Genomic DNA, 72,089 nt, shown 5'->3' with positions numbered 1-72,089 from the left:
ACCTTTTTGGCGCAAATGGGGCTTATCACGTTGGGTATAGGGCTGCCTCTGTTCCTATGAGTATAGCCGCGATGGATATGTGCCATAGGAAAGGGGGTTCCTACATCTGCCTGCCAAGGAAACCTAGCGGCCATAACTTGTTAGAGAAACCTATGAAATGGCTTCATAGTGTACCCTGCCCGCTCACCTTGGCAGTGACATGGGAGTAATTAACCCAGGCATATGGGGATCACGACTCGCGGTGAATGTGCACCACCTCTGCAGAGGGTAACAAACTGTTATAACAGCCGTGCTCACGGTTACGAGTGGCCCGGAAAACTCATAGAATAACTGGATACCTGATGATGATCATTTAAGTTGTTCAATGATGATATATGGTACACTTGACCCTGATATATGTTCTTATGGGATTAAATGGGAGCTTAAGCATAATTTGATAATATCTGATAATAAAAGCTTGTCGTACTAAAAATGCTAACTGTAGTAAACCAGAGTCAACCCTTTTTGAGCTTCATAACCCCATGTTAGCTTGTTAAGGACGGGATGTACTTACGCTTGTTTATCTTCTTTATTTGGATAAAAATCCCGGATGGGTAACAGATGACAACGGGTATGAGGATTTCTCGGAGGATTTTTAGGCTTGTGGTCAACCAGTTGACCTTCCCTGTGATGAAGCCCATGAGAGTTTTATTATCTTTTTATATTCCGCTATGTAATGTAAGACTAAGTTATATTATGGATCTGATGTATGAACACCGTGATGATACATTATGTAATTTGTCAGCTTGTGTGTGTGATTGATCCCTGGGCACACACGAGTTTTGTGCATTCAATTTTATCCTTAAAATTGGGTGTGACAAATTGGTATCAGAGCCGTGTTGACTGTAGGACGCAAGCCTAGTTAGAAAATGGTCGTTTTAGCATCTTTGCTCCTCTGGTTTCTTGCTTACTGTCTTATTCTTGTAATTTTATTAAAACATTTATGCTTTTTATACCTTAATCTATTATTTAAAATTGTTGATTCTAATTCTATCTCACTTTAAATCTATAGATGTCTCATAACCCAAAGACTGCTCGTCTCAGCACCGCCGGCTATCGTGCCCTGTTCACCCCGCGTGCCCCACAGGCGGAGAGAGAGATTGTGATCATCTCCGACGATGAGGAGATGGCTACCCCGATGCCTGCACCTGCTCCTACTCCAGTTGTCACGCCGATCTATCCTGTCGTAGCTTCACCTGAGGAGTCGACGGCTACTTCCCCTACACCTGCACCATCCCCAGCTGTTCCCGTGGTGGAGGAGGAGATTGGCTGGAAGTGCAAGTACTACTTCAAGCCAGCCCCAGAGACAGCCTACTACCACACCCTCCTCACTCACGTGCTGGACGACTACTACCCCGACTTGCACGCCTCCATCAGCTACCACTGCGCCGAGTACCAGCATCCATTGGAGGCTACCTTCTAGAAGGTAGAGCTAGTGGTCACCGCTTGGAATGATATCAAGAATGGACATGAGGTGGAGACTGTCCACTGTGCCCCTGCCAGGAGAGCCCATGCCTTGGATGGCATGGAGGATGCAGCACAGAACGCCTACATCCACTACCATGGTCGTCGCTTTGAGGCCATGAGAGAGGATCGCTTTAGGTTCCTTCCTCGCAATGATCATGAGGGTGTTTGGCAGGTTTTGGCTCCACCAGAGAATGACCCAACTCTGGAAGCAACGGTGCAGCATGTCCATGCTATGCAGGGAGTGGATGAGGAAGTCAAAGGAGAACTGCGTGCATCTCCGAGGGCTCAGAGACGCCTCCAGAAGCAAGTGGATGAACTTCGAGCATAACTTGGGTAGCCTTCCATCTACAAGAAGAAGCGCCGGTCCTTCACCATGATTGACACCGCTCCATAGGTGTTAGGTGCCTTGATCTAGATTACCACGTCGTTAGTTCGTGTTTCTTATTTAGTCTTGTTTGGTCTTGTGAACTTGGATGATTAGATGTTTAATTTGTGAACTTGGTTGATTTGGTATTTTGCTTGATTGCTGGAAGTTTGTGGGCATGTCCACAACTTCCTTAGATTGGAACTTTAAGTTCAAAATGAAATCTTAATGCAGATGTTTCGCTTTATCTTATCTCTGCTGTGCTGATTTCTGGAGTAGCCTGTGTTCTTTATCTGATATCTCGAAATCTGGGCTGTCAAAAATTCTGAAATTTTTGTGGAGATAACTAGACCTCTGTATCTTTCAAATGTCTCTAGAATCACGTCATTAGCTGTTCAGGTTTGGGAGATATAGCTGACACAAGTTGGTGTTCCTGCGCTGTCTAGAACCCAGGACAGATTCGGTTTAGCTCTACTTTTGACTATGTGTGTGTCAGAATCTATAAAAGTGATCTAAATAAAAGTTGTAGCTGATCTCCTAAGCTTTCTAACAAATCTTGGTGCACCTCTGTTGGATCTCTGAAACTCGAGTTATAATAGTTTTACTGAGCTGCTGAATTTGAATCTTGTCCAGAAAATTCCTAGCTCTGTTTCTTATCTTTTGTAAGCTCTCTATAATTGGAAAATCTCTAAATTTTGCACATTTGTTGGAAAACAGATGGCCGCAAGAGGAGGAAGAGGCAGAGGCCGTGGGCGTGGGCGTGATGCTCTCATAAATCCACCACCACCGCCACCTGTGACCATGGAACAAATATTGGGAATGCAAGCGCAGCTGATGCAAGCTATGATGCAGCGCTTGGACAATGAACCTGCAAGAGGACCACCGCCTGTTCAGGTCAGAGATAAGCGTGGAGAGTTTATGAAAGGTCATCCACCAGTGTTCACCCATGCCTCAGACCCTATGGAGGCAGATGATTGGTTGCGTGCTGTGGAGAAACAACTGAACATAGCACAATGCAACGACCTTGAGAAGGTGTTGTACGCTTCTGGGCAACTCCAAGGAGCTGCTCAGGATTGGTGGGAATCATTCCAGTTTGGACGTCCCAACAATGCTCCTGCTATCACTTGGCAGGAATTCAAGGACAATTTCCGGTCATACCATATCCCCGATGGACTAGTGGAACTGAAGCAGGAAGAATTCAGATCTCTCAAGCAAGGATCAATGACTGTGGCGGAGTATCGGGACAAGTTCGCACAACTATCACGCTATGCTCCAAATGATGTAGCGGATGACAAGGATAAGCAACGCCGTTTCCTCAAGGGACTCTATGATGGACTGCAGCTCCAACTGATGTCTAATACTTACCCTAACTTCCAGTCTTTGGTGAATCGCGCTATCGTGATTGATGATAAACGCAAGGAGATGGAAGCTAAGAAGAGAAGGCTCCAAGGGCAAGCTTCTGGAAGCAACACTCGTCCACGTGCTTATCCCCAGCAAGGTTTCCAGCAAAGGAATCAAGGACCAACTCACTAGGGAAACCGTGGTCAGTATCCTCAGCGGAACCAGTTCCAGCAACGCCCTTAGTACCAGCAACAGTTTGGAAATCAGCCTTCCCCGCAATAGACCAGCAATCCTACAACACGCCAGGGAGTGCCCAATAATGCTCCTATGAAGAGTGGTGCACCCAACAACCCCAATGCCTGCTACCGATGCGGAGAAGTAGGTCACTATGCTCATCAGTGTCCTAAGAAGCAGAACCAACAAGCACCTCAGAACCAGACCATCAATCAGAAGTTCAACGCCCGACCACCTCACACTGCGAAGGTGAACTATGTGTCATCTGATGTAGCTTAGGAGATGCCTGAGGTCATGTTGGGTACGTTCAGCGTCAACTCCATCTCTGCTACCGTACTTTTTTATTCTGGTGCTTCGCATTCTTTTATCTCCCAAGCTTTTGTTAGAATGCATAGCATACCTTTGTGTGCCATGAAAAACCCCATACTAGTAAATTCCCCAGGAGGTAGTATGCCCGCTTCTTATTGGAGCCCCTTAACTAGCATTTCCTTAAGGGGGGTAGACTTCAAAGTGAAGCCTATTGTGTTGAGAACAGCGGGAATTGATCTTATTATGGGAATGGATTGGATGAAACAACACCGGCAGTGATTCAGTGTCAGGAGAAATCTGTGGTTGTGACATCACTCAACGGAGATAGAATCTGTGTAGAAGTGGTAGTGCAAGCTCAGCCTACAGCCACAGTGAATCAGCTAGATGGTGAAGTCAATGAACAAGATCATGTCATGGAAGAGTTCCCTGATGTCTTCTCCGATGACTTGCCAGGTATGCCACCTGACCGAGACATTGAATTCATTATTGAATTATTACCTGGAACTGCACCAATAGCTAAATGTCCATATAGAATGGGAGTTAATGAATTAGAAGAGCTTAAGAAACAACTAAAAGAGTTGGAAGAAAAAGGTTTCATACGCCCTAGTTCTTCCCCATGGGGGGCACCTGTGATCTTTGTGGATAAGAAGGATGGTAGTCAATGGATGTGTGTGGATTACCGCTCACTTAATGAGGTTACAATCAAGAATAAATACCCTTTGCCTAGGATTGATGATTTGTTTGATCAGTTGAGAGGAGCCCATGTGTTCTCCAAGATTGATCTCCGCTCGGGGTATCATCAACTTAAGATTTGAAACTCGGACATACCCAAGACAGCATTCACTACACGGTATGGATTATACGAGTACACCGTTATGTTTTTTGGATTGACCAATGCACCTGCATACTTCATGTATTTGATGAATAAGGTGTTCATGGAATTTCTGGATAAATTTGTGGTGGTATTCATAGATGACATACTAATATTCTCCAAGACTGAAGAAGAACATGCTGAACATATAAGGTTGGTCTTGCAAAAGCTTAGAGAACATAAGTTGTACGCTAAGTGGAGCAAGTGTGAGTTTTGGTTGAAGGAAGTCTCTTTTCTGGGTCATGTTGTCTCCAATGGTGGAATAGTAGTGGATCCAGGCAAAGTGCAAGATGTACTGAATTGGAAACCACCAACAACTGTAAGTGAGATTCATAGCTTTTTGGGATTAGCTAGATATTACCGAAGGTTCATTGAAGGTTTTCCAAACTTGCTAAGCCTATGACAGCTCTATTGGAAAAGAATGCCAAATTTGTATGGTCTGATAAATGCCAGGCAAATTTTGAAGAGCTAAAGAAGAGATTGACTACAGCTCTAGTATTAATTCTGCCAGATTTAAGCAAGAACTTCTCTATTTATTGTGATGCATCCCGTTTGGGCCTTGGATGTGTGCTTATGCAAGAAGGAAGAGTGGTTGCATTGCATCTAGACAACTAAGGAAGCATGAGTTGAATTATCCTACTCATGACTTGGAATTGGCAGCTGTGGTTCATGCTTTGAAGATCTGGAGACATTATCTAATTGGACATAAGAGTGATATCTATACTGATCATAAGAGTTTGAAGTATATCTTTACCCAATCAGATCTGAATCTAAGACAATGTCGCTGGTTGGAATTGATCAAAGACTATGATTTGGAAGTGCATTATCACCCGGGAAAGGCAAACATCGTAGCTGATGCACTTAGCAGAAAGAGCTATGCCAATGGACTTCAGCTGACATCTATGTCAGTAGAGTTGTGTGCTGAAATGGAGTATCTCAACTTGAGCCTTGTCACTAATGCAATGGAATTGGTGATAGAGCCTACATTGGAGCAAGAGATACGCAAAGGTCAATTGGAGGATGAAAAACTTAAGGAGATAGCAGAGAATGTAGTGCTTGGAAAGGCACCCGGATTCAGAATGGATGAGAATGGTACTCTTTGGTTTGGAAAAAGGATATGTGTACCTGAAGTGAAAGCTATCCGAGATGCAATTCTGCAAGAGGCCCATGAGTCTGCTTACTCTATACATCCCGGAAGTACCAAAATGTACTTGGATCTCAAGGAGAAGTATTGGTGGTATGGTTTGAAGAGAGATGTGGCAGAATATGTGGCTTTGTGTGACACTTGTCAAAGAGTGAAAGCTAAGCATCAAAGACCTGCAGGGTTACTACAACCAATAAAGATTCTTGAATGGAAATGGGAAGAAGTTGGTATGGACTTTATTGTAGGATTGCCCCACACTCAAAGAGGCTATAATTCAATATAGGTAATCGTGGATCGACTCACAAAGGTTGCCCACTTTTTACCAGTCAAGACTACCAATACTGGTGCAAGACTAGTAGAGTTGTACATGGAAAGAATAGTGTGCTTACATGGTGTTCCCAAGAAAATTGTGTCGGATAGAGGCACTCAGTTTACATCGCAATTCTAGCATAAAGTACATAGATCTTTGGGGACAAAGTTGAATTTTAGTTCTGCTTACCACCCGCAAACTGATGGACAGACTGAAAGGATCAACCAGATTTTGGAAGATATGTTGAGAGCTTGTGCACTTCAGTATGGTGATAGTTGGGATAAGAGTCTGCCATACATAGAGTTCTCATACAACAACAGTTATCAGAAGAGTCTCAAGATGGCACCTTTCGAGGCGTTGTATGGACGTAAGTGTAGAACGCCTTTGCTCTAGAATCGGACTAGAGAAACTCAAGTGTTTGGACCCGATGTCCTTAGAGACGTGGAAGAACAAGTGAGAATGATTAGAGACAATTTGAGAGTGGCTCAGTCCCAACAAAAGAGTTACGCTGATACTCGCAGAAGAGAGCTGACTTTCGAGATTGGTGATTATGTGTATTTGAAGGTGTCACCAATGAGAAGTGTGAGAAGATTCAATATGAAGGGAAAGTTAGCACCAAGGTATATTGGACCTTTTAAGATCCTAGAGAGACATGGAGAAGTAGCTTATCAGTTGGAACTACCTGAGAGTTTGTCAGGTGTGCATGACGTGTTCCATGTTTCCCAATTGAAGAAGTGTTTGAGGGTACCAGAAGAGCAAATTCCTTTGGAAGAACTTGCTGTCAAGGAAGATCTTACTTATGAAGAGTATCCGATAAAGATTTTGGAAACTGCCGAAAGAGTTACGAGAAGCTGAATCATAAAGATGTGCAAGGTGCAGTGGAATCGGTATACAGAGGATGAAGCTACTTGGGAAAGAGAAGAGGATCTGAGAAAGACTTATCCCCAACTGTTTGAGTAAGCAACCGCCGCCCACAACGTGCATTGTGGGAGCGTCCCCCCCCCCCCGCTCCTTGGCCTTGATAAATAGGAGCCGACCCCCCCCCCCCCCCCCGCGTGCCCCCTGCTGTTCCCCGTGCCATTTTCGCTCGCTCATGCCTTGGAAGCCCCAGCAACCGTGCATGGAGGAGCTCCGTCGGCCGCCGTCCGCGTCGCCGCCTTCTCCGAGACTCCCCGTCCTCGTTTTTTCCCACGGTGAGAATCCCCTTGCTCTCCTCTTTCTCTCCGGCCTTTTTCTTTGGCGTTACATGGTTCCTAGTGCTGTAGCTGCGAGCTCCGAAGGCTTTGGCCGCCGGCCATGGTGGCCACCGCGCTACCCGCATCCTCCGGTCGCCGTATCGGCATGGCCGAGACCCCCTACTCCCCCCACTTACCCTAGTGCTCTCGGCTCTTCATTTGGTGAACCCTAGCCCCCTAACCGCGCATGCCTGAGACCTCCACGCCGCCGGCCATGGAGTTTGCCGCCGGCATCACTGTTCCGGCCGGCCAGTTTTCTTCTCTCCCCCGGATCCATTCCTGGCCGCTCATTTCTAATCCAACGGCCGAGAACATCCGATACCCCTTCGCGTGGCAGATTTGCAAAAGAGACCCTCGGTTTCGGATGAATAGAACCCGCAGCCCAAAGCGCATTTCCCTTATTACGCATTCTTGTTTTGAAAGCGTAAAGATCACTGCTTAAGTCTAAAATACGTTTTCAGTATTTACAGAAATGCCATTTGAACTGTTTTGCTTATAAAATTGTCGTTTTAGCTCCGAATTGATCCATTCAAATCGCGTTAGCTTTGTAATTCCATAACCTACATGTTAGAACTACTGTTAGTCAAGTTTGGAACTTATTAATTTCATGGTTAGATTTAATTAAATATATGGCTATAGAAAAACCCGTTTAAATCATAACTTTCGCATTTTAGCTCCGTTTTTCGTGAACTTCGTGTTGACGTGATCGTAGCAAGACGTAGATTAGTTTTACAAACATTTTATCTTGTTTTCAATACTATTGGTGTACTGTTCTAATGATAGGAATGTTTGCCTTGCATGAATGCTTTTGGAATGTTGTATGTTGTCGTGTTGGTCGCGTTCAGACAGTGAGGAGAACGTTGGAGATCAAGAATTCTTCGACGACCAGCAGGACCAGCAAGAGTTTGTGAACCAAGGCAAGTATAGCATGGGCCTACCTTGATGGCCTATTTCACTTTAATCAATTACTCATTTGCATGTGTCTAATTTTGATACCCATAAGGACATCCTAGTGATTGTTTATCCTGTTCCTTGTCTCCTATGGGTTAAATGCATATGGGTAGATTGCTAGTGCTCTAACTGAACTTGATCTACATGATGATGAATGACTCTATGGAACTAAGAGTTTAACATGATATATAACAACTGTTCCATAGGGAGAAGGTGCAAATGACCTTTGTTCATGTTGCTCCTAGCCCTCCATAAGGACTTATCTGTCGGCAAAAGGTGGGACTGACAGTGCAACCGGGAGAGTCATATGGCTCTGACTTTAGCTCAGTAATAGGATCTTTTCTAGCTAGTTAGAGGTTACCTTTTTGGTGCAAATGGGGCTTGCCACGTTGGGTATAGGGCTGCCTCTGTTCCTATGAGTATAGCCGCGATGGATATGTGCCATAGGAAAGGGGGTTCCTACATCTGCCTGCCAAGGAAACCTAGCGGCCCTAACTTGTTAGAGAAACCTATGAAATGGCTTCATAGTGTACCCTACGCGCTCACCTTGGCAGTGACATGGGAGTAATTAACCCGGGCATATGGGGATCACGACTCGCGGTGAATGTGCACCACCTCTGCAGAGGGTAACAAACTGTTATAACAGCCGTGCTCACGGTTACGAGTGGCCCAGAAAACTCATAGAATAACTGGATACCTGATGATGATCATTTAAGTTGTTCAATGATGATATATGGTACACTTGACCCTGATATATGTTCTTATGGGATTAAATGGGAGCTTAAGCATAATTTGATAATATCTGATAATAAAAGCTTGTCGTACTAAAAATACTAACTGCAGTAAACTAGAGTCAACCCTTTTTGAGCTTCATAACCCCATGTTAGCTTGTTAAGTACGGGATGTACTTATGCTTGTTTATCTTCTTTATTTGGATAAAAATCCCGGATGGGTAACAGATGACAATGGGTATGAGGATTTCCCGGAGGATTTTTAGGCTTGTGGTCAACCAGTTGACCTTCCCTATGATGAAGCCCACGAGAGTTTTATTATCTTTTTATATTCCGCTGTGTAATGTAAGACTAAGTTATATTATGGATCTGATGTATGAACACAGTGATGATACATTATGTAATTTGTCAGCTTGTGTGTGTGATTAATCCCTGGGCACACACAAGTTTTGTGCATTCAATTTTATCCTTAAAATTGGGTGTGACAATCTCACCAGAGCCGAAACGGAGGACCTGGAAGCAACGATGGCGGCGCGATGCTCGGTGAATGGCGGCTGTCGCGGCGGTGCTAGAGCGAGGTGCGGCTGCGGCTTGCTAGGGCGAGAAATCCGAACAGTAGATGAGATAGAAAGGCGGAGGAGGCTCGGCGCTATTTATGGGGCGGGATGACTTGGGTGGCACGACATCAAGGGGAGTCGTGGCAGCCCCGGACACGGCGTCGGTGCGAGGTGGTGTCCAGCCCTGTTACGATGCGAGGAAGGAGAAGCCTGACGACCGGGCCCAGGAGGTCAGCGGGCGTAGGGAGCTCGCGCAGGGCGTGGCTGGGCGTCCGGCTAGGCCGGCGAAGTTGGGCTGCGCTAGCTGGGCTGGCTCAGAGGAAGGAAAGGCCAGCGGCTTGCGGCGCAGGAGGGAGGGAGTGGGCCGGCACCAGAGCAAGGCCGAGTGGGCCGCTGGGGAAAGAAATGGAGCAGGCCAGCGCGGGGAAGAAAAAACGGCCACGGCGGAAAAGCAGGCCTACGGGCCAAAACAGAGGAAAGAGAAGAAATTTATTCTTTTCTTTTTCTAATTTTTCCAAAGCAAGTTCAAAATGAAATTTCAACTCAATTCGAAATCCGACTTCAAACCAAGCAATACAAAATATTATGCAACACCATGAATGCACACTCATTGTCGTTGACCTATATTTGTATTTAATTTCATAAAATTTATTATTTTTCTTAGGTTCAAGTTCCCACAAAATGCTTAATGAACCAATTTTCTCCTATTTCAAAATATGCAAAATTTAGGGTGTTACAATCACTCAATGAAACACATTGCAATTAGAAGTATTGTGATCAAATGAATTATGCCACTTGCAATATGTAAGCACTTCTAATTTTTGAGGTGATGGCAAAGCTTTGTGATCAATGATTCTAATAAAATTATTCTCTAGCAAGATATCAAAGACATGATCACAAAAAATAAAGTCAAAGGTGTACTTGAATTTATTCAGCTGACACTTTTGTGGAGTCAGCTTTAAAGGCAAATGAACGAATTAGATTTTCAATCAATCCATTCGGCCATACCTCTGCACTTAACATTCTTGCCATATGTTTTAGAATTGATCATAAAACCAACATCGACATCTACAATATTTTCAATCTTGGTCCCGAATCATTAAACCCAAAATAATTACAGAATTTGAATCTCATTTGGGACCAAGTATGAACTAAATTTAAAGCAAGTAAAGCGACCCACATAGATATAGAATCCAAAGTAAACATTGGGGAAAGCTTTAACTTTGACAAAATATTGGTATCGGACTCTTGATAGGGCATAATATGTTGGCTGATACAATATGAATTTATTTCATTATTGACAAGTAAAATACTTTCCTCAATCGGTCTTTTAACACTACTAGCAAGAAAATCACTAATAGATGTAGCAATTGAAACAATATGAGCAGATTGGCAATTTGGTAAATTACTTGTACTTGTACCTTATCAATCATGCCGGAGATGTGTAGGTCCTTGATTTGAGTGATGTGCCTTCCAACACCATTATAAGCCACCGGCTGCTGGCACTCTGACATCTTCTCCTTGTCTTCAGGGGTTTCATCCTCATCATCTTGACGTGCTTTCTCAGCCGAACCTTGTTTGGCTATAATTTGAGGTTCATCGATGATGCAATAGTCACTAGATAAATGCACCACCCCTTTAGCTCCAAAAAAATCAAGTCTAGCCAATTTCTTGCATTTCCCATGTTTTGCTACAACTAGACTTGTTTCTCAGAATGGGTATTGTTTTATTTGGTTTTCACTACTACAGGAATCAATTTGCGCAGCGTGGCCAAAATACGCTCCGTGGCGGGCACCTTTTTTGCCCGCCATGGTTAACCGGTGGCCGGCCAGCGAGGTTGGCCACCAGGGCGCCCGCTGCGAGAAATTGGTTTACCGCGGCGGGCAACCTTACCTGCCCGCCGCAGGAAATAGTTATTTACCGCGGCGGGCGGTATGAATCGCCCGCCGCGGTTAATACGGTTTACCATGGCGGGCTCTTTAAACTGCCCGCCGTGGTAAAGAGTTGATTTACCGAGGCGGGCATTTTATGTTGCCCACCGCGGTAAAGCCTGTACAAATACAGAGCACAGACCCTCCATCTTCTCCACGGGTCTTCCTCTCTCAAAACTCATGGGGGGAGGCTTTGCCCTAAAATTTGAGAAAACTTTTGATTTGAGTTGAAGGGCTTGGATTTGAGGGAGGAGGACATCATAAGAGGTTCATAAAGGCTCTCCCTCTCTCCTTCCATCCTCTCTCTCTATTTCCATCACCTAGAGTTCTCTTTAGATCTAGATCTAGATCTAGATCAATTTTAATGGAAAAAATGATGTCATGTATTTCTTTAACTTTAGATTTATCATAGATGCATGCTTCATCTTTCACATTGTCATTTCCTCTCTTTTTCATGATTTTGGACGTAAAAATCATCAATTTCTCCTAATTCTTCTTTATTTAATGTTGATTGTGATGGATAATGTTCGCAGATATGATGGATAGATCGGAATGGATGTACCGGATCGATAGAGTGAATGATCCGCGGTACCTCTTTGAATTAAGGAAGTTTATTGCGGCTGGTAAAGCTCACCGTGAGAGACTGAAGCGGATGACAACCATATGTCCATGTTCTCGTTGCAAGAACCTAAAAGCCCACCGAGACAGCGAGGTGCAAACTCATTTGATCATGTATGGTTTCATCGAGGGCTACACAGTCTGGACATTTCACGGCGAAAGAGTTGGTGCGAGTGGCGGTGCATCTGGAGTGAGCTCTTCGACGCCGACGACGATAGCACCACCGGTGAATAAAGATCCTTCCACAGTAGCTGCGCCAGCCGACAATGACAACAGTTGTCGTGATTACATCATGGTGGATGATCTAATGCAAGACATGGCTGACGAAGCCGGCAACGGTGGTGATGGTCAGGATACTGTGAGCCAACCCGAGGATGTGCAGCTTGTTGAAGATCTAGTCAAACACTTCGATGAAGACGACGTTGTGTTGGGTTGCCCAAAGTGGTTGGAGAATTTCAGAGAGTTGAAACAGGCGGCAGTTGATCCTCTCAATAAGGACGGCGGTGATTGTCCAAAGGAGTGCATAGCGCTCTGTTTTAACCTCCATATGTTGATGTTGAAGGCTCGTCATGGTTGGTCTAACACTAGCTTCAATGAGTTGTTAAGCTACCTTGCCACCACGTACCCAACGGCTAACAAGGTGCCCGCCAATACTTATTGGGCCAAGAAGCTGATCCGGCCAGTGGCGATGAAGCTTAGAAAGTTTGATGCATGCCCTAACCACTGTATCCTGTATCGGGGCAATGATTATGAGAATTTGACGAGTTGTCCACACTGTGGCTTTAGTCGGTACAAGAAAAATGCTGGTTGTTGCGTGGATGCAGAAGACGAGGGAGGCTTGCGGGGTGGTCGGAAGAAGAACAAGAAGGGGGCAAAGAAGAGCAGTGTGGCCAAACAGATCTCGGCTCAGCAGGACGATGAAGAAGAGGGTTACATGCACAGGAAAAGTCCAACACTGTCGGTGTGGTACTGCCCATGACCGATCGCCTGCGTGCAATATTCGGGAACCCGGACGATGCCAAGCTCATGTCCTAGCATGCATCAGCTGACCGCCTGAACGACGATGGCAAGCTACGGCACCCATCCGATGGCAAGCAGTGGAAGGATTTCGACGAGGCCTACCCGGAGTTTGGCAAGGAGCCCAGGCATGTTAGGTTCACGCTAAGTACCGACGGGATGAACCCGTTCGGTGAGCTTAGTAGCTCGCACAGCACTTGGCCCGTTGTGCTCACCATGTACAACCTACCTCCCCATCTATGTCAGAAGCGTAGGTACCTTATGCTGACCATGCTTATCTCCGGACCGAAGCAGCCCGGCAACGATATAGATGTGTTCCTAGAGCCGTTCATGGAGGAAATGAACATACTATTTGATGTTGGGGTCCAGATGGTGGATGCATCCTGCAAGGAGAAGTTCATACTAAAAGCAATCATCTTTGTCACCATCACTGATTACCCCGGTATCTTCTCACTGTTGGGGCAGATCAAAGGGAAGACCGGCTGTGTAATTTGCATCGACGGGACCTGCTACACTTACCTTAAGGGATCCAATAAGATGGTGTACACGAGGCACAGACGGTTCCTCACAAAAAATCATAGGTATAGAAGAAGTATTATGAACAAATACTTTGACAATCAGGACGAGCCACAGCGTGATCAACCGACGCAGACTAGTTGGGGGACAAAGGTGTATGAGATGGTCAAGGACATGGATCAGGTGGAGTTTGGAAAGAAGAAGAAGCCGCCTGAAGAGGGGAGCAAGCAGACAAGGAAGCGAAAGTGGGACCAGACGGAGGAAGTCCCCTCCGCCGTTCCTTTCAAGAAGAAGTCAATTTTCTTCAAGTACCTGTCGTATTGGAAAACACTGAATACACCCCATGCCATCGACTGCATGCACCTGGAGAAAAATGTCTTCGAAAGCACGATCGGTGTCCTGCTGGACATCAAGGGCAAGACAAAGGATGGTATTAAGTCACGGACGAATCTTGTCAATCTGGGCATCAGGCCGGACCTTCACCCGGGACCGCCTCAGAACGGTAAAGTCGATATCCCGGGTGCGGCCTGCAACCTAACGCAAGACAAGAGGACGGCTTTTCTTAAGTTGCTTAGGGGTATCAAGGTGCCGACTGGTTTCTCTTCCAACATCAAGAGCCTGGTCTCCATGAAAGACCTCATAATGACCGGCTACAACTCACACGACTGCCACGTCATGCTGACGATGTTCCTACCAATTGCGATTAGGGCTATCCGTCCAGAGTACGTGAAGATGGTCATCACACGGATGTCATACTTCTTTAATCGCATCACTCAGAAGGTCATTGATAAGGCTGAGCTGCCTGCCCTAAAGGAGTTCATTGCGGAGACCCTTTGCCAGCTCGAGATGTGCTTTCCACCATCTTACTTTGATATTATGCCACACCTAATGATGCATATGGTTGATTAGATCCATCAACTAGGCCCCGTGTACCTACACCAGATGTGGACATACGAGCGGTTCATGTCCACCCTCAACAGATACGTCCATAACCGCGCTTACCCGGAGGGCTCTATGATCGAGGCATACACAATGGAGGAGGCTGTGAACTGGTGTATGAGGTACATAAGAGATGGGAGGGTGATTGGGTTGCCTGTCCATCACCACGAAGGCAAAACTTCAGGGATGGGGTGCACAGGCCAAAAAGTGCGCACCGATGTGGCAAACCGAATGGTGCAAGAAGCTCATTACAGCATCCTTCATCAGTTAGTGAGCATGGAGAAATATATTGAAAAGAACCTGGAAGAGATCCGCGCCGCTAATGATGGACAACGCACGGAGGCATGGGTCCAGAACCATCACAAGAGCAATTTCGTAGAGTGGCTCAAAGAGCAACACATACCCCTTGAAGGATGCCCTGATGAAGATACGGAGACCGTTAAGAGGCTTGTGTTAGGCCCATCAAGCCAAATCACCATGTGGCAAGGGTATGACGTCCAGGGCTACAGGTTCCACACGAAAGACAAGGACAAGAAGAGCTCGGCACAGAACTACGGTGTTCGATACGAGGGCAAAGAAGAGTACACGGGCCAGAGGAGGCAATACTATGGGCAAGTTGAAGAAATATGGGAACTTGACTACGGCCAGAACCTACGCATAACCGTCTTCCGTTGCCTGTGGGTCAAACCGAATGCGGTTGCAGTGGACAGTTATGGGCTAACCACCATGGACCTCAAAAGTATCGGCTACAAAGATGACCCGTGGGTACTAGCAACCAATGTCGCACAAGTGGCCTACTATATATATGCAGAGGACCCAAAAAGGCATGTGGTTGTGTCCGGAAAGCAGCGGATTGTGGGAGCTGATGAGGTGCAGAGTCCCAAACAATACAACAACTACGCAGAGCTCGAGCTTTTTACCGATCATCCAAAGAAGATCAAGGCCGTCGAGGACCGATTCAACAAGTCCAGGATGATGCCGTGGGCCTGCCCCGATGGTGAGAAGAGGACGGTGAAAGCACCTGCACCAAAATGATTTATGTATCCCAGAGACATATATGTAATAATATAGCTCGATCTATTGAAGACAAGTTTTGTAACTTATTATTAATATCATGGAACCATACTACTCTACTAGTACTACTGAATCTACTACTACTACTATACAATACTACTCTACTAGTAGTACTCAACCTACTATTACTATAGAATACTACTACTATCTATTGTACTACTGCCTACTACTACTCCCTCCTATACTACTAGTATACTACTACTACTGCCTACTACTACTCCCTCCTCCTCTACTCCTCTACTCCCTCCTATACTACTATTCTACTACTGTTGCTCCTGTTTTTGATTTGTGAAAGGTTTTTGTTTAATGGGGCTGGTTCCTTTTTTGGCATATGCAATGATGAACTTTTTTGGCATTTGCCTCTCTTGCTTGTCATTGGTAGTTTGGCATTGTCAATTGCCATGATGCCCATTAATCCACTGCCTACACTCTACTACCTACACTCTACTGTCTACTGCCTACACTCTATAGCTTGATGCAAATTTTTTGATTTGTGAAAGTTTTTTGAGATGGCTAGCTACTACTTATCCCCTTACTGGTACTCTACTGCTTGATGCAAAATGGTACTTGTATTACCTATTTCTCTCTACCACTGTTGTCTTACTACTGCTGCTGCTACTCTGAATTCAACTGAACTGCTATACTACACTTGGTGAATTTTGAACTGCTATACTACTGATCTATGATGCTTTTGGTGAACCCTAGCATTTGAATTCAATTCTTTTTGCTGCCTATGATGCCAAAGAAATTTATGACAAAATTCTGAGCATATGCCACTGCCTATGATGCACCTTGCCTTTAAACTAATTCTGAGCTAAATTTGTGAGAATTTTGAGATGAATTGGTCACTCTGCTGCAATTTTGCCAAATTTGATATAATTTGTGAGAATTTTGAGATGAATTGGTCACTCCCTCCTTTACTACTAGTATACTACTACTACTGCCTACCTCTACTCCCTCCTGTACTACTACTAGTATACTACTACTACTGCCTACTACTTTCTAGTAGTATACTACTACTAGTATACTACTACTACTGCCTACTACTACTCCCTCCTCCTCTACTCCTCTACTCCCTCCTATACTACTATTCTACTACTGCTGCTCCTGTTTTTGATTTGTGAAAGGTTTTTGTTTAATGGGGCTGGTTCCTTTTTTGGCATATGCAATGATGAACTTTTAAACTTATTGCTGAGGCAGTGGCATATGCAATGATGTGAACCCTTTATGCTGAGGCAGCGGCGATGATGATCGAGTGCCCCTGCTAAACTAGGATGGCTTGTATACCAGATACAAGCAACCAGTTTAAAAGCGATGTGATGACAATGGGGCAAATCTGAGCCAACTACTACTACTTTACTACTCTACTTTACTACTCTATAACTGTGTCTATACAACTGAAATATGTATTCATTGTAGCTTTCCAATGGCAGAGGAACCGATAAGCGAATGGCGCGACCCTACCCCTAGTGCATCATCATCAACTAGCCTCGAGAGCCAAGTGTCCATGACCCCGAGGCCAACAAAGAAACGTCGTATAGAGGACGAAGATGATCCGACCTACCAACCGAGGGACGACAAAGTTGAAAGTGCGCGGTCTCCAAACCCTGAACAGATGCCGGTTGTGCCTCGAGAATTGAATTTCGAGGAGGAACAAGTCAGTGACAAAGAACCCCCCGCTCCATCTCCAACCACTTCAGGCAAGTCTAGTGGTCAGAGGACAAAGCTGAGAAGGGGGGAACACGAGAGGCACCGGAGGGAAATCCACAGCGAAGTCCATGTGATCCATGAGGTGGGACCAGAGGGAAACCCGTTGTCGCCACCCACGATCCTTGCCAAGTTCAGCAACCAGGTGGCATGTATAGTCAAGGACAAGGTGGAGATCACTTGGGAGGAGTGGAACAATGTCCCGGTCGACTACAAGACACATATCTGGGGTGAGGTGACAAGGAGCTTCCATTATCCCGAGGACGCCGATCTGGACAAGTGCAGGGAGTGGGTCATGCATGTGGTAGGAAGAGCCTTTAGAAACTTCAAGTCCATGCTGACCAGGTACTACCTGAAGCTAGGCAAGTCACCCTGTGTCAAATACACTATGGTGAAGGAACATCACTGGGAAGAGTTCTGCAAACAAAGAACAACAGAAGAAGCAAAGGCAAAGAGCGCCAAGTTCAGCGCACTCGCAAAGAAGAACCTGCACCCCCACCACTTGGGCATGACTGGGTTTGCTGGTAAGAGGCCCTAGTGGCAGGAGGAAGAAAGGGCTAGAGCTGCCGCCGGGCTTCCCGATCCGTACGACGGTGTAGACTTGAGGGCTAAGGACTTCATTTATGCCCGCAAGCCGAAGAAGCTCAAGGAGGGCGCGAGCAAGTTCAATGAGCCCAAGTTTGAGGAGGTGGAGAGGGCTCTCATCGAGGCCGCTAAATCCAAGGATAGCTTTGAGGTTTGCAGGGGCCAGGACTTGCTGACCCTAGCGCTGGGAACCCCCGAGCACCGTGGCCACGTCCGTGGCATGTCGTTGAAGATGAGCTGGAACTCAGTGGAGTCATGGCAATCCGACGCTGCCACATACCGGTCAAGGCAGAGGTACAAGGAGGGCATCTTTCAGAAGGGCTATGATCAAGGCATGGCCGAAATGATCAGTCGGTCCATAAAAGAAGCCTTCATGAGCAATGACCTAGATATGGTGTCGATGAGGTCACAGATGCTTCGCTAGGCTAGCATGGCTGTGCATCAAGTTCCACAAGGGCAGACACAAGGGCAGCCACTGCCGATGATCGAGGATCACCCAAGGCACCCCGTCGACGACATCCGGCAACCCATGCGCGTCCACCTCAACATCCCGTTCGGCAGGGCGAAAAAGTTGACCGTGGGTGAGGGTTACATGCACCCCAAAGAAGATATCAAAGATTTCAACCAAGACCAGATCCCTGCCAACTATGCTGCCATGATACTTACATGGTATGCGACCCAATACGAAGAATTTGAAATGGAATATCCAACTGCACAAGGGGTAACAATCCTTGGAGCTGCCATTGGTTCCGAAGTCCTGTGGAACAAGGACGACATAGAGATCATTCTCTCGACGCCGACTTCTACGCCGATGGCGACACCAGCATCACAACCATCCGTTGCTGGATCTTGTCCCCCCAATGATCCAGATCACGGCGATGGCGATGACGAAGGCAATGGCGGGGATAACAAGGGAAGGAAGTCACCCCAAGGCACAAGCCCTCACCCTCGTTCTCCTCCTCCAACAACAAGTCCACCTCCACCTCCCGATAGTCCGTCTAAGGGCATAAGCAAAGGACCGAGAGGCACGGAGGAACCGGGGGCAAAGACACCGCCTGCTGCCATTGCGAGCACAAGCCAATGTCCTCCACCGCCGGCGAAGACTAAAGGCGACCAAGGGCATCTCACATACTCACTTGAGTTCGAAAGGTATGGTAGCAGCGAGCATAATTTGCTAATAACTTTTCTTTGCCATAATATGGTACTAACATTTCTATCCCAGGCCGAGATCACCTTTCCATCTATTTCCTGAATCGGATGACTGCCCCGGCCATTACGAGCATGGGAAGTTCATGATAACCAAGGCCCAGCTCATCGACGAGGAAAGGTGGGAGACAAGGAGGTTTCATCTCTGGTACATGGAAGAGGCAAAAGCTGGCCTACATGGTTTTCTAGTCAAGGTTGTGGCGGAGTACTTCCACTTGCCCGGCAATGATGTAGAACTCCCCGTGGACTTCCATGACATGTACAGACTACTACGGGAACAAGACCTTAACATCGCCCAAGTCACCTTGTTCTCTATGTAAGTGATGAATTGCGAGTTTCACATATCACCTGCCTTTGAATCGGTCAAGACTACTTATATATGCCACGATGGCTTGTTCTTGCAGGTTGATGGCCTATATATCCAAGGAACTAAAACTTGATGTTATCTATCTATATCCAATGCATATTGCTCAAAGAGTCATCATTGGTTACCACCTAGATGACAATCATCCAACCATGAAAGACTTGACCAAGCGACAGAGAGAGGCGCACAGGAAGAAACTGATGGACAATGAGAAGTTGAACATTTCAAGGTACATACTAGGAGCAATGAAGAAGATCAGGAGAAATGGGTGTATCGTAGCTGCCTACCACTTTGGGTAAGTCGAAGACATGCCTGTAGAGATAAGTGGGTAGCTAGCTAGTATTATTATTTCTCATTGTAACCTGTATTTTGTTTCAATGGCGCAGCCAAGGCCTCGAGGGTCACTAGGTTGCATTTATCATCTACCCTCAGGATGGCAGGGCCTGTGTATTTGATTCGTTGAGAATGCCAAACTTAAAAGGGTACAAGGCCTTTGAAGATTGCCTCAGAGTGTAAGTGACTGAACTGTCTTCTCATATGCGTTCTAATGCCCTACCTAATACTAGTACATTTCGTATAGCGCTTATAAGGAGTACGTGAAGGATCCTGAATGCTATGATTGAAGAACAGAGAATTTTAAGGCTAAGCATAAGAACCGCATCAAAATCAGACGCAACTTTCCGGTAAGTATTTGAAAGGTTTAATTGTGCTTTATGTTCATAAGCGTTCTAATGCCTGTATTCTAATGCTTGTGTATCGATCATGCAGTGTGCCAAACAACCAGTAGGATCATAAACCTGTGGCTTCTACGTCTGTGAGTACCTGAGGGAGTGCAAGCAGTACAGCAGCAGTTGGAGGGTGCTCAAGAATGGATTGAACTGGTGGAGAGACGTGCAGAGCACCCAACACTCCTTCAAGCAGACAAATGCGGACATATGTAAGTTTGTCTTAGACAAATGCGTGCTTGAAGGGAGCACGTTCTTCAATGAGAACAGCCAGCTAGCGATTTTATCGGAGTACGAGAGGCTGAGGAAATGGCCCACGATGATGCGTCCGCAAGATTACTCCTTAGGGCATGTATAACGACTTTAATATGTAAATGTAATGAATTAACGATGACAAGAACGACTAAGTGAATGTATATATATATATATATATATTATCTCATGTGTAATGCCTGCATACTTTTTAAGTTTAATATGTGAAATCTGGATGTGATTTGAATTTGAACTTGAATTTAAATTTAATTATATGCCTGCTGTATTTTTTTTAATTCAGGAAATAATTTACCGAGGCGGGCAAATAATAATGCCCGCCACGGCTAACGAACATAACCGCGGCGGGCGGTGTAACGTGTCCGCCGTGGTAAAATAATTTACCGCGACGGGCGGTTCAACGTGACCGCCGTGGTAAAAGTATATTTACCGCGGCGGTCACGTTACACCGCCCGCCACGGTAAATCAATTAACCGCGGCGGACAAAGCCGCCCGCCGCGGTTAAGCCACGATTTACCGTGGCCTCTATGCCGCGGCGGACGGCTTTGCCCGCCGTGGAAAATCAAAAACGCCCGCCTCCATTAAAGTTTGTGTAGTAGTGTTTATCAACCGAACACTCGCTTATATCCGAAGCAGCTTTAATCTCAAGATAGTACTCATTAGATTTCTCCTTCTGAGTAAGATAAGCGTCGTATAATCCATTAAATAAAATCTTCTATTTAATACTTCCATGCTCTGGGAGAGTAGTCATGTTGTTTAAAGTCACAATAATTCGGCTTTTGAAAACTGAAGCCGAATTGTGAATATTAACAAAAACACATGGTGCTGAATTTTTATTGATTCGGCTATGATTATTAGTAACACGTGAAGCCGAATCATGAGTATTAACACTTGAATGCCTTGCTGAAATTTCACTAATTTTGCTATGGTTATGAATTAAATTTGAAGCCGAATTGTGAGGGGTAACTCCCACATATGGTGCTGAATTTTCATTGATTCGGCTATGGTTACTAGTAACACATGAAGCCAAATTATGAATATTAGCACTTAAATACCTTGCTGAATTTTCATAAATTCGACCATAGTTATTGGCAACATATGAGGCCGAATCATGAGCATTAGAACTTGAATGTCTTGCTGAAATTTCATTCATTCGGCCATAGTTATTGGTAACATATGAGGATGAATCATGAGCACTAGCATTTGCACATGATGTTGAATTTGTAGGCAAAACCTGTGATCTATTAGCATATCGTCCACCATAAGAAATTTGAGGGTAATTGGTTGAATATTTAGCATCACCATAGCCAATTCTCCCACGAAGGTGCACTACACTTGAGAGCGCACGCGACAGAACGCCGCATGGGGTACTGGAAAGACTTCCTCGATGGTGAAGCGCGGTGCAGAGCATGATAGTGCCTTGAGGGCAGTACGGGTCGATTTTGGTCAACAATTTTGAATGTGAAAGCCCTAGTTTGGTTTGGCTAATTGATGAAACCTATTTGGACTATCCTAATTGCTAAGTGTGTGTAGCTAAGAGAGGTTAGGTCCAAAGCCAAGTGGAGTGGTCGGCTATGATGATAAGTGCTCCAACTTGGAATGAAGAAAGAGAAAAACAAAATGGGCTCAAGGCAAAGGTATACTTGATGGGGCTATTTTGTTTTTGGCACTCAAGACAATATAGAGGGTGTGAGTGTATTTAGGATTGATAGCCGGACTATGAAGAGGGGAGAAATTCATTTGTGAAATGCGGTTATCAAAGTGCCACAAGATGTTCTCACTCATTGCATATGCATTTAGACACTAGTAAGTGCTAACACCCTTGAAATTGCTTTGGAAGTATGCTAACACACATGCACAAAGGTGATACACATTGTGTTTAGCACTTGGAAGCAAGGGTTCGAAACTTCACCGGCAGAGTGTCCGATGGTGCCACTGACGCCCTATATAGAAAAGACATAGTTTCACAGAACTGACCGGACGCTTGTCCTCGTGGGACCGGACGCATTCGGTGCTTAACCCTAGGTGCACTGGATGCTGGCCCCATGGGACCGGACGTGTCCGGTGGCTAACCCTAGCCTCGGGCTCGCTGGCTAGGGCGACCGGACGCTGCCCCTGAGAGTGACCGGACGCTCCTGGGCCGCTGACTCGCGCTGATAGAGAGAGGACCAGACGCTGAGCGAGTCCGGTCAGTACTGATCGGACGCGTCCTGTTGGGAAAATCAGTTTGGAACCTCTCTGAGTAATGACCAAACGCTGGGTCTTACGAGTCCGGTCGGTTGACCGGACATGTCTGGTGCAAGCGCAGTGAGCACGTGTGAGTTAGCCGTTGAGCGCCAACGGATAGTTTCAAACGGCTAGGACATGTGGCAGACAACGAGCGACCGAACGCTGCGCACCGGACACGTCTGGTGCACCCTACAGCGCGTCTGGTGCGCGCGCAGATAGCCCAATGAGTTGGCCAATGGGTATGTTTTCAATGGGATGTCTATAAATAGTTGTTGGCCAGCTATGGGGCAACTCTCTTGACATTTTTGACATTCTATACATCCCATTGTGCTAAGCATACTCCCTCCCACTCATCTCTTTGCTTGATAGTGTAAATCAAAGTGAGATTTAGTGATCCAAGTGCATTGCTTGAGTGATTGCATCTAGAGGCACTTGGTGATTGTGTTTCGCTGCGGATTTCTTTTGTTACTCTTGGTGTTTGCCACACCTAGACGGTTTGGTGCAGCGAGGATCGTTGAGCGGAGGGTGGTGTTTGTCTCCGGCTCCGATCGTGGTGATTGTAAGGGGTTCTTGAGCCTTCCCCGTGGGAGTTCACGAAAGGCATCTCTAGTGGATTGCTCGTAGCTTGTGGATCCCCATCTTGTGTTCATTGTGCGACACCCGATTGCGGGTTTGGCGTGTGATGACAATTAGCGCGTGAACCTCCAAGTGGGTGAATCGCTACAACAAGGACGTAACTTGCCGGCAAGCAAGTGAGCCTTGGATAAAAATCTTGTGTCATCATTACTCCAAGGATTTCATTGTGTTTATTAATTCTAGACTTGCCACGGCGGTATAACCATCTCTATCACTCCTTTGTATTTACGTTGATATACATCTTGTGTAGTGATAGTTTACCTTACTAGTTGTAATTAGCTTTCTTGCTAGTTCCCTAGTAGTAGTTGTTCATCTCAGTTGTTGAGTGCCTAGAAAAGTATAGCTCACTAGACTTGTGATTAGGTGGCTTGCAATCCTCTTGTAGTGCTAGCGCAAAACTTGCATTACGCCTTTTAGTTTTCTAACCACCTTGTCTTAGTGTTGTTGTAGAAATATTTATTAGGCTATTCACCCCCTCTAGCCATTTAGGACCTTTCAGAATGCGAACTAAAAAACTTTTTCTATGATTTTAAAAGTTCAAACCAGATTTCAAAATTCTTTGTTGCACAACTTCTACAGAAAAAATGTACGGATACCATTTTAAAAAAAAGTTATTTATACTCCAATTTTGAAACAAGCCAAAATTTCCATTGCTCGCGCTTAGCGAGATCAAGCATTCTGTCGCCAGGCTTGCCAAACTTTCTGTGTATGAATTATTTTGGCCTTTTGATTGTAATTTCAAGGATCAAAGCTACAAATATATTGGGCATTTATTTAGAAATAAGGAATTTTGTAGATGCATGAAAATAAATCCTGCAAGATAGGTTCAACAATTTCGGCAACTATTTGCATGAAAAGTTTATTTTTTTTGAAATAACTATGTTGAGGAATTACATATTCGATTGGCTCACAAAGAAAGAAAACAAAAACCGAACGAATACAAAGGCTTTAAACCATTGTCGAACAGATAAAAAAAACTACATAGCTCAGTCATGGCGCAAGGCTTTCCCTGTCCCAATCCTTCATACTTGAATGGGCCCCACAAAAAACTGCAAAAGCAGCTTTACAGGTGTGCCAACTAAGTTCTTGTTTGCCACGGCTATAAACGGCTTTGGGTCCTTGCTACAATGCATGGAAGAGCCAAAGCTTGTGAAGCAAAAAAAAAATAGTGTTTTCACTGTCTCCTTGTTCATTTTAAGGAAAGTGAAAAATAACTTCAGGCTAGCCTGAAGGAGCTGGAACCAAAGACGTCTGGGGGCTCCACCAAACTGGGTCTAAAACACTCGCTTGAAGAGACCCTAGGTTCCACAAGGTATACAACAACCGAATTTTGTTGTAAATCGTACTCCTAACTCAGATCTATACATCTAAGAGCAATCCTAACCCAAAAACTATGAGATGGTTTCCATGTTTACCAAGTCAAGTAGACACTACACATGGAAACCACATTCTCAATCAATAAATTCTTCAAAATTAATTTTTTTTCAAATCAAATGTGTTCTCTCTCATATCATCTACCAATCGCTTCTATTTGTATCTTCGCTCTGGTATTAACATAGTTACCAATATAAGAAACAATTTCCTTGTTTCTCTTTATTAACTATAATGGCACATCAGTATTTTGCTTAGTTGGTACACTAATTAATGACTATAGAACCAATTTAGTTTGTGGGCTGGGAGTGCTCTAACAGTGGATTCGTGGTCCTTAATATGTTGTTTACATGGACTTTTTTCCCGTGAGATGTGCTAGCTTTTTCTGCTATTTTGTTGGGGCATCGGACCCATGTGGCCACCAAATGTTGTCTGGTCAGAAATAATCATGCATGCATATGGGCACTTGGCCGATATAGTACAGTATATATAAATAATAATAATGAAGTTGGCCAGAAATAATCATGCCTGCATATGCGCACCAGGAATAGATAATTTAGTTTACAAATAAAGGAGATTGGAGCTCAATACTTTGGCCAAATAAAAAAACGTTGATCCACTTGTGCTTCGAATAAAGCACCGGGCATAAATTAATTTACAATCCGATTAGGGCTCACTGCACAAGAAGAAGGTGGTATCGAATATTCCAACCACGAAATCTTATATCAAAAAATGGCCACTTGTCTCCTCACTTGCACGACTTGATGGAGGTTGTTTGATATCTTTGTAATCGTGTGGCAAAAATGTATATTTCTTAAGGTAACTTTTGTTTAAAAAAAGTTACTATGTCTATTGAGATCGTTAAATTAGGAGTAGGTGACTACGAGGCTGGTTACGGCTCTTAGGGTCATTTATTAATTAGCATTGTCAAAAGAAGCATGACTATTAGATTGGTTAGATAAGGCTATTCCCTGTGGAATTTTCATAGAAGTCTCGGTAGGCATTCATTGTTTATTTTACAATCAATGTTGATTGGAGCCCAATTCTTGTGCCACAATCAAAATAGACTGACTGGGGCATGGAATAAGATCATGGTATCAAAAATGCCATCAACCAAAACTTATAATTAGCAGTAATTTGTTTACACTAGAAACTATATTCTTAATAGATGGTCTGTTCAAAATACTTTTTTGACCAAGCACACGTCTTATCTCTCCTATGATGTACCTATCACATTTATTCATGTCTTGATTCTTGTGTAGACATAGTTTCTTGATTCCAGTGCTTGATCGCCATTTTGCTTAGTTCACACCCCAATAAAGCTAGTGAAGGCCCAAAAACATGGCTTCACCGGCTTCTCATGTTGCCTAGTTCATTTGAAGTGAAGCTGAAACAGTTTTACAGCCTGCAACGGTAATCTAAAGTGCTGTAAGGTGCTCTTCAGTAGAAGGAGCATAGAAGCTGAAGCCCCTATAAGCTGTGCCAAAGAGAGCCTATATGTTTTATTAACCAATAGGACTTTGCCCCTCCTCTTTCTTCAAAAAAAAAAGTACATGTGTGTGCATCGAAATCTGTGCTGCAAACCGTGAGAGCTATGCAATCCTAGCACCCAACACAAATCAACCGAATTGGCAACAGAACTGCAGCTCACTTTATTTGTTTTCCTTCCATTCTGGTGTAAATTGGATGTCACGTGGGAGAGAACCGCGAGGGAGAGTGTAAAATAAATGAACTCACTTGTGACACTCAATTTCTAAGAAAAAATAATTTGTAGTGACAATTTATTTTTGCCCATAGCTGAGAAATAGAACCATCACTAGGAACAGATAAAGAAGAGGGCTACAATAAATGAACCCTCGAAAAATCGATTTTCTTGGACCATTGGTAAGAAGAATCGCCCCAGAAAATCGTCTCATGCCCGGGAATCACCAAAAGCCGCAAATGGTCCTGTAAGATGCCTGGGAATCACCAAAACCAGTAACACGTGAGGCGAATCACCAAAAGCCACAAATGGTCCTGTAAGATCCCCGGGAATCACCAAAAGCCGCAAATGGTCACTTTACTCAACATCTCATTGTGGAGATGACATGCCAATGCATACAATGCAGCACCTATCCCTTTATTTATCTTAGATTCTGTCTTTATGCACAAACTTATCAAGCTGCTTACATGGCACATATAGCTAAATCACCTCTCCTTTCACCCTAAATTTTCAGTTTTGTCATGTGTCGAGCATGCATGATCTGGCATTTCTTTCCTGTTTTCGTCTGCTTCAGTATCCTCGTCCCAACAATTGGTGTTCAACCCGTGATGGATCCTACCACCTGCTACCATAGTTTACGGTGCATACAGTGCAATTTTAGGACAGAGAGCCTGTTTTATTTAAATAGATGGTAAAAAATTCACAATGTCTCTAAAAATATTCAGCGATTCTTAGAGACAGATGGTGTATTTACCAAGGCAACAAAGAAACACACATCTGTCCAAATAAATTCTTAGAGGTGGGCATCTTAAGATGTCATCTTCTATAAATGACATCAACAAAAGCGGATATCCTATAAGACCCACCTAAGGAAGGGTTCAGCTCATTTATATTTGGATTAGAGAAATTTTACAATGGTTGCAAAAATAAGCGGTACTCATCATATACAAGTACTAAGAAGTACCAAATAGGTGGGGATGGTACAAAATATAGGTAGGGCCAGTACCAAAAGAGGCGGGGACAGTACTAAAATAGATGGACCAGTTTCAGATTTTTTGTTATTTACTTATTTATTTTCAGATAAGGGTAAACTGGTAATTTCAGTATCCTCATTGAAGACCAAAACTGAGATTTCCTAGCCCATCTTTCTCAGAAGCAGATGTCGTCGGCTGTCGCTACTCTCGCTTCTATCTCAGTCTCCCTTACTTCTCCTCTTTGCTCAAAGCTCCCAGACGGCACCAAGCAGGAGTTGTCGGGTGCAGGCACCAATTCGAAAGAAACCCACGCGAGAGGCTTGACTGCTTAAGGGCACGAACACTATTACCGATAATACCCTGTATAATAAAAATTCCATTTTATAAATAATCTTCCTCTATTAATTAGCTAGAAAATAAAAAAATGAAAGTACCTCGAGGTACCAATGGTACTTTCCCAACCATTGTAAAAGAGCTCTTTGGATTAAGTCAATTTTGACACCTCAACTATCATTAATAAAAGTTTTTAGTTATCATTAATTATGATTTGATCCAATATAATATTAAAATTATCATTAATAAAATTTATTAATAGTATGAACTGGTATCACAGTCGGTTTGAACCATGCACAAGCAATGACATAACACTGCCGGTTAAAGACAAGAACCGGCTGTGATATGCCAATGCCGGGTCGTGGCTTGACTCGGCATCGGCATAACAATATCACTACTGATATTTTGTTTGACGTGGCTATGTTCCAGCTACAATATAAAATCAATTGTGTAGCTTGTTTTGTTGGTTGTATTGTCTTTGATTCTCATGCTTGTTCTTTATCCACTTGAGAGAGAATTCCACATTAATATTTTAATAATATAATTAAAAATCCAATAAGAGTGTCGATAAATATTTCAATAAATATGAATATACCAATAAGTAAATTTTAATATATAAATTTTTTCATGTATATATGAAAAACTAAAGTGCTTGATTATGGCTATTTTGGCTCCTCAACTCTAGCGTTTGTCTAACTTTGGCACCTCAACTATCAAAACCGTTCAATTTTGACCCCTAAGCCGGTCTTGAGTGGTTTTCAAATGGCCCTGGGGTCAAATTTAAACGGTTTTGATAGTTGAGGTGCCAAAGCTAGAAGGTTTGTACTTGGGGGTCAAAATTAGACAAAAACAAGAGTACAGGGGGCAAAAATGGACATAATCCTTTATATTACTGACCTAACAGCCCCCTTCCTCAATCATCTGCCACCTCCGCCGCCACCCAAATGACTCCGAGCGAGCACATCTCTCTACCTCTCTCGCATGTCTCCTCGCCACCCACCTCTTCTGCCGCTACCCAACCACTATGAATCTGACAATCCCTCCACTCCTCTGGATGTTATACCAAGAGCACGCAAAGGACGTCCTCCACACTACCTCCCATCCAATACACAAAAGATGCAGGTGAACTCGATGGACGCTAGGATCTAGCATCGAGAACACGAATTTCATGTCGAGACCATATATCTGACATGGTCATCAGCTCTACAGGTGACTACAAATAGATTTAAACCCTATAGATGCACCCGTTGAGTACCCATCCTCTGTCCTTGATAATTTTGCTCTCTGCCTCTCAAAGTCTCTAAGGTAGGACTATTGACGAATCTAGGTGAGGCAATTGTGGGCTTGGCAACGGATCCGAGCAGGGCGTGTATGGCGTGTTTGGCAGCAAAGCATTCATTGTAGGTTCGTCGTGTATCCATGCGAGGCGTCTATGGCAAGATCAGTAGTGGATTTGGGTAGGGCTTCAATGGGGGCTCTATGGTAGGGAAATAACTGGGACTCTGCACCAAGGTGTCCACGGGGGCTCGGTGGAGATCCATGCAAGGTTTCTATGACAAGCTCAGCGGTGGGTTGTTTCACTGTACCAACTATATAGAGTAAAATTCATGGTCGGTCCTTGAACAGTCAAAATACTATTCTTGGGTCTCATCTCGTTCCAAACGGGGCTTAACCACTCTGTACACTGACGTGGCATGCTGACTAAGCGCTGATCTGGACATGACATGTAGGGGTCACATGTTAGGTTCCCCTCAGTCTTTTATTCCTCGGCTTGACACTAGGGACCTATTTGTGCAAGAAATATATCTCCAATTAATTTTTCTCTCCCCTTTTCTCACTCAGTCTCCTCTTTGATCCGTATTCGAGTGTGGCTGCTACGAGCACTGCTGGTTGGGCCACCATGGCCATGGTGGGTCTCACTAGCGAGGGTGAGGCCAGGACACCACGGGCATTGTGAGCGAGCGCCACCAATAGGGAAGCCACAGACGCCGTGGATAGGGCTAGCCTTACCACTGGTAAATGCGGTGAGCTCGGCTTCTAACCGGTAGGGAAGCTGCTGACGCCACAGACGGGGCAAGCCTAACCATAGATGAACGTGTCGAGTGTTGATGGTCACTAAACACTCATTTAGAACATCAACATTCCACCAAAGTGAAGGTAAATCAACAGCACATACAATGAATTATGTTTTCAATTGACCTATTTCCACTTGTACTTGGAAGTTATTTGAATGTAGGAAAGTTTGCTTCAATTTCATCAAATTCAAAGAGGAGAACCAAGTGGACGTGGTAGGGAGGCCAGAGCTCACTTGCTGGGGTCCGCCGACCCCACTTTGGGTCGCCCGATGGCCCCAATGGCCCAACCTGCCACATCACTGATCCATTCCAAGGAGAGAAAACACACATTGGAGTGTTTCCAACCACTGATCCAACATCGGTATGATCCAAGGGCTAGTAGATGGCTTCACAAGGATTCAAGGGCTCACCATGGGTGTGTGGACATGTGACAAAGCACAAAACCGACTTATCTCAATTTTCAACCGCCTTGGACAATCTTCTAGCATCGTAGGATCAATGACGGTGTAATCCTAGGGTCAGCTAACCCTAGGGGGGTCGCTCGACCCCACCTTGGCGCCACCGACTTCCCTCCTTCTCCTACAAGTACCCCCTTGCTCCTACACATTATAAATATATGTGTTGAGATATGGGTTGAGCATCACAACAAATCACTGAAGATCCACTCAAGATCAAGTCAAGGGAAGAAGCTCTAGCTAGTGTAGTCCACTTCAAAGTAGTTAGGCTTGTAGTGGGAGATAGAGTTAGAGTAAGAGCTTTGCTCTGAGTCTGGAAGAATTATGCTTAGTCTGGTATAGCTCTTTGTACCTTTCCTCTTTTGTACACTTACCTTATTTGAAATATACTTCTACTTTACTCATGTACTTCATTCAAGATTACTTACTTAGCTAAGTGTGCTTTGAAGCTGGTTATAAGCTTAGTTAGCATAGTTCTACCTTGTTTAGTTTTGTTATAGCATGCACAGGCTCCACTGTCTGGTTAGAGTACTTTAGCCTCATTTTGTCGAAGCACGGATGGAAGTAGTGAGTTCATAGATTAAGCGTGGTGCTTAGGCTATAACTTGCCTGTCAATATGGCAAGGTCTCCGGATTGATAGTGGTAGGCGGCGTGGGGGAGTCGTCTGTCGCCGCTGGGCGGGACAATGGCACGGCGTCGAGGACTTGTGCTCTCGGGCGGAGCAAATGATCTGCAGCGCCGGTGACCCCTGCAACTGGGCGGGGAAATAGATCTACGCCAAATGAGGCAAAGGAGCTGCGATGTCAACCCCTGCCACCGGGCGAGGCAGAGGAGCGGTGGCGTGGACCCCTACCGGGCTAGGAAAAGGCACGGCGACGAAAGAGCTACTGTCGTCACTCAAGAAGCTGGCTCCTTTGACCGCCAGAGTCAAAAGGTCAGCAACGGCGACAAAAGCTAAATGCAAGAAGAAGGTATGGCCTTTTTCATCTATTAGGGTTCATCAGATTCAACTGCGCTAATCAATGTAGTCATTGCTTTACTGTTAGGGTTAGGGTTTCATCAGATTTGATGATAACTTGTTATGCCTTCACTGCAATTTGATGTTGACTAGCTATGGGGTGACTACCATTTGATGTTAACTAGCTATGAGGTGACTGAAATCTGATGATAAATTGGAATGAATTAACTGAAATATGATGATAACTTGTTATGAGTTAACTAAAATTTGATGATAACTTGGAATGAATTAACTGAAATCTAATGATAACTTGGAATGAATTAAATGAAATCTGATGATAACTTGTTATGAGTTAACTGAAATTTGATGATGCCTTGTTATGAGTTAACTATAATTTGATATGACTTGAGTGCAATTTGATGATAACTTGTTATGCCTTGACTGAAATTTTATGACAACTTGGAATGACTTAATTGAAATTTGATGTCAACTTGGAATGACTTAACTGAAAGTTGATGATAACTTGTTATGCCTTGACTGAAATTTGACGACAACTTGGAATGACTTAACTAAATTTTGATGATAACTTGATATGACTTGACTGCAATTTGATGATAACTTGTTATGCCTTGATTGCAATTTGATGGTAACTTGGAATGAATTAACTGAAATCTGATGACAACTTGGAATGACTTAACATAATTTTGATGATAACCTGATATTAATTACTTTAATCTTTTGGCCTGTGATGATATATTCATATGGATGAAGTGGCAATAGTTATCATGTTCTTCCCTTCTCATATTGAGCCCGTTCTCCTCTTAAACCGGCTCTTCCCATTAAACTTGCTATGACTTAAATTTGATGATAACTAGCTATGACTTAAACTGTTATTTGATGAAGGTACCTGCTGAAGAGTCTGATGAGGAGTCTGATGGTACGTCTGTTGAGGGGAACCCTGAAGAGTCGGAGTCTGTGAGTCCGAAGAGTCGGACTCCTCAGTGGACGACGATGTCGACGGACACTTGCGCGACGTCCACTACAGGATCATGCTGGCCAGGGACGACGTTGACAACCTCTTCGACCAGCACTGCAAGGAGATGAAGCGCCGATCTGATAGGCGCTTCAGGAAGCTGTACAACGACGTCGCAGATGACTGGGAGGCAGACAAGAAGGTCAGCAAGGCCCCTCGCAAGAAATGAAGTGGTGGCTAGTGTTGGTTCTTCTGGAAGCTAGTGTAGGTTCTTTTGGTTGTTTTGGATGTATAGTGGTGGCTGCAAGTGGTGGTGGCTGTGCATGATCAAGATGTAGTGGTGGATAGATGTGCATGATGATGTAGAAGTGGTGGCTGTGTAGATGTCAGAAACTTGGTACTTCGAAGTGGCAACAAGCATGGGAAGGATACATGCTTGGAACATAAGACTTGTATAGATGGCAGCTATATATCCTGCCATCTATTATTAACTATTAATCAGTTAAACTTCTAGATGGCTATCATGCCATCTATTAACTAGTAGTTATGTGTATGTTTCTCTGTGTGTATGTGTATGTTTGGGAATGATCAAGTGTCTGGAATGAGAAAACCATATTAATGGTATGCCACAAATAAAACAACAGCCGCCTCTGTAAAATGTATTTGTAGAGGCGGCTCTATAGTTGCAGCCACTTCTGCAAATAGATTTGTAGAGGCGACTGACTACAAATTCAATTACTAGAGGCGGCTGGGCATCCACCTCTATAAATCGCGATTTGTAGAGGCGGAAAAGTAGAGGCGGCTGGCATAACCGCCTCTATAGAAGCTTACCGGCCATCCCTACTGTGAATTCTATAGTAGTGTCAAAACCAAGTTTAAGGACTTAAAAATAATATTTTAAGAGTACGGGGACATGAACGACACCTTTCTCAAGTTGTAGGATGGACCGGTCGTGAATCTTACTCAGCTATATATATAAGCGTGCTAACAATGAAATGATCATTTGCATGTACACTAGCCATGGCACAAACACAGTGGTTTCTCCTTCCCGCCCTCACCGTGATATCCCATCTCGTTCTGGCGGTAGCCGCCGCCGCCAGCACTGAGAATATGGTGGCGCTATCACCGCTGGCAGCTCTACGGCCGCCGGACTGCCCTGACAAGTGCGGCGAAGTAGATATTCCCTACCCGTTTGGCATCGGCGAGCAGTGTTCCTGGCAGGGCATGTACAACCTCATTTGCAACCACAACTTCACCCCGCCACGACCATACCAGGGCGACGTCGAGGTCGTCGACATCTCGGTGGTGTCCGGCGAGATACGCGTCCGAGTCGATGTGTCATCCCTCTGCGAGAGCTCCAACAAGATCGTCAGCAAGAGTACTACGCTCAACCTCGGGCTGCAGTTCCTGATCTCGGCGACACGAAACGAGTTCACGGCGATCGGCTGCAACACGCTGGCGCAGCTGCAAGGCCCGAGCTACTACAGCGGATGCATCACCTCCTGCGTCAGCTTGGAAGCCGCAGCTCGCGACGGCGACAGGTGCACGGGCCTCGGCTGCTGCCAGACTTCCATCCCGGAAAACCTTAGCCACATAGTCAACAACTGGGCTCCCGTAAACACCACCGGCAACCAAGTTTGGAGATTCAGCCCCTGCAGCTACGCCTTCGTCGCCGAGAAGGGCTGGTATGTAACTACTCATAAGCAGCAAGCTATAGTCCATGGCGAGCTGTGCAGTTCAGTCTATGTCATAGGTCTAATAGACATTTTCCAAGGAAATAATGTTGTTTAGATAAGATGATAGCAGTACTGGAATATTCATTTCAGGATAATAGAAACTTCATTGAACTAAGAGTATTACTAGTATGTGCATTAGCTACACAGTGTATGTTTATATTCTTATATGTGCATTTCTGAAAAGAGAGAGAAATATATAAAGCAACTTTTAGCATAACATATATATATATATATATATATACATACATTAAGCCTCTATATTTCAGGTATCATTTCGAGCGGGAAGACCTTCAGAACAGTATATTTTTTAGGAAGCTTGGAGACAGAAATGTGACAGAGGTCCCTATAGTTCTTGACTGGGCCATCAGGAGGAATGGATCTTGTCCTCCTCCGGCAGAGAAAGATGGGGTGATGGGCGAACCCACCGCTTCCGCCTGTGTCAGTGCCAATAGCCACTGTGTCAACACCACGCAGGGCATTGGTTACTTATGCAATTGCTCCAAGGGATACACCGGCAACCCTTATGTCAGTGGTGGATGCACAAGTGAGTACTATGCACATGGCTTTAACTTCTTTAATTTGTTGCGCGTTTTATCCTGGTGAGGGAAGCCTGGCTCGCATCTGGGAACTAGGCTCCAGCTGGAGAGGCTGTAGGGATGCAAGCTCCGATCCATTGTGTTTTGTCCACTGAATCCTCGAGACCAGGCTGAGCAAAGCCCTTCTTTGGTTGCCTATACTGGGATATGTTACATTGAACTGAAATGAAAAAACATGTACCAAGATCATATTTATTTTACTTGAATCAGTTGTATATCACTTATTTTTATCGTATGAAACCTTAATTTACTTGAAAACATATTAATATGCCTTAAATTATGCTAATCATATACTAATACCATCATTAACCTGTTAATATCTTGCATCCTGTGAGCCTGGCTCAGGAGAAATAAATTTCATTCACGGTTGCTGCTTTTGCATTCTCGGAGCCTGGCCCAGACCAGCATCGAGGCAACCAAACACTGAGCTGCTACATCCAGGGAGCTTGCCGTCCCATATAGAGCGAACCAAACAGGCTATAACTAGATAATATCCACACGTGAGGGCATGAATTGATGGACAGTTTGCTAATTACTTCATAATGATACAGACATGATGTCACTCTATCTAACATACAAGGCAGTACATATAATTGGTTGAGAATGATATGTTTTGTCATTGGTTTCCAAACCCATAGTAACTAAGCTAGTATGAAAATTGCTACCATCACAGTCGGTTATTGAGCCGCTCTCAAAATGATGTTTGCATTTGGTTTGTATCTTGTACTGACAGCATTATTATTTCTAAAAATGATACTTGGCGACCCATGATAACAATCTAGTAGATTCCTTTTTGTCCTCGATGGCTTAATATTCTTTTGATTATTTGGGCATTTTCAATGGAAATGTTATCCACATACTTCCTGTTGGTTTTACAGCCACAATTTTTGTGTATATATATTTTTTCATCCAACTTCATATGAATTCATTATGAATTTCAAAATATCTCAGTGTATATGATAAGACTGCAAGAATAGCTGAATTACCTTTGGACTAACCAACTGTTGAGATCCCAATCTTTCCGTTCCATATGGTTATTGTTTCTGTCTCTGTAGTTAGCCCTTAGTCGCAAGATTCTTTCAATGTACTCTCACTCTCTGGGGCAGCAATGTAGTTTATTAATAAAATACACATTGCATCCAATCTTTGATTGAATAAAACAGGTCCACACCATGATGCAAAAATTTATCATATCTAATACATGTTGAATATTAATTTAATTGTTGGTCATCCAAACATTATTTGGTATGCCAGATTGTTACAGGATAGGAAATTGTTTTGTTGGTGTTGTACACATAATAGAATTTATACTAGCTATATGATAATATGATGTTGGTAGTAGTCGTGATATACCTTTGATATCTATATATGTGGTCTAATAGCAAAGTTTTTCCTACACCGTGCACATGTGTGAGTAAGGCCCACTCTCCAACTCTTAGGATTCCTCACTGCCACGGCCTTCCCCATCTCCCCACTTGGGTGGTTCCTAGCTAGACGTAACCTAGAAATAGTTGCTAAAACTGTACTATTTCCTTATGAAGTCGGTTGAAGACAAACTTTATACCTAAATATATTGAGCCCAACAGGATCCAAAACATTGTAGTTGATACCTTTTCCGTTTAAGATTGTTTAGGAACCTAAATATTTCTTATAAGTTTTCAGATTTTTAAATTAAAATTTTGAAGCATTATAATGGCCTCGGTTAGAGACACATTCTATAAAAATATTGGAGTGCTCGAAAAGATTCAAAAGTTTGTAGCTATCAACTTTGTCATTTGGGGTCATTTAAGAACACAAATACTAAATATACATTGGATAAGTCAATATAGAGCAATATCACCCCTTGTTTACCAATAATAGACTGTCATGGTGAAAACGAGGGGTCACACCAGCCATTAGGTCATGGGGATTCTAATCTGCAAGAATACACGGGCACATATTTTTCAATAAAAAAACCAAAACACTAATGACTTAGTACAAGACCAATGATTTTATTGGTTTTCTTTTGTCAAATAAATAAAAGAAATTTAAAGAGATCGTGTTTATAGATGGGCAGTTACCCTTATAATTGCATTTCCAAGTGTAGAAACACCTTATTTCTACAAATGAGACGATTGCAAAAACCACCCCTAGTCATTAAAGCTAGCCATGTCTAGAAATTCCAAGTTCATCACTACTAAGAATGTTCTTGTTTGAAAATTTAATGCTCAAATTCAGAACCCATATATCTCTCAGTTTATTGTTTCAAAGTTCAAAATTAATGACATACTCTAGCTAGTACTCAAGTCGGGAGGAATTAATTACTTTATGAAATCTCTAACAATTTTGTGGTAAATACTACTTAAACTAAGTCTAGTCATGATAATTATTTGAATGCATGTTCACCAATTATATACAGATATCAATGAATGCAAACCTCCAGAATCGAATTCATGTCCAAGTGGCAGCAAGTGCATTGACACAGAAGGTAGCTACAAGTGTCCATGCAAATTTGGCCGAAGAGGAAATGACTGTCGTCCCATATTTCCTGCGCCTGCTGCTGCAGTATTAGGTGAGCATAGAAGTCACCATATAAGCTGATTTGATCTGTCACAACTCCATGTTAGTATTATACTATTATGTCGTCATTCGATAATTCTGTTTTCTCTAGGTCCATCATATTTTATTTATGTTTTGTTTAGAATGGAATTAACTCACATATTCTTTTCGACATGGCATAAAAACTGTTCATAATCTAGCAAATCCACCAAAAAAACTCTCTAATGTTGAACCATCGGAAATTGTAGTTAGATTTTGTTGGTTGCAAAATAGACATGGGTTAGTTTTGTGTATCCTCAATTATAAATATTATTATATGAAAAACATGATGTATAAATACATTTTTGACTATTGACCTAGACAATCACTTGTATAGGTACATAGCTAGAAATATGTATCTATTTTGGGATGGAGGGAATAGTAGCAAAAGTGTAAAAGAACCCAACCTTATTTTAGTGCAGTAAATAATTGTTGAACTTGCATTCACGTAGTTATTGTGCAATTTTGTGCACAAAATCATAGATCCATGATATGCAAACTAATTTAATGCAGTAGGAACATAATGCTGTGCTGACAGTTAATTGCTTTGAATGAAAATGCGTACTGTGTTTGCAGCAACATTCATTGCCAGCCTTCTTCTGGCACTCCTACTCTTGTCCGTTCACCAAGATCAAAAGCGTCGAAAGAAGGCAGCCAACTACGACAAAAATGGTGGTAAAATACTGAATAGCGCTGCTGGCATCATCATATTCACAGAAAAGAAGCTTGTGAAGATGACAAACCATTACGACACCCTTATTGGAGAAGGTGCCTTCGGCAAGGTTTTCAAGGGAACCACTGACAACAAGGAGGTAGTTGCGGTGAAACGCTCCAAGAAAGAAGACAAGGACCTTGGTAAAAGAGCGAACAAGAACGTTCAGCAAGGGGACGACATTGTGAATGAGATCACCTTCCAGTTCCGCAACAGCCACACAAACCTTGTCCGCCTTGTTGGGTGTTGCTTGGAGACAAATATCCCTGTGTTGGTCTTCGAGTTCATCAGCAAGGGGAGCCTCCACAAGCTGCTTCATGACGAAACACATAAGGTTCTGCGGCTACAGACACGCCTCGACATCGCCATTGGCTCTGCAGAAGCTCTTGCCTATATCCACTCTTCACATGGTGATCACAACCACATCCATGGTGATATCAAGTCTGCCAACATCCTCTTGGATGATAACCTCGTGCCCAAGGTCTCCGACTTTGGATCATCTAAGATTTTGTCGGTCGATATGTATGCCCTAGCTGTGGCAGCAGACATGAGCTACATAGATCCAGTGTATATGAAGACGGAACGTTTCGTGGCCAAGAGTGATGTCTACAGCTTTAGCGTGGTGCTCCTTGAGCTGATCACCCGGAAGACGGTCAAGTATGGCGAAAATAAAAGCAAGAGCCTGCCTATAGACTTCATCAAGTCTTGTAAGGAGATGGGCAATGGAAGGGAGATGTACGACAAAGTTATTTTATCTCATGGTGACGGTGTACAATGTCAATATTGCATAGAGTGCCTTGACAAGATCGGCGATCTGGCAGTCCGATGTCTCAAGGAAGATGTGGATGAAAGACCCACAATGGCAGAGGTCGTGGATGAACTGAAGCAAGTAGCAAAGGAGCTAGCAGATAAATGCAAGCAACAATGAATCATTAATTCTTCGTAGCTTACGCAAGCTCATGTTTACGTACCTTTATGTCAAAAGAGATGCAAACGTGTTTGGTCACCTCATGCTAGCTACTACATAGTACTATATAATGCTCAACTTTAGCATTGTGCATCATATATAACTACTTGTCAACCGTGTATGGATTTATGCATGCATTGTGTACTATATTTTATTTACTGTATTTGGAAGATTGAGATAATTTGTCCGCTATATATTTTTGTTGTATTGTATATAATTCAGCATGGTGACGACATTGTAAATGTGATCATCTTCCAATTCCAGAATAGCCACCCAAACCTGGTCTGCCTTGTTGGGTGTTGCTTGCAGACAATTATCCCCGTGTTGGTTTTCAATTTCATCTGCAAGGGGAGCCTCCACAAGGTGCTTCATGATGAAACACATGAAGTTCGGCAGCTACCGGCATGCCTCAACATAGCTGTTGGCTGTGCAGAAGCTCTTGCCTATGTTCACTCTTCATACGGTGATATCAAGTCTACCTCTGTCCACTTGGATGATAACTTCATGCCCATGGTCTCTGACTTAGGATTATCCAATGTTTCATCGGTCGATATGAAAGCGTGGGCTGTGGAAGCAGACATGAGCTACATAGACCCAGTGTATATGAAGACAAAAAGTTTCATGGACAAGAGTGATGCCTATAGCTTTAGTGTGGTGCTCCTTGAGCTGATCACCTGGGAATGGCCTCGCCAGAGATGGTGGAGCAGGCAGCATGCACTACCTAAAAAACGATTTTTAGCAACGAGTCGAATTTTTTGTAGGGGCGGCTGGTGATGGAGCCGCCCCTACAGTGGCGTGCTCGGGTGCCCAGACACCAGCCGCCCCTACAAATAGAACAGTAGGGGCGGCTGGTGATACGAGCCGCCCCTACAAATGGGGTCTGATTTGTAGGGACGGCTCAATCACCAGCCGTCCCTGGAATTTCTATTTGTAGGGGCGGCTGGTGATTGAGCCGCCCCTACAAATGCCCACGTATATATAGCTCGGATTTGTAGGGGCGGCTCAATCACCAGCCGCCCCTACAAATGACCCACATATAAAACAGCTGCAACACTTCTTCCTCCTCGGGTCACTCACTCCAACCCGTGAAAGAAAGGTGGGGAGGTCTTGGGCACCTCCCAAAAATTGCTCTACTAAGGGGGAAGGTTTTGGTCTCAAATCCTTTGGTGGAGAGGTTGTAGAAGGTAAGAAAATACTATTCCACACTTTTTTTTGAAGTTTTAATGGTTGGTTAGTGAGTAATTAGAGTTTTGTTTTTCTCTCTCTTCTATGGTGCTTGAGCTACTTATGAAGCAAATTAGAGCCAAGTTTTAAATGTACTAGGGTAAATTAGTGAGGAGAACAAGATCAGTACCTTATTTGGTCCATGTTTTTTTATTTTAGTGAACAATTAGTTAGTTTTATGGATGTTTCATGTGCATGTGGATCTAGAACTAGAGTTTGGTTTTTTTTATTAATTTCATTTTTGTTAATTTATGTTTGATGAAATTGGACTAGGGTTTGTATGAAAGATATTGGGTAAAGTATAATTGTTGCTAATTGTTGTCTTTGAAATTGTTTATTGTAATCAATAAATATGTATTTTAATTATTTATGGATAAATGGACCATTAATTAATTTTCCTCTACCATGGTGTGTTTGTATGCTTCATGTAATTATATTATATTTATATTCATATATATCTGAAGTATATACAATTATTCTCAAGTAATTATTAATTTGATTCATTTTTATATATATCTGAATAAGTAGTGATTTAATGTTTGTTTTGTTGTTGTTGTAAAAGATAGAGTACAGGAACTCTTGGATGTATGGTTCGTTAAGGTTCAAGGCAGGTTTCCGTGAAGAGGTGGATAAATTTATTGAAGCCGCAAAGAAGCATGCAACGACATTGAAAGAGAATAAGGATACAATTATTTGCCCCTGTAAAGATTGCAAGAACCGTATGGCATAGACAGATGTGACTATCATCGGATCACATTTGATTATGCGAGGATTTGTTGAGGACTACACAGTGTGGATTCATCATGGAGAAACGGTTATCGTTAACGACGAGGATGAGGAGGAATACGATGACGAAACCATAGATCCCTGTCCCAATATTCAACAGAGCTTGATGCACGAATGAATTTTGAGTTTGGTAATGAACAAGGTGGTGATGCTGGTGGTTGGGATGGTAACGACGAAGATGGTGCCAATAATGATGGTGGAGCATGTGTCGGGGATGAAGATAATTTCGAGGATATGATTCGAGACCTTGGACCAGAGATTTTACTAAATAGCCTGAAAGGTCTAGAAAATTTGGAAAGAGTGACAAAAGCATCGAAGGAGACTGTGTATGGTGTTGAAAAGGGTTGTCCGACACATTGGACATTACTACGTTTTGTGCTTGAGCTGCTCATCCTGAAGGCTAAGTATGGCTGGTCAGACTGTAGTTTCAATGATCTATTGCATCTTCTGTCATGGGTGCTACCACAACCAAACTCAGTTCTCGCCAACACATACCAAGCGAAGAAGATCATAAGTCCATTGACAATGGGGGTTGAAAAAAATCCATGCATGCCCCAACCACTGTATACTTTTTCGTGGCGAAATGTTCAAGTCACTGGATAAATGTCCCCGGTGTGGGGCCAGCCGGTACAAGAACAATGACCTTTACGGTGGGGACGAACCCTCCATGGGGAAAAAGAGGAATAAGAAGGGTACAAAAAAGGTGGTACAAGAATCTCAGCCCCTAGAGGACACTCCATTAGGCAACGATGCAAAGCAGAGAAGAATTTTTGCCTTGGTAATGTGGTACCTGTCAGTGACCGACCGCTTAAGACGTATCTTCCTAAACCCTAAAGAAGCCACACTCATAACATGGTGGGATGATGAGCGCAAGGTGGATGATGATAAGATTGCACACCCAGCTGATTGTAGTCGGTGGCAAAGGTTTGATGAGAAGCACAAAAAATTCAGCGATGACCCAAGGAATGTATGGCTTGGCTTGAGCACCGATGGAATGAATCCCTTCAATGAGAGGATGAGCAACCACAGCACATGGCCAGTGATCTTGACCATGTACAACATCCCAACATGGTTGTGTCAGAAGAGGAAGTACATTCTCCTCACTATTCTTATTTCTAGCCCTAAACAACCAGGCATTGATATAGACGTGTTCCTCGAGCCTTTGATGCAAGAAATGGAGAGGCTATGGAGGCATGGGGAGCAGATGTACAATGCGTTTCAAAAGGAGGACTTTATATGTAGAGCAATAATATTTGTTACTACCAATGATTATCCCGCGCCGTTTGCTTTGTCTGGACAGATCAAAGGAAAGACGGGATGCTTGGTTTGCTTGGATGGTACTACATGGGTGTACCTAGATGCATCCAAAAAGATAGTTTATCTAAGGAACCGACGGTTCTTAAAGACAAGTCACAAGTACCGTAGTAAATTGTTCTTTAGATTTTATGATAGCACCCCAGAGATTGAACCCCCTCTGGAGAGACGTCATAACGGAGAACATGTGTACAGAATGGTGAAAAAGAAATGCGTCATCTATGGAAAGAAAAATCCAGATGGGACGAACAGAGATAGAAGCACACCTCCTATCGAAGGCATACCTTTCAAGAAACAATCGATCTTCTTTCAGTGTCTGCCTTATTGGCCAAACTTGGAGGTCCCCCATGCCATTGATGCTATGCACATGCAGAAGAATGTCTTTGAGAGTCTCATTGCTACCTTGATGGACACATGCAAGTCAAAGGATGGTCTGAAAGCATGGAAAGACATGGTGTAGCTAAACGTGATGCCATAGCTTCACTCGGTACCTGAGGCTAATGGAAAATACACTCTGCCCGCGGCATGCTTCAACCTAACACCAGACGAGAAGAGAGATATATGCACTTTCCTGAGGGGGATCAAAGTCCTGACTGGGTTTTCAGCAAATGTTAAGAAGCTAGTGTCGATGAAGGACTTGTCAATAACACACTGCAAGGCTCACGATTGCCATGTGATGCTGACAGTGTTTCTACCTATTTCAATCAGGGCTATAAAGCTAGAGTTCTTGAAAATGGCCATCACCCACATGTGCTACTTCTTTTCAAAGATCTCATAGAAGACGATTGGCAAGCAAGAGCTGAGTGACCTACATGAATTTGTGGTAGAGACACAAAACCAACTGGAGATGTGTTTACCTCCTGCTTTTTTTGATATAATGCCACATCTCATGATTCACATGGTTCATCAGATACAGGTGCTGGGCCCTTGCTACTTGCATGAAATGTGGTCCTACAAGCGGTTCATGTTGGTTCTAAGTCGATACGTGCATAATCGAGCATACCTAGAGGGCTCCATGATAGAGTGTTACAGTACTGAAGAAGTCGTCGAGTGCTGTCAAGAGTACCTAAAAGTATAGAAAGGGATTGGTAAACCCGATTCTCGTCACAAGGGAAGGCTGGCCGGGAAGGGCACCAGTGGTAGAAAAGTGTTCATCGACGGACCATGATTACAAAGAGGTGAGTCGAGTGCATTACAGTGTCTTATAGAGTACACAACTGATGCAACCGTACATTGATGAACACTTGGCAACCATTATGGCAGAGAGAAATGGCCGTTTGGATGATTGGGTCATGAAACAACACAAGCAATGACTAACTACATGGTTGAAGGACTAAAACATACCACCTGGAGAAACCACAGACTCTATTACCATCAGTAGGTTGGCAGAGGGGCCATCGAGACAGGTGACATCTTGGAATGCTTATGACATCAATGGGTATACGTACTATACCCACGCAAAGGATAGTAAATATGTGAACCAAAACAACAGCGTTCGAATAGAGGCTCTTGATGGATTGGGGCGAAAGATCCAATACTTTGGCATCATTGAAGAGATATGGGAACTTGACTTTGAAAGGGATATAACGGTGGCCCTGTTTCGATGCCGCTGGATCAAACAACACCAACTGAACGAGATCGGATTGAGAGTCATGGACCTCGAGAATCTAGGCTACCAAGATGACCCTTGGGTGCTTGCTTCACATGTCGCACAAGTTTTCTATATGTCTGACCCATAAAGTAACCTCCCGCCGAAGAAGAAGACAAAGCACGTGGTTGCCTTCAGGAAATAGCACATTATTGGAGTTGATGGCGTGGACGATGTTGAAGCTTACAATAACTACGTTGAGATGCCGCTATTCATAGACTTTCCTAAGAAGATCAGTGTTGTGGAAAACAACCTCCCCAAAGACATATTGCCATGGGAATGAAAAGGTGTCAAGGGGAAGTCGTTACAGCGGGCTAGCTAGTTGTTGAACGTGGAGTGTTTGTGTAAGTGTGTGTTTGTAAGACTTCATTTATGCATGCGTGTGAGACTATATATTTATGTACTTGTGTAAGACTATATATTTTTGTATGTGTGTGAGACTACATTTATGCATGTGTGTGAGACTACCCTTTGCAACATTCAGATGACTCTATTTGAACATCCACTCTATTACTACTAAAACTTTATAAAATCACTTAACACTTTATGAAATGAAGAAATGACCAAAATAAAGTAGGAGATCTTGATGAGTTATACAACTTTTATATTCATCACCTTTACAGCTAAAATCATTTAGTGTTTGAAAATCAGGTTTGAAGCTGTCATTTTCTGAAATTTAAAATTTGAATTGTTCAAAATTAGTGACAAAGATAGATGACTAGACTAAAATAATAGAGCATGATTTTAGAAAATTTTAGGGAAAAAGCCATCACATTTGGAGTTAGTATGAGGGAGAAAAACTAGTTACAAGTTTCACGCATAGATTAAAAAGAGAAATCATACTTGTTCATCATTGATCATCATGAAAAGTTGTGATTTTTCTTTTTAATCTCTGGATAAAATTTGTAACTAGTCTTTCTCCCTCATACTAACTACAAATATGATGATTTTTTTCTAAAATTTTCCAAAATCTTGCCCTATCAAGTTAGTGTGTTGATTTCGTCATTCTTTTCATTTGACAAAGTTTGGGCACTTCAAATTTTCAAATTTAAAAAAATAACAAGTTCAAACGAGATTTTCAACCATTAAATGATTTCAGCTAAAAAAGTGTTGAATACCAAAGTTGTATAACTCATCAAGATCTACAACTTTTATTTTGATCATTTCTTCATCTGACAAAGTGATAGTAAACATTGTTTACAAATCAACATGTTTCTCGTATAGTTCATGAAACTATGAGTCATATGTGTGTTTATGAACAATGTTTACTAATACTTTATCACATGAAGAAGTGACCAAAATAAAAGTTATAGATAGTGAGGAGTTCAACAACTTTTATGTCACTTTTATTGTTGAAATCATTTAAGGTTTCAAAATCTTGTTTGAAGTTGCCATTTAGTAAAATTCAAAATTTCAACTGTTCAAATTTGGTCAAATGAAAATATGATCAAAATAAAAGTTGTACATATTGATAAGTTCTACAACTTTGGTATTCATGAGTTTTTCATCTGAAATCATTTACTCTTTCAAAATATTGTTTTAAGTTGAAATTGTTTGAATTTCAAATTTTGAATCGTTCAAACAAAGTCACATGACAAGATAACCAAAATAAAAGTTGTACATGTTGATGAGTTATACAACTTTTATGTTTACAACATTTTCATTTTATTTCATTTAATGTCATAAAATTGTAGTCAAAGTTTTAAAATTCAAAATTTTAATTTTTGTTTTTTTTTTTTGTTTTCTATATTGTTTTGACCACAATTGTTTATATATATATTTCTTCATATATAGAATAATACAAAATATTATATTTGTGCATATACATAATTTTTTATATTATTTTGTGTTTTTATGATATAAAAAATATATAATTTATTATTTAAAAAATAGAAACTATTTGTAAGGGCGGCTGGATCAAGAACCGCCCCTACAAATCATCCCGACTATATATTCAAGGCCACACATGGGAGTTGCCTGTTGGGCGCTCTCTTCTTCTCCTACGCCGTCAGGCTGCCTCCCCTCCCCGCACCCGCGTGCCCCCACCCCGCACCCACGCGCCCCCTCCCCGCACCCGCGCACCTGCTCCTCCCCGACCTAGGGTTTCTGACTGGTCAATCACCAGCCGCCCCTACAAATGACCCACATATAAAACAACTGCAGCACTTCTTCCTCCTCGGGTCACTCACTCCAACCCGTGAAAAGAAAGGTGAGGAGGTCTTGGGCACCTCCCAAAAATTGCTCTACTAAGGAGGAAGGTTTTGGTCTCAAATCCTTTGGTGGAGTGGTTGTAGATGGTAAGAAAATACTATTCCACACTTTTTTTTGAAGTTTTAATGGTTGGTTAGTGAGTAATTAGAGTTTTGTTTTTCTCTCTCTTCTATGGTGCTTGAGCTACTTATGAAGCAAATTAGAGCCAAGTTTTAAATGTACTAGGGTAAATTAGTGAGGAGAACAAGATCAGTACCTTGTTTGGCCCATGTTTTTTTTATTTTAGTGAACAATTAGTTAGTTTTATGGATGTTTTATGTGCATGAGGATCTAGATCTAGGGTTTAGTTTTTTTATTAATTTCATTTTTGTTAATTTATATTTGATGAAATTGGACTAGGGTTTGTATGAAAGATATTGGGTAAAGTATAATTGTTGCTAATTGTTGTCTTTGAAATTGTTTATTGTAATCAATAAATATGTATTTTAATTATTTATGGATAAATGGGTCATTAATTAATTTTCCTCTACCATGGTGTGTTTGTATGCTTCATGTAATTATATTAGATTTATATTCATATATATCTGAAGTATATACAATTATTCTCAAGTAATTATTAATTTGATTCATTTTTATATATATCTGAATAAGTAGTCCTTTAATGTTTATTTTGTTGTTGTTGTAAAAGATGGAGTACAGGAACTCTTGGATGTATGGTTCGTTAAGGTTCAAGGCAGGTTTTTGTGAAGAGGTGGATAAATTTATTGAAGCCGCAAAGAAGCATACAACGACATTGAAAGAGAATAAGGATACAATTATTTGCCCTTGTAAAGATTGTAAGAACCGTATGGCATGGACAGATGTGACTATCATCGGATCACATTTGATTATGCGAGGATTTGTTGAGGACTACACAGTATGGATTCATCATGGTGAAACAATTATCGTTAACAACGAGGATGAGGAGGAATACGATGATGAAACCATAGAATCCTTGTCCCAATATTCAGCAGAGCTTGATGCACGAATGAATTTTGAGTTTGGTAATGAACAAGGTGGTGATGCTGGTGGTTGGGATGGTAACGACGAAGATGGTGCCAATAATGATGGTGGAGCACGTGTCGGGGATGAAGATGATTTGGAGGACATGATTCGAGCCCTTGGATCAGAGATTTTACTAAATAGCCCAAAAGGTCTAGAAAATTTGGAAAGGGTGACAAAAGCATCGAAGGAGACTGTGTATGGTGTTGAAAAGGGTTGTCCAACACATTGGACATTGCTATGTTTTGTGCTTGAGCTGCTCATCCTGAAGGCTAAGTATGGCTGGTCAGACTGTAGTTTCAATGATCTATTGCATCTCCTGTCAAGGGTGCTACCACAACCAAACTCAGTTCCTGCCAACACATACTAAGTGAAGAAGGTCATAAGTCCATTGACAATGGGGGTTGAAAAAAATCCATGCATGCCCCAACCACCGTATACTTTTTTGTGGCGAAACATTCAAGTTACTGGATAAATGTCCCCGGTGTGGGGCCAGCCGGTACAAGAACAATGACCTTTATGGTGGGGACGAACCCTCCATGGGGAAAAAGAGGAATAAGAAGGGTACAAAAAAGGTGGTACAAGAATCTCAGCCCCTAGAGGACACTCCATTAGGCAATGATGCAAAGCAGAGAAGAATTTCTGCCTTGGTAATGTGGTACCTACCAGTGACCGACCGCTTGAGACGTATCTTCCTAAACCCTAAAGAAGCCGCACTCATGACATAGTGGGATGATTAGCGCAAAGTGGATGATGATAAGATTGCACACCCAGCTGATTGTAGTTAGTGGCAAAGGTTTGATGAGAAGCACAAAGAATTCAGCGATGACCCAAGGAATGTATGGTTTGGCTTGAGCACTGATGGAATGAATCTCTTCAATGAGAGGATGAGCGACCACAGCACATGGCCAGTGATCTTGATCATGTACAACATCCCAACATGGTTGTGTCAGAAGAGGAAGTACCTTCTCCTCACTATTCTAATTTCTGGCCCTAAACAACCAGGCATTGATATAGACGTGTTCCTCGAGCCTTTGATGCAAGAAATGGAGAGGTTATGGAGGCATGGGGAGCAGATGTACGATGCGTTCCAAAAGGAGGACTTTATATGTAGAGCAATAATATTTGTTACTACCAATGAGTATCCCGCGCTGTTTGCTTTGTCTGGACAGATCAAAGGAAAGATGGGATGCTTGGTTTGCTTGGATGGTACTACATGGGTGTACCTAGATGCATCCAAAAAGATAGTTTATCTAAGGAACCGATGCTTCTTAAAGATAAGTCATAAGTACCATAGCAAATTGTTCTTTAGATTTTATGATAGCGCCCCGGAGATTGAACCCCCTCCAGAGAGACGTCATAACGGAGAACATGTGTATAGAATGGTGAAAAAGAAATGCGTCATCTAAGGAAAGAAGAATCCGGATGGGACGAACAGAGATAGAAGCACACCTTCTGTCGAAGGCATACCTTTCAAGAAACAATCGATCTTCTTTCAGTGTCTACCTTATTGGCCAGACTTGGGGGTCCCCCATGCCATTGATGCTATGCACATGCAGAAGAATGTCTTTGAGAGTCTCATTGCTACCTTGATGGACACATGCAAGTCAAAGGATGGTCTGAAAGCACGGAAAGACATGGTGTAGCTAAACGTGATGCCACAGCTTCACCCGGTACCTAAGGCTAATGAAAAATACACTCTGCCCGTGGCGTGCTTCAACCTAACACCAGACGAGAAGAGAGCTATATGCACTTTCCTGAGGGGGATCAAAGTCCTGACTGGGTTTTCAGCAAATGTTAAGAAGCTAGTGTCGATGAAAGACTTGTCAATAACACACTACAAGGCTCACGATTGCCATGTGATGCTGACAGTGTTTCTACCTATTTCAATCAGGGCTATAAAGCTAGAGTTCTTAAAAATGGCCATCACCCGCATGTGCTACTTCTTTTCAAAGATCTCACAGAAGACGATTGGCACGCAAGAGCTGAGTAACCTACATGAATTTGTGGTAGAGACACAAAACCAACTGGAGATGTGTTTACCTCCTGCTTTTTTTGATATAATGCCACATCTCATGATTCACATGGTTCATCAGATACAGGCGCTAGGCCCTTGCTACTTGTATGAAATGTGGTCCTACAAGTGGGTCATGTCGGTTCTAAGTCGATACGTGCATAATCGAGCATACCCAGAGGGCTCCATGATAGAGGGTTACAGTACTGAAGAAGTCGTCGAGTGCTGTCAAGAGTACCTAAAAGTATAGAAAGGGATTGGTAAACCCGATTCTTGTCACAAGGGAAGGCTGGCCGGGAAGGGCACCAGTGGTAGAAAAGTGTTCATCGATGGACCATGATTACAAAGAGGTGAGTCGGGCGCATTACAGTGTCTTACAGAGTACACAACTGATGCAACCGTATATTGATGAACACTTGGCAACCATTATGGCAGAGAGAAATGGCCATTTGGATGATTGGGTCATGAAACAACACAAGCAATGACTAACTACATGGTTGAAGGACCAAAACATACCGCCTAGAGAAACCATAGACTCTATTACCATCAGTAGGTTGGCAGAGGGGCGATCGAGACAGGTGACATCTTGGAATGCTTATGACATCAATGGGTATACGTACTATACCCACGCAAAGGATAGTAAATATGTGAACCAAAACAGCGGCGTTCGAATAGAGGCTCTCGATGGATTGGGGCGAAAGATCCAATACTTTGGCATCATTGAAGAGATATGGGAACTTGACTTTGAAAGGGATATAACGATGGCCCTGTTTCGATGCCGCTGGATCAAACAACACCAACTGAACGAGATTGGATTGAGAGTCATGGACCTCGAGAATCTAGGCTACCAAGATGACCCTTGGGTGCTCGCTTCACATGTCGCACAAGTTTTCTATATGTCTGACCCATAAAGTAACCTCCCGCCGAAGAAGAAGACAAAGCACGTGGTTGCCTTCGGGAAACAGCACATTATTGGAGTTGATGGCGTGGACGATGTTGAAGCTTACAATAACTACATTGAGATGCCGCTATTCATAGACTTTCCTAAGAAGATCAGTGTTGTGGAAAAGAACCTCCCCAAAGACATATTGCCATGGGAACGAAAAGGTGTCAAGGGGAAAGTCATTACAGCGGGCTAGCTAGTTGTTGAACGTGGAGTGTTTGTGTAAGTGTGTGTTTGTAAAACTTCATTTATGCATGCGTGTGAGACTATATATTTATGTACGTGTGTAAGACTATATATTTTTGTATGTGTGTGAGACTACATTTATGCATGTGTGTGAGACTACCATTTGCAACATCCAGATGACTCTATTTGAGCATCCACTCTATTACTACTAAAACTTTATAAAATCACTTAACACTTAAAGAAATGAAGAAATGACCAAAATAAAGTAGGAGATCTTGATGAGTTATACAACTTTTATATTCATCACATTTACAGTTGAAATCATTTAGTGTTTGAAAATCATGTTTGAAGCTGTCATTTTCTGAAATTTAAAATTTGAATTGTTCAAAATTAGTGACAAAGATAGATGACTAGACTAAAATAATAGAGCATGATTTTAGAAAATTTTAGGGAAAAAACCATCACATTTGGAGTTAGTATGAGGGAGAAAAACTAGTTACAAGTTTCAGCCACAGATTAAAAAGAGAAATCACACTTGTTCATCATTGATCATCATGAACAGTTGTGATTTTTATTTTTTAATCTCTGGGTAAAATTTGTAACTAGTCTTTCTCCCTCATACTAACTCCAAATGTGATGATTTTTTTTCTAAAATTTTCTAAAATCTTGCCCTATCAAGTTAGTGTGTTGATTTCGTCATTCTTTTCATTTGACAAAGTTTGAGCACTTCAAATTTTCAAATTTACAAAAATGACAAGTTCGAACGAGATTTTCAACCATTAAATGATTTCAGCTAAAAAAGTGTTGAATACCAAAGTTGTATAACTCATCAAGATCTACAACTTTTATTTTGATCATTTCTTCATCTAACAAAGTGATAGTAAACATTGTTTACAAATCAACATGTTTCTCGTATAGTTCATGAAACTGAGTCATATGTGTATTTATGAACAATGTTTACTAATACTTTATCACATGAAGAAGTGACCAAAATAAAAGTTGTAGATAGTGAGGAGTTCAACAACTTTTATGTTCACGACTTTTATTATTGAAATCATTTAAGGTTTCAAAATCTTGTTTGAAGTTGTCATTTAGTGAAATTCAAAATTTCAACTGTTCAAATTTAGTCAAATAAAAATATGATCAAAATAAAAGTTGTACATATTGATGAGTTCTACAACTTTGGTATTCATGAGTTTTTCATCTGAAATCATTTACTCTTTCAAAATATTGTTTCAAGTTGAAATTGTTTGAATTTCAAAATTTGAATCGTTCAAACAAAGTCACATGACAAGATGACCAAAATAAAAGTTGTACATGTTGATGAGTTATACAACTTTTATGTTTACAACATTTTCATTTTATTTCATTTAATGTCATAAAATTGTAGTCGAAATTTTAAAATTCAAATTTTTAATTTTTGTTTTTTTTGTTTTCTATATTGTTTTGACCACAATTGTTTATATATATATTTCTTCATATATAGAATAATACAAAATATTATATTTGTGCATATACACAATTTTTTATATTATTTTGTGTTTTTATGATATAAAAAATATAGAATTTATTATTTAAAAAATAGAAACTATTTGTAGGGGCGGCTGGATCAGGAACCGCCCCTACAAATTATCCCGACTATATATTCAAGGCCACACACGGGAGTTGCCTATTGGGCGCTCTCTTCTTCTCCGATGCCGTCAGGCTGCCTCCCCTCCCCGCACCCGCGCGCCCCCTCCCCGCACCGCGCACCTGCTCCTCCCCGACCTAGGGTTTCTGACTGGTCGGCGGCGGCCCCATCTCTGCACCCGCCCCGCCGAGCTCGGCTTCCTGTTCCACTCCAGGCAGTGGGAGCCACTGTCTGCACTGGTCTCCGTGGAGGCGTACGTGTACCTGCAGTCGACCAAGAAGATCGTCGGGAACATCGACACCTACGAGTCGGCCGTGCTCGGGGTGGCCACCGCTAGCCAGCTGCAGGCACTACGCCGGTCCAGGCCCAGGCGACCCAGGCCTAATGTGAGTTCATATCCACTCTTTCCTGCTTCTCAATTGATTTCAAGTGCTTGTTCGATTCTAGTGTAGCCACCTCTGCTGTGCGCCCCTTCCAAGATCTTCTAATCTTGTGAAGTTGTTCTACTACTTCCTTCATTGTTGGTCTCATAGTCATCTCATCAACATTCAAGATTGTACACTTTAGTGCCAATCTCACCAGATCTTCGAGTACAATGATCTCTTGTTCAACTATTATAATCTTATCAAAGATCGCCTTCCCACTATCATCTGTCTGGTAAGCTTCGGTGAATCTTAAGACAAGCTCATCTAAACTAGTATTGTTGTCCCTACTAATGAGTGCAAATAGAACACCGCCAAACCTGTACACGTCATTTTCTAGATTCTTCAACACTGACGTAAAGTGATTTGGGTAGTTGTTGAGTATGTTCTCAAGAAAATTACGCGTAATTACACCATCCCTGGCAGTAATTTCAGTCTCCGTGATAAGCTTACATGCCCCTGAAAAATCTATGAGCTTTGGCAAAAAGTTATTGTCTAGAAGTATAGTAGATGCTGCAACATTACCATGTCCAATGATACCAGTAGTTGATGAATGGAGGTACTATAATACTTCTGCAGTCTTAATTGCAATCCCAATACGTTTGTCTAGGGGAAAATCTTCCTGGCTGCCTAAAATGTCCATGAGGCTACCTTTATTAGCATACTCATATATCAATATCACACTTTCAGCTTCCAAGCAACAACAAAAAAGTCTGATAATATTCTTGTGAACAATTTGAGACAAGATGATGTCTCCATTGATGAATGCCTTTTCTTAGTCTTCATAAAGAAATTTCCACACCACCACAGTTGTATTATCCTCAAGTGTTCCTTTAAAGAATTTAGCTGGTCTACCTTCCCCAAGTAGACAAGAGCAATTCTCTGTGACATCATTTATCTCCTCCTTTGTGAATCTTGTTACATTTCTTAGTTCTGATAGAATCTTATGATTGCTAGCATTTCTCTCAAGAAAGCTACTCTTCTTGTACCATGAATAGAATGATTCCAAAATGGATTGGGGACGTCTGTTTTCTTATCTAGTCCTCACCTTTTTTTAATCACGTGAAGGCGTTCTGCCACATCAGTCATTTTAAGACGTTCATTTCTATCTCGTCTGAGGCATTCATTTGCTAGTTTCACCATCTGTTGAAGAATCCCTATGTTGTTTTTGTTCGCTATTTCTAAATCAAATAGTCCCCTCAAATCCCTTGACTTTGGGTCGGCAAAAGTTCCAACTAGGTAAATATCACCCTACTTTGCCCTTTTTCTAGCTATTAGTTCCAAGAGAACTATTCTGAAACTATAGACATCACTCTTTGGGGTAAGACATCCTGTATGGAGATATTCAGGATCCATGTAATCGAGCTTTCCATTGGAGATATACTCAGTTATCAGTGTTAGATTACTGTCACTAGTACAATAACCTACGAGCTTCACTATGTTCTTGTGCTTCATTTACTATATTGCTAGTGTTATAGCACCTACTACTACCACTCTACTGCTAAGTGGCTGCTGCTCTTACTCTACTACTACCACTCTACTGCTACACTTACTCTACTCTACTACTTTCTACTTACTACTACTACTTGCTACTCCTAAGTGGCTGCTGCTCTTACTCTACTACTACCACTCCTTCTCTATTTTTTTGCTTATATATTGCTGGTGTGTAGTGGCTGTTGCTACTACTACTACTACTACTACTCCTACCACTACTCCTCCTAGTACTCCTCCTGCTCCTACTACTACTCCTTCTCTATTTTTTTGCTTATATACTGCTGGTGTGTAGTGGCTGCTACTGCTACTACTACTACTACTACTACTCCTACCACTCCTACTACTCCTCCTACTACTACTCCTCCTCCTCTTACTCCTCCTACTACTCCTATTACTCCTCCTCCCTGTACTTGCTACTCCTATTGCTGCTCTTCTTTCAGTGATGCTCCTACCACTACTCCTAAGTGATTGCTGCTCTTACTCCACTACTACCACTCTACTGCTACACTTACTCTACTCAACTACTTTCTACTTACTACTACTACTTGCTACTCCTAAGTGGCTGTTGCTCTTACTCTACTACTACCACTCCTTCTCTATTTTTTTTGCTTATATACTGCTGGTGTGCAGTGGCTGTTGCTACTACTACTACTACTTAACTACTACTACTGCTACTACTCCTACCACTACTCCTACTAGTACTCCTCCTGCTCCTACTACTACTCCTCTATTTTTTTCTTATATACTGCTGGTGTGTAGTGGCTACTATTGCTGCTACTACTACTACTACTACTACTACTACCACTCCTCCTACTACTACTACTACTCCTCCTACTCCTCCTCCTCTTACTACTCCTACTACTCCTCCTCTTACTACTCCTATTACTCCTCCTCCCTGTACTTGCTACTCCTACATGCTCTCTTCTTTCAGTGATGCTCCTACTACTACTCCTAAGTGGTTGCTGCTCTTACTCTACTACTACCACTCTACTGCTACACTTACTCTACTCAACTACTTTCTACTTACTACTCCTAAGTGGCTACTTCTAGCTACTAACTGTTGGCTGCTGTTGCTTTTTTTGCCAAATCTCCTAGGACTTGCCCAGGACTTGTTGTCCTGTCTTTTGCCATCAGCTGCTGCACTTTGTTTGCTAAGCAGCTGTTGGTTTTTTTGCCAAATCTCCCCTCTCCTCTCCTCTCCTTTGTTTTACTGGTGATGAAATTGTCCAAGTCCATACATTATATGGAATATGAGCTGATGATCAAGAACTTATGAGGAACTTGGCATCATTAGCAGCCGCCCCTACATTACCTTCTCCTCTCTTCTCTATTATGATGCCTTGATGCTCCAAGTTCAAGATCAGATGATGATTGACATGTTTCTGAGGCCTCTACCATTGCTACTACTCTTTTTTTTGATATATAATCTGTCATTATAGCACCTACTACTACCACTCTACTGCTAAGTGGCGGTTGCTCTTACTCTACTACTACCACTCTACTCTACTACTTTCTACTTACTACTACTACTTGCTACTCCTAAGTGGCTGCTGCTCTTACTCTACTACTACCACTCCTTCTCTGTTTTTTTGCTTATATATTGCTGGTGTGTAGTGGTTGTTGCTACTACTACTACTACTCCTACTCCTACCACTACTCCTACTAGTACTCCTCCTGCTCCTACTACTACTCCTTCTCTATTTTTTGCTTATATACTGCTGGTGTATAGTGGCTGCTGCTGCTGCTACTACTACTACTCCTCCTACCACTCCTCCTACTACTACTACTCCTCCTCCTACTCCTCCTCTTACTACTCCTACTACTACTCCTCTTACTACTCCTATTACTCCTCCTCCCTGAACTTGCTACTCCTACTGCTGCTCTTCTTTCAGTGATGCTCCTACTAGTACTCCTAAGTGGTTGCTGCTCTTACTCTACTACTACCACTCTACTGCTACACTTACTCTACTCAACTACTTTCTACTTACTACTCCTAAGTGGCTACTTCTAGCTACTAACTGTTGGCTGATGTTGCTTTTTTTGCCAAATCTCCTAGGATTCGCCCAGGACTTGTTGTCCTGTCTTTTGCCATTAGCTGCTGCACTTTGTTTGCTAAGCAGCTGTTGGTTTTTTTGCCAAATCTTCCCTCTCCTCTCCTCTCCTTTGTTTTGTCGATGATGAAATTGTCCAAGTCCATACATTATATGGAATATGAGCTGATGATCAAGAACTTGTGAGGAACTTGGCATCATTAGCAGCCGCCCCTACATTACCTTCTCCTCTCTTCTCTGTTATGATGCCTTGATGCTCCAAGTTCGAGATCAGATGATGATTGACATGTTTCTGAGGCCTCTACCACTGCTACTACTCTTTTTTTATATATTGTTGTTTTATAGGGCTACTTTGGTTTATAGCCCTTTTTGATTTCTTATACCTTCTCGCGTACCTAAAGTACACTTTCTTGCATCTATTAGAACAAAGCGCGAAATAATGTCGCGGACACCAGACAGTGTAGCCCGATGCCCCGAGCATGATGAGCACCCAACCAATGAGGAGCAAGCACTAGAGGACTAGCTAACTTAGGAGCAGTTTGATAACGAGTTAGAAAAGGATCTAGAAGTGATGCTTACTCAGGAGCAGTGTGACGAGGAGGAATGGGGAGCAGAAGGAAGAGCAGGAGAGGCTGCTGAAGGTGAAGAAGAAGAGGATGATGATGATGATGACTCAGAAGAGGGATATCAAAGTCTCGAGGATCCTTTCCCACGTGAAGCCAGAAGGAGGCCAATGGAGGAAGATTTGGACAAGGATTTTGGCCCGAACGAGGAGGTAGGGAAAAAGCCTTAGCTTGTAAATTTTGCTAAAGCTTTGGCTGTGTTACCTCTGCTAACACTTTGACCTATCGTATATACAGGTCACTCCTAAAACTCAGAAAAGACGACGTTGACGTCCACGACATCTCGCTGGACAAGACGGAGTAGAGGAAAGGAAAGCAGAGGCAATAGCCACAGAGATGGATCACGATACCTCTGCTCCACAAACTCAAGACACAACCACGACTACTAAGCCTAAGAGGAAATGAGGGGATAGAAAATTAAATCTATATCCAGATAAGGCATGTTATGTGATAACAGAGGTCGGGCTAGCAGGGGATATTCTTGAGCCGAAGGAATTAAGAGGAAAATTCCGTAATGCGGTCGGGGCCCTAGTAAGAGATAAATTGAACCCAGCAATCCCTAACTAGAAAGAGGTACCAGAGAACACAAAGAATGCACTATGGGATAGGTAGCTGAAGGTCAATTTTAGATTTTCAGAGGGTAAGCACGAATTGGTAAAAAAATGCTATCAGGATGATGGGAGAGTCATTCTGACATTGGAGGTCGGAGCTCAACACAAAGTATATCCAAAAGGGGTTAACTCCCTTCAATGAGTTCGGCAAAATAACTCCTAGTCAATGGGAGGAGCTTGTGGCTCAGAAGACTTCACCGGAGGCATTGGAGCTCAGTGCCCGTAACACCGAGCTGGCGAAGAGGAACAAACACCACCATCATCTAGGCCCCGGTGGCTACTATGCCAAGGAAGAGCAGTTTAGGAAGATGGACGAAGAGGCCACAGCTGCTGGGAATATCGATGTGACAAATTTGAAGGTACGCTCAAGGAACTGGATATATGCGAGGAGTACAGAATCATCAAATAGTAATCTTAAGTTTGATAAGCCAGAGACCCAAGAGGCGGTATCAAGGATACTAAAATATGCTGAAGACAAGGAGAAGGGCTCATTCAATCCTTCAAGAGAGAGGGACGAGCTTAGCCTTGGCTTGGGAAACAAGGAGCACACAGGCCATACCAGGGGGCTAGGGAAAAGGATGACCTGGAAGCAAAGATTCGAAGAGGACAGGCACATGTATAAGAAACATGGCCGAGACCGGGAGACTAGTCTTGAGCTCCAATTGAAGGCTCTAGTTGCAAAGGCGCTGGAGGAGCAAGGACTGTCTACGGAGCCACGGATATTAGTGACGCCGCTGGGAGAACTGACATTAGTTGGCAGCCCTCCGAAAGTTCCAAGCAGCCAAGGTTCCACTGTAGCTAGAACCCTAGTCAATCGCATACGGGAACCAACTAGTTGCACCTTGGTGTTTCTCAGCGGCCGGTAGAACACTGTGATGGAGGTGGCAACGGGTGTGGCACATCCTCCCGGTGGCTTACACCACAATAATAAGATACCTCTGGACTACACTAGGGTCAAGGTGCATATAGTGAAGCCCGAGTTCATGTAGTGGAGGATAGACAATGCAACTCCCAAGGGGCTGGCGTTACTCGGAGACGTTATGGGGCAGTTCATCCTCTAGCACAAATGGGACATTATATTGACTACTTCTTCGTCGCCTCCCCCTCTCCCAAATTTGGAGCGAGTTGTTGAGGTCGGGGAGATATTTTCACCGTCTCATGACCCCCATATTCCTAAGATGCCACATTCTTCCCCGCCTCCTAGTGAGCATGTGCCTCATGAGATGCCACAACCTTCTCCAGCTTGTACCAAGCAAGTGCATCATGAGATACCACAGTCTTCTCAACAAGCACAACCGATACATGAACAACGAGTGCCTCCTTAAGAAGCTGCAGCACAAGAAGACAAGGATGTGCTTGAATGGGAACTTCGAAAGAAGCATCCAATCACCATAAGGCCAGTTTATGTTCTGATCAAAGACGTCTCGTCGGTGTCCAAGTGGTATTTTGATGACCAATTCAAGCCTGAGAACCAAGTTAAAAAAGTCCCATCACGGGGTTCTGAGGAGGCCGTCACTAGCAAACTCCACCAAATTGCAAAGCAGTATCCAAATGTTGATGCCATCAAATGGTCAAAGGATTGCCCGAAAACATATGAAAGAGGCAAGCCCTTCCTACTAAACTAGGACATCCAGCGCCTACCACTTGGAATGAGAAGGTTCCATGATTGGTACTTGCGTGTTCTCCCAATGAGCATAAATATCATACAAGCATGCTTCCCCACCGGCACATTTGGAAGCCCAGCAGGGAAAATTGTCTTTGACTTCAATGACATGCAAACATGCTTTCACCTGGGAGAAATGGAGATGAATCTAATTTGCACGTGGTGCCTATAAGTCCTTGTCCTCCCGATATGATATGAATGTAATCTTTGAATTTTGTTGTAACTAACCCACGCCGTGATTTATAGAATGCAAGTGCACATTGTCAAACAAATGCCAAGTGTGAAAGCCGGGTATGTGGACCCTCAAGCTATAGCCCAAACAAATTTCAATTACCCTAAACGGTGGACACTTGATGCCAAAGAGCTAGCTGCTGCAAAGACTCTTCGGGAGAAAGAGCACATCCGTACGGCGAAACTAAGGGAAGAGTCCCTTAAGGTTGCGGCATACATTGCCCAGGCTTTCAAAAATCTCCAACAACACTCTACTATATGGCTACCATACAACTTTGAGTAAGCTCAACTCTATACTTAAAGATTTGTTCGATATATTTTATTCGATGCAAAAGAGCTTATCTAGTTCTATGATTAAATCCATGCAGCAACCACTGGATTTGTATAGCCGTCGATATCGGGAGGAGCATGGCATGGGTCTTTGATTCATTACATAAGGACACGGTGATATACAAAGACTTCATATCGATTCTCAAGACGTATACATATCGACAATCCTCATTAGCTTATATGTTTGTATACATACTTGTAACATTCACTTTTGGATACTAACAAGTTGTATTTGCTAAAATAATTTGAACAGGGCATTTAGGTTCTATGTCACTAATCATCATGGAAGGCATGATCCAGCAAAGAAGGAAAAGTTGGCTATAAAAACACTATGTGCGGTAAGTGTAACTTACTTCTTCAGTACTCCATTACATGGCTGTCAAAAGAATTACTTAACATTTTCATATGCAAAACACACAGTGCCCCAACCAGAAGCCTGGGAGTGTACATTGTGGATACTATATATGTTCTATAATGAGTAACACCGGTGCCTACAGGAGACACCCCTTAAGGGTAAGTTTGAACCTCTTCACCCGTAATATAAAAACTTCATAAATGGTATGAAATACTAAACCGAAACTTGTTCTCTTGTAGTGGAGAGAAGAGAAAGGAATGAAAAGAGACCCATACAAGGATGACCAACTCTTAGAGCTTGTCGGCGACCTTTGCAACTTCATATTGGACCAGATTGTACATGTCAGAGGCGCCTATCATGACCGAGAGTCTGAGTTAGGTACAAATCCTCAGTACCAACACCTTCGTGAGACTGAAAGGCTAGCTCTAGGACGTTGATAACAATGTGTATGGAATTTATATATTTAATGATGGATTGTATATATTCTTGTGAATTGGACTTGTAATTGTAGTTTATAGAATACTCTTGTGCTTGTAGTCGCGGTCACGTGGCGTTCGGCAACACGAACGCTGGTCGCGGGGCGTTCAGCAACGCGAACACGGTTCAGAACGCTGGTCGCGAGGCATTCGGCAACGCGAACGCGGTTCAGAATGTTGGTCGTGGGGCGTTCGGCAACGTGAACACGGTTCGGAACGTTGGTCGTGGGACGTTCGGCAACGCGATTTTGAATTGTAAATTTGAAAATTTTTTGGCGGGAAAACATACTGTAGGGGCGGTTCTAGATCGAATCGCCCCTACAAATACCTGTTTGTAGGGGGTGGCTGGTACTACAGCCGCCCCTATAAATCGATTTGTAGGGGCGGCTAGTAATACGAGCCGCCCCTACAAATTGATTTGTAGGAGCGGCCTGGGAACCGCCCCTACAAATGCATGATTTGTAGAGACCCTTGCATAGGGGCGGCTAGGCAAACCGCCCCTACAAAGGATTACCAGCCGCCCCTAGAAATGTTTTTTGTAGTAGTGATGGAGAAGGGTCCCCAGAGCGTTGAGAGAGAGAGAGAGAGATAGATTTGAGGGGCCTCTTATTTTTGAGAGCTCTAGTGGCCCTGCTAGAGATGCTGTTACAATGCTGATACTTGTAATTCCATGATTCACTATCCTACCGATGCAGTGTTGATCTTGTTTAACGTATATATATCGATTTCAACATCCTCGATTTTTATTGAACAAGACGGCCTAGCACACCTTAGTGGTATATGTTGCTTCTTTTGCAAGCTAACATCTAGGGTTCATAGGAAACTAGAGGGGCACCACACTAAATATGCTGTGAAAACAACAGTTTAAATTAATGGGCACATAAAAACCGAGATTTGTTACAATTTAAGCCACAGTAACATAGACCATTTTGATATAGTTATACCTAGCTATAGCTTGCTCGCCATTTATTGGAAGCATGGAAGTAGGGCAAGCTAGATATATAGCTAGGAAGGATTATATTTATCCAACCTCTCGATCATGCCATTACATTATTGTCAGGTCGTTGTCCATGCCACAGTCATTCCTTCAGGCTGAGAGTTGGTATAGTGGTTCATGCCATTGGTTTAGAAAGAACTCATGAATTCCTTAGCTGGGCACCATGACACAGGTGTAATCCACGTACCAGTGTGAACACAAGGTTGATATGTGCCCTTGTGGTTCATTGTGTGATGAGTGATTGTCAACGAGAGTAGCGCTTCGGGTTGTGTTGTTGAATTAACTGTGGCGTGAGTTGGGTTGTGCAACATGTCTCTTAGCTTGTGGTGTGCAGGTGTGGAGCTCGGAGGCAGTGATCGATGGCGAAGGTGAAGGTCATGCGGGTTCATGCCGATGGACCGGGAGTAGTGAAGGACAGATGCTGGGCTTGGACTGAGGAACCGGTGAGGCCGGGTGATCGACAGTGGTGGCTAACACCTGGGGTCATCGACAAGAGCAAGTGTACATGGAGGAGTGACCGTGTTGACCAAGTCAAGATGGCGGACAGGCAAGTCGAGCGGAGGCTCTGGAAGACTTGACGGCCGGGCAGTCGAGGATGATGGTGACACGTGTCGAGCGGTTTTCGTGTTTGGGCATCAAAACCCAGGTGTGGTTCCGGCGGGAATCGGAGGCGTCACGTGGCGTCATTGCGAGGCTTGCGTCGAGGCGAAGCTAAGTCATGAAGGGTGTGTGGCCGTTGGACCAACAAATCTCAGAGTTGGACCATAATGCCTTTCGGGTTAGGTGGTTCACTCAAATTAGCTAGGGGCAATTTGGGAATGTGTAATAGCCTCAATAAGAATGAGGGGGCTGCCCCAAACAGCCTCCACCACTTTAGTTTTCCATTTTTCCTTTAGGCTTTCCCCTTCTCTAGCTCTGTTGTAGAGGTCCGCAGATGGACTTGTTAGAAATTAGGATCACCTAGTTGCAGATCTTGCGGGTAAAACTTATCTTGACAGTGATGAAACATATGGATCTTTGACCTAACCAAGTTTAACCGAGAGGGAGAGAGTGGGGATAGAAGTGGCTGACCATCGAGCTTGGCGAATGATGAGGCCATGGTGACGGTGTCCGGTGGTGGTGGCATCCCAGCGGTGAAGCCTGGTGGCGGCGAGCTGGTGTCAAGGACGGTGGTGGCGTAGATCCAGTGGCGATGGAACTTCTTGTCGCTATCAGCGCCCCCTCTCGATCGGACTAGCGTTTGTAAGTGGGGTTTGTTGCGGCACAAGTAAACCTCGTACTGTGAGCCCTGGCCCCCCACCTCCTTTATATGGCGCTGCATGATGGGGGCCCACCAACCATGATTTGGTTGGGTGCCGCCGATCAGGGCGAGGATCAGAGCCTGACTCGACCGTTGGGCCAAGTCGGAAGAGATCAACACTAACAATCTCCCTTTGATCTCAGCTTATGACTTAACTTAGAACACTTTATCTTTTCCCATTCCATCACAGATTAGTGCATAGAGCATACCTCATCATAACGACTAGTACCATTAGATTAATAGCTATAATACACCTCTCTGATCTGAAACAGATTCTCAACTAGGCCCTTATTGTCTAGGGATCATAGGCTTTCTCATAAATCCATGCTGGCTAAGTGTTCTCTAAATACATTAGGAGGTAAGCCTTTTGTAAGTGGATCCACAAGTATTTTCTTTGTACTTATATGCTTGAGACTAATAGAATGATCCCGGACATTGTCTTTCACAACATAAAACTTTATGTCAATGTGTTTGGTAGCACCACTTGACTTATTGTTGTGAGCATAAGACACTGCTAGCTCATTGTCACAGTACAACTTGAGTGGTCTATAAATATCGTCGACCACTTTCAACCCGAGCATAAATTTCTTTAGCCAGTTCACCTGCCCCATGGCCTTATAACATGCTACAAACTCGGCATACATCGTGGATGATGTAGTGACGATTTGCTTGAAGCTTTTCCACAATATAGCTCCTCCTACGAGAGTAAATACATAGCCTGATGTGGATTTTCTATCATCTACATCTCCCGCAAAATCTGAATCTGAATACCCCTCTATATGTAGGGAATCAGATCTTTTGTACGTTAGTATGAGGCCTTTTGTGCCTTGCACATAACACAAAGCTTTCTCTACCATTCTCTAGTGTTCTATTCCTGGATTACTCTGATATCTGCCAAGTATCCCGGTAACAAAAGCTAAGTTAGGGCGTGTACATACTTGAGCATACTATATGTTTCCGACAGCTGAAGTATATGGAACCGCTTTCATTCCATCAGTCTCATATTGGTTCCTAGGACATTGGAATTCTCCAAAACTATCGCCCTTGACTATGGGAGCCGGTGAAGGCTTACATGCATGCATACTGTACTTCTTTAGAACCTTTTCTAAGTATTCCTTTTGCGATAATCCTAAAACTCCCTTTCTCCTATCTCGGTGAATCTCTATTCCTAAAACGAATAAAGCTTCACCAAGATCTTTCATATCAAAATTTGAGGACAAGAACTTCTTTGTCTCCAGTAATAGATTAACATCACTACTAGCAAGAAAGATGACATCCACATACAAGATAAGGAAAATGAATTTCCCATTCTTAAACTTTGCATAAATGCAATTGTCCTCCACATTCTCTTTAAACCCAAACTTCCTTATTGTTCCATCAAACTTTAAAACCCACTGTCTTGAGGCTTGTTTTAATCCGTAAATGGATTTCTTTAGGCAGCATCCCATACGTTCTTTTCCTTTCATGACAAAACCTTTTGGTTGTGCTATGTAAACATTTTCATTCAAATCCCCATTAAGGAAAGCTGTCTTTACATCTATCTAATGTAATTCTAAATCGTAATATGCCACTAACAAAATTATGATTCTAAAAGAGTCCTTACATGAGACTGGAGAAAATATCTCATTGTAATCTATTCCTTCTCTTTGCGTAAAGCCTTTCGCCACAAGTTGTGCTTTAAATCTTTCCACATTCCCTTTGGAGTCATATTTAGTTTTGTAGACCCATTTACAGCCTACTGTCTTGGCTCCTTTAGGAATTTTTTCTAAGTCCTAAACATCATTGGTGCTCATTGATCTCATTTCATCTTGCATGGCTTCAAGCCACTTCGACGAGTGAGCGCTTCTCATGGCTTCTTCAAATGAGGTGGGATCACCCTCTATTTGAAATTCTTCACTAACATAGACTTCATAGTCATCAGGAATAGCTGATTTTCTGGCTCTTTGAGACCTTTTGGGAGCCTCATTAGTTGGTGCTTGTTCCATATGGGGCTGTTGTTGCTCTTCCTCATGTGCGACAATGGGCTCTATAGGATCCTGAAAGACAGGTTCCTCATGTTCATTTATTGTCGCCTCGGGAGAACTAACAACCGGTGTCGTCACTATAGTGTCTTGCACTATTGGTGCAACAGTAACAGGTAGTGAGAAAAATGGCTCCTGAACCATCGGAGTGGCCACGTATACCCGCTTCTCCTGAAAGTTAATTTCTCGCGCTACCATGCTCCCCGTCACCATCTCATCCTCCAAGAACACAGCGTGTCTTGTTTCTACAAACTTCGTATGTCTGTCAGGACAATAGAAATGATAACATTTTGACTTATCTGGATAGCCAATGAAATGGCAACTGACCGTCTTGGAGTCTAGCTTCCCAATGTTTGGGATAAATACTTTAGCCTCAGCTAGACAGCCCCACACACATAAATGGTTAAGTGAGGGTTCTCTTCCTCTCCACAACTCATATGGAGTTTTGGGTACCGACTTGCTTGGTACTCGATTGAGAATATGAATGGTGGTTTTTAACGCCCCCATCCACAAACTTAATGGTAAAGTGGAGTAACTTATCATACTTCTCACCATATCCATTAATGTACGGTTGCGTCTTTCAGCTACTCCATTCTGTTGAGGCTCGCCCGGTGTAGAGTACTAGACAACTATGTCATTTTTCTTGCAAGAACTTTGCAAAAGGTCCACGAACTTGTCCATATGGGGTATGTCGACCATAGTACTCCCCCCACGGTCGGATCTTACTATCTTAATCTTTAAATTATGCTGATTTTCTACTTCAGCCTTAAATTTCTTAAATTTATCCAATGCTTCTGATATTTACTTAATTGGATAAATATAGCCATAACGAGAATAATTATTTGTGAATGTTATAAATGAATCATATCCATCCACACTTTTCACAGGAAATGGACCACAGATATCTGTGTGAATTATTTCCAAAATTCCTACGCTTCGTTTGGCGTCTTTCTTTATTTTCTTAACATACTTTCCTTTAATGCAATCAATGCATTGTTCTAAATCTGAAAATTCTAATGGCGGAAGAATTGATTTCTTAATCAATCATTCTATTCTCCCCCTCGAAATATGGCCTAAATGATAGTGCCATAATTTTGATGATACTTCATGAATTCTCTTCCGCTCATTACTTACATTCATAGACGAGGAGGCATTCTCATTCTTAGTGCTCACAACGTTCACATTCTCACAAAGTGATAACAAATAAAGCTCGTCTTGTCGGAAGGCAAGACAAACACACTTATGATTAAACATAATCTTACATTGGCCATTACCAAAATGGCAATCAAATCCATCATCATCTAAACGTGAAACACTTATTAAGTTTCTGGCAAAGAGGGTACATAAAGGACATCTATAAGCCTAAGTACAAAGCCATCATTTAATTCTAATAGGAGTTCTCCAATGGCTTCAACTTCAGCTTTGACTCCATTTACTACCTTAATGTGTCTTTCCCCTCTTTGCAGGGTCCTCCTCGTATGGAATTCCTGTAATGAATTTGCAACATGAATAGTTGCACCAGAATCAATCCACCAAATAGATTTTGCAAAACTTAAATACAAGGACTCATCTATAAATGTAATAATGTCCTCACCTTTTCTCATCAGGTGCTTCAGGAAATTGGAAGCAAGGGTTCGAAACTTCACCGGCAGAGTGTCCGACGGTGCCACCAACGCCCTATACAAAAAAGACAGGGTTTCACAGAACTAACCGGATGCTGGTCCCCGTGGGACCGGACATGTCCGGTGCTTAACCCTGGGTGCATCAGAAGCTGGCCCCATGGGACCGAACGCGTCCGATGGCTAACCCTAGCCTCGGGCTCGCTGGCCAGGGCGACCGGACGCTGCCCCTCGGGAGCAACTGGAGGCGCCTGGGCCGCTGACTCGTGCTGACAGAGAGAGGACCGGACGCTAAGAGAGTCCGGTCAGAAAAAATCAGTTTAGAACCTCTCTGAGTATCGACCGGACGCTGGGTCTTATGAGTCCGGTCGGTTGACTGGACGCGTCCGATGCAAGCGCAATGAGTGCGCGTGAGTTAGCCGTTGCACGCCAACAGATAGTTTCAAACGGCTAGGACACGTGGCAGCCAATGAGCAACCGGACACTGTGCGCCAAACGCGTCTGGTGCACCCAGCAGCGCGTCTGGTGCGCGCGCAAACAGCCCAATGAGTTGGCCAACAGGTATGTTTTCAATGGGATGTCTATAAATAGTTGATGGCCGGCTATGGGGCAACTCTCTTGACATTTTTTACATTCTATAAATCCCATTGTGCTAAGCATACTCCCTCCCACTCATCTCTTTGCTTGATAGTATAAATCAAAGTGAGATTGAGTGATCCAAGTGCATTGCTTGAGTGATTGCATCTAGAGGCAGTTGGTGATTGTGTTTTGCTGTGGATTTCTCTTGTTACTCTTGGTGTTTGCCACACCTAGACGGTTTGGTGCAGCGAGGATTGTTGAGAGGAGGGTGGTGTTTGTCTCCGGCTCCGATCGTGGTGATTGTGAGGGGTTCTTGAGCCTTCCCCGTGGGAGTTCACGAAAGGCATCTCTAGTGGATTGCTCGTAGCTTGTGGATCCCCATCTTGTGTTGGTTGTGCGGCATCCAATTGCGGGTTTGGCGTGTGATGTCAATTAGCGCGTGAATCTCCAAGTGGGTGAATGGCTACAACATGGACGTAACTTGCCGGCATGCAAGTGAACCTTGAATAAAAATCTTGTGTCATCATTACTCCAAGGATTTCATTGTGTTTATTGATTCTTGACTTGCCATGGTGGTATAACCATCTCTATCACTCCTTTGTATTTACGTTGATATACATCTTGTGTAGTGATAGTTTACATTACTAGTTGTAATTAGCTTTCTTGCTAGTTCCCTAGTAGTAGTTGTTAGTCTCAGTTGTTGAGTGCCTAGAAAAGTATAGCTCACTAGACTTGTGATTAGGTGGCTTGCAACCCTCTTGAAGTGCTAGCGCAAAACTTGCATTACGCCTTTTAGTTTTCTAACCACCTTGTCTTAGTGTTGTTGTAGAAACATTTATTAGGCTATTCACCCCCCCTCTAGCCATTTAGGACCTTTCAGAATGTGAACTAAAAAACTTTTTCTATGATTTTAAAAGTTCAAACCAGATTTCAATTTTTTTTTTGTTGCACAACTTCTACAGAAAAATGTACGGATACCATTTTAAAAAAAAAGTTATTTATACTCCAATTTTGAAACAAGCCAAAATTTCCATTGCTCGCGCTTAGCGAGATCAAGCCTTCTGTCGCCAGGCTTGCCAAGATCCATGGCACTACTCCTCCACCGGGTGCCCCTCTCCATCATGCTCGCTAGCCGAGATCCTGCCCTTTTCCATTTTAATATGGTTTTAACTTTCTATGTATGAATTATTTTGGCCTTTTGATTGTAATTTCAAGGATCAAAGCTACAAATATATTGGGCATTTATTTAGAAAAAAGGAATTTTGTAGATGCATGAAAATAAATCCTGCAAGATAGGTTCAACAATTTCGGCAACTATTTGCATGAAAAGTTTAATTTTTTTGAAATAACTATGTTGAGGAAATACATATTCGATTGGCTCACAAAGAAAGAAAACAAAAACTGAACGAATACAAAGGCTTTAAACCATTGTCGAACAGATAAAAAAAACTACATAGCTCAGTCATGGCCCAAGGCTTTCCCTGTCCCAATCCTTCATACTTGAATGGCCCCCACAAAAACTGCGAAAGCAGCTTTACAGGTGTGCCAACTAAGGTCTTGTTTGCCACGGCTATAAACGGCTTTGGGTCCATGCTACAATGCACGGAAGAGCCAAAGCCTGTGAAGAAAAAAAAATAGTGTTTTCACTGTCTCCTTGTTCATTTTAAGGAAAGTGAAAAATAACTTCTCGCTAGCATGAAGGAGCTGGAGCCAAAGACGTCTGGGGGCTCCACCAAACTGGGTATAAAACACTCGCTTGAAGAGACCCTAGGTTCCACAAGGTATACAACAACCAAATTTTGTTGTAAATCCTACTCCTAACTCAGATCTATACATCTAAGAGCAATCCTAACCCAAAAACTATGAGATGGTTTCCATGTTTACCAAGTCAAGTAGACACTACACATGGAAACCACATTCTCAATCAATAAATTCTTCAAAATTAATTTTTTTTCAAATCAAATGTGTTCTCTCTCATATCATCTACCAATCGCTTCTATTTGTATCTTCGCTCTGGTATTAACATAGTTACCAATATAAGAAACAATTTCCTTGTTTCTCTTTATTAACTATAATGGCACATCAGTATTTTGCTTAGTTGGTACACTAATTAATGACTATAGAACCAATTTAGTTTGTGGGCTGGGAGTGCTCTAACAGTGGATTCGTGGTCCTTAATATGTTGTTTACATGGACTTTTTTCCCGTGAGATGTGCTAGCTTTTTCTGCTATTTTGTTGGGGCATCGGACCCATGTGGCCACCAAATGTTGTCTGGTCAGAAATAATCATGCATGCATATGGGCACTTGGCCGATATAGTACAGTATATATAAATAATAATAATGAAGTTGGCCAGAAATAATCATGTGTCACACCCAATTTTAAGGATAAAATTGAATGCACAAAACTCGTGTGTGCCCAGGAATCAATCACACACACAAGCTGACAAATTACAATAGTATCATCACGGTGTCTCATACATCAGAGTTATAATAAAACTTAGTCTTATACATCACAGCGGAATAATGAAAAGATAATAAACTCTCGCGGCCGTCATCACAGGGAAGGTCAACTGGTTGACCACAAGCCTAATAATCCTCCGGGAAATCCTCATACCCGTTGTCATCTGTTACCCATCCGGGATTTTTATCCAAGTAAAGAAAATAAACAAGTGTAAGTACATTCCGTACTTAGCAAGCTAACATAGGGTTATGAAGCTCAAAAAGGATAGACTCTGATTTACTGCAGTTAGCATTTTTAATAGGTCAAACTTTTATTCTCAAGTATTATCAAGTTATGCTTAAACTCCCATTTAATTCCCATAAGAACATATATCAAGGTCAGGTTTACCATTTTTCATCATAGAGCAACTTAAATGATCATCATCAAGTAACCAGTTATTCTGTGAGTTTTCCGGGCCGCTCGTAACCGTGAGCACGACTGTTATAACAGTTTGTTACCCTCTGCAGAGGTGGTGCACATTCACCGCGAGTCGTGATCCCCTTATGCCCGGGTTAATTACTCCCATGTCACTTCCAAGGTGAGCGGGCAGGGTACACTATGAAGCCATTTCATAGGTTTCCCTAACAAGTTAGGGCCGCTAGGTTTCCTTGGCAGGCAGATGTAGGGACCCCCTTTCCTATGGCACAAATCCATCGCGGCTATACTCATAGGAACAGAGGCAGCCCTATACCCAAAGTGGCAAGCCCCATTTGCGCCAAAAAGGTAACCTCTAACCAGCTAGGAAAGGTCCTATTACTGAGCTAAAGTCAGAGCCATATGACTCTCCCGGTTGCACTGTCCGTCCCAGCTTTTGCCGACAGATAAGTCCTTATGGAGGGCCGGGAGCAACATGAACAAAGGTCATTTGCACTTTCGCCCTATGGAACAGTTGTTATAAATCATGTTACTCACTTTGTTCCATAGTATCATTCATCAACATGTATATCAAGTACAGTTAGAGCACTAGCAATCTACCCATATGCATTTAACCCATAGGAGACAAGGAACAGGATAACAATCACTAGGATGTCCTTACGGGTATCAAAATTAGACACATGCACACGAGTAATTGATTAAAGTGAAATAGGACATCAAGGAAGGCCCATGTTATACTTGCCTTGGTTCACAAACTCGTGTTGTTCCTGCTGGTCGTCGAAGAGTTCTTGGTCTCCAACGTTTTCCTCACCGTCTGAATGCGACCAACACGGCAACATACAACATTCCAAAAGCATTCATGCAAAGCAAACATTCCTATCATTAGAACAGTACACCAACAGTATTGAAATCAAGATAAAATGTCTGTAAAACTAACCTACATTTCGCTACGATCACGTCAACGCGAAGTTCACGAAAAACGGAGCTAAAATGCGAAAGTTATGATTAAAACGGGTTTTCCTATCGCCCTATATTTAATTAATTCTAATCATGAAATTAAAAAGTTCCAAACTTGATTAACAGTAGCTCCAACATGTAGCTTATGAAATTACGAAGCTAACGCGATTTGAATGGATCAATTCGGAGTTAAAACGACAATTCTATAAGCGAAACAGTTCGAATGGCATTTCTGTAAATACTGAAAGCGTACTTTAGACTAAACCAGTGAACTATACGCTTTCAAAACAAGAATGCGTACTCGAGGAAATACGCTAAGGACGGCGGGTTCTATTACGCGAAAACAGGAGGGCTCTTTAGCAATTTGACCCATGAAGGGGTATCGGCCAACGATGGCCGTCGGATTAGAAATGGACGGTCAGCAACGGATCTGGGGGAAGAGAAGAAATCCGGCCAAGCACAGTAACTCCGGCAGCAGCGCTCCATTTCCGGCGACAAGAAACACGTCGGCGAGCTCGGTTCGGTGGCTACGGGCCACGGTTCGAAGAACCGAGGGCACCGGGAGTTAGCTGGGGAGAAGGGGTACTCGCCTAGGCCATCACGACGGCCGGAGGAGTGAGCCAAGGCGGCGGACGCCATGGCCGGCGGCCAAAGCTCGCGGACGCTTGCGAATAGGGCCCCAAACAGCCACGAAATACCAAATTGAAAGCATAGGGGGAAGGAGGGAAGCATGGCGGAGCTCACCGCGACTTCAAACGGGGACGAGCGCGACTCGGGGACGGCGTTCCGTGGACGGCGAGGACGGTGGTCGGCGGGGCTCTTCCGTGCGGCGGTTGTGGCCTTCCTCGGTGCTTGGCAAGCGCGAAAACGGGAACGGGGGGCAGCAGGGGGCGCGCGGGGGCTCGGTTGCTTTTAGTAGAGGCAGGGGAGCGGGGGCGCTCCCACGACGCGAGGATCGTGCGCGGAACGATTGTGGCATGGACTCGGGCGCAGGCGCGGGACGCGCGGAGGTGGGGGAAGGCTCTGACGGCTGGGGCCAAGCGGTCAGCGGCTGGGCGCGGGGCGAAGGCGCGCGGTGACGGCAGTTGCCCGAGCTGGGCTGGCGGGGCTGACGCGGCAGTTGCTGGGCCGGCGCGGAGCGCGCGGTTGGGCTGCTGGCGCGTAGCTGGGCCGAGCGGGAAAAGGGGAGGCGAGCTGGGCTGGGGCTGGTGCTGGGCCGCGGAAAGAAAGGCCTGTGGGCCGAAACTGAGGAAGGGAGGGAATGGAAGGAAATTTCCTTTTTCTTTTTATAAATAAAATTTTCAAACTCATTTTCAAAAGGTTTTTAAAATCTTTTAGCATTTGAACAAAACCACCCGTCACAGAAATAAATATGCAATAGCATGAATGCATCAACATGTTTCTATTCTTGTATTTTCTTTTAATTTCATAAAAGAAATATTATTTCCTAATTTGAATTGCACATATAATTGCATATTTAAATCAAATTTACTATTTTAAAAAGAATTCAAATTTTAGGGTGTTACAATTCTACCCCCCTTAAGATGAATCTCGACCTCGAGATTCGGGTGATTGCTTACTCAAACAGTTGGGGATAAGTCTTTCTCATATCCTCTTCTCTTTCCCAAGTAGCATCATCCTCTGTATAACGATTCCACTGTACCTTGCACATCTTTACTGTTCGGC

General features: G+C 43.1%; 1 protein-coding gene and 1 pseudogene across 1 annotated transcript; one reads left to right on the top strand and one right to left on the bottom strand.

Annotated features, from left to right (window-relative positions):
- Positions 1-33,232: 33,232 nt before the first annotated feature.
- Positions 33,233-38,965, top strand: LOC136480126 (wall-associated receptor kinase 2-like). Its single transcript, XM_066477771.1, has 4 exons — positions 33,233-33,897; positions 34,215-34,492; positions 36,943-37,095; positions 37,698-38,965. The coding sequence occupies exons 1-4, from the start codon at positions 33,233-33,235 to the stop codon at positions 38,759-38,761; spliced, it is 2,160 nt and encodes a 719-aa protein (XP_066333868.1). The 3' UTR covers positions 38,762-38,965.
- Positions 38,966-52,178: 13,213 nt separating this feature from the next.
- LOC136480125 (putative wall-associated receptor kinase-like 16) lies at positions 52,179-53,575 on the bottom strand (annotated as a pseudogene).
- Between the last annotated feature and the right edge of the window lie 18,514 nt (positions 53,576-72,089).

The sequence above is a fragment of the Miscanthus floridulus genome, chromosome 9 (genome assembly GCF_019320115.1).
Source record: "Miscanthus floridulus cultivar M001 chromosome 9, ASM1932011v1, whole genome shotgun sequence".
Lineage (NCBI taxonomy): Eukaryota > Viridiplantae > Streptophyta > Magnoliopsida > Poales > Poaceae > Miscanthus > Miscanthus floridulus.
Note: the sequence above shows the minus strand (reverse complement) of the source record. Positions and strands in the feature narration are given on the sequence as shown.

Excerpts from the sequence above, each read along its gene's own strand:
- LOC136480126 (XM_066477771.1), top strand. The coding sequence starts at position 33,233 with ATGGCACAAACACAGTGGTTTCTCCTTCCCGCCCTCACCGTGATATCC. Across the intron at positions 33,898-34,214 it reads TTCGTCGCCGAGAAGGGCTG|GTATCATTTCGAGCGGGAAG; the intron begins GTATGTAACTAC and ends TCTATATTTCAG. Across the intron at positions 37,096-37,697 it reads GCCTGCTGCTGCAGTATTAG|CAACATTCATTGCCAGCCTT; the intron begins GTGAGCATAGAA and ends CTGTGTTTGCAG.